Source organism: Lissotriton helveticus, chromosome 8, assembly GCF_964261635.1.
Source record: "Lissotriton helveticus chromosome 8, aLisHel1.1, whole genome shotgun sequence".
Classification (NCBI taxonomy): Eukaryota; Metazoa; Chordata; class Amphibia; order Caudata; family Salamandridae; genus Lissotriton; species Lissotriton helveticus.
In genome coordinates this window covers 1,639,759,284-1,639,831,372 of record NC_136069.1, presented here as the reverse complement: position 1 = coordinate 1,639,831,372, position 72,089 = coordinate 1,639,759,284, and the positions used below count along the sequence as shown (strand labels likewise).

The 72,089-nt window shown below is 39.9% G+C and overlaps 1 long non-coding RNA gene across 1 annotated transcript; it reads right to left on the bottom strand.

Moving 5' to 3' along the window:
* Positions 1-15,444: 15,444 nt before the first annotated feature.
* LOC144772114 (uncharacterized) lies at positions 15,445-56,256 on the bottom strand. The gene is made up of 3 exons (XR_013599649.1): positions 56,137-56,256; positions 46,900-47,009; positions 15,445-17,374 (listed from the first exon to the last, which is right to left on the bottom strand). It is a non-coding gene; the product is annotated as an uncharacterized LOC144772114 (long non-coding RNA).
* Between the last annotated feature and the right edge of the window lie 15,833 nt (positions 56,257-72,089).

The window sequence follows — 72,089 nt, the reverse complement described above, 5'->3', positions numbered from 1 at the left end:
AAAACATGTGGATTGATTTTGGTTCTAATCGTCTTGAAACCATGTTCTTGGAACACATTCTACAGCTGCAGAACAGTTAAGTTATTATTATATTTTTGTTTGGGGTGGATTGTGCTATATTGTGCAATTTTTTTAAATGTCGTTTTATTTTGTCTTGTAATAATAGATTACATGTATTTTTACATGACATAATTTAACTACATTAAAATAAAATTGTTTTATTTATTGTTTGAAATGTTTTTATGTGTTGCTTGTTAAAGGATAGATTTGGCTATTAGTTCTAAGTATTCAAGACCTTCGATACTTGGGTACATTCTTATTTTTTGCTGTAGGTATTCGTACATATTTAATGTTTGTTTACTTAGTTTAGGGCCGATTTTAGATAGAGATTGCTCTATTCTTAGTTCTTGGTAGCTTTGCTCTTTTTTGATGCTTTGGATTAGTTTATGAAGTGTGGGTTGTGTTCTTCCTATTGTGGCTTGGAAGGCATTATGCCATCCTTCGACCGCGTTGTTAGTTTTGGCTTTCTGTGGCATAGTACTAGCATACACATTCCACCATGGAATTTGGAATTTAGGTTGTCTGCGGTGGCCAGAACGATGTAATCTTCCCACCCAGGTATCTTCAAAATAGTCTAAGAAGGGAGTTAATTTTTTCTCATTGGTGCGGTAGAAAGGGCTGTCAAGTAGTAAATTGTAATAGTTAGCAACTTCTGTTGTTGGTACAAATGCCAATGCTATTAACTTTTTAATCTGATAAGCAAAGTTACTGTTTGTTGAATATTCTATGCTTAAAGTAGATTTTTGTAAGTGCCTCCATATACTTTGGTTGTAGTGATAATAACACCCTTGTATAGATGTGTGAGGATATATTTTAAGTATAGCTTGAATCATGGCTATTTCAAAGTCTATTATTATTCTTTGTGGATAGTAATTATCAGTAAAATCTTTGATAGTTGTTAAAATTTCTACGTAGGTAGCATTTGTTTTATTTGGCAGCAGTGTATAAATTAAAGGGATATTTGTTTCTTGGTATTCACCATGGATGGTGTAAAGTTGATAGAAAGGTTTGGGACATACTTTAAAAGTTCCGTCCATCATCCAGGTTTCACACGATTTTAGTTTTTGCAAATTGCTATTTGTTGCAAAAAGTAAAATTCTTTTATCATGACTGTGGTTATCATACATTAGGAATTTATCTTCATTGTGTGTAATAGTATATTCAGGATATATTTTAATGTCTTGAAAAGTTTCAGGTGCTGGTGGAGTTGGATCAGAATCTCGTTTTGTTTTAGCAATTAATCTTTTCAAGTTGGGTATTGAAGGTAACTGTCCTGTGACATGTTCTGGCACCTTGCTTAAAACATTTTTCAAAATAGTGGTGCTTGTTTCTTGTGAGCCTGTACTAGCTTCTCTCAATGTCTCTAGTGCTTCTCTTACTTCGACTTCTGTTACATTGGGTGGGTGGTTATGCTCATGTACATTTACAACATTGTTATCAACAGTCTGTGCTCTACCATAGCATGCAGTTGAGTAATATTTACTACATTTCCAGTAAGTTTTATTCCCTTTTATTCTTTCTTGGGTGTAGGTGTAACCCATGTAGCTCAGCATTATTTTCCCTTTTTGAGAAGTAATAAAAGTAGCTCCTGTTGCCATGTCTAAGGTAGATCTGTGAAGACATTTATATGTTTTTTAGTAAAAGTGAAAAACATTTCTTGAGATGTGTACGTTAAAAGGAAAAAGTGCAAAAACATACTTACAATGTTGTTTTCCTGCTAATTTTATGTTTTCTGTTCTTATATGTAGATTTTCACTCTTTAATGTTCTGTAGTTGTGGTAAAGAATAATACAAAAAAATGATTTAGTTTTATAGTTGTTTTTTTGTCTTTCTCATTATTAATAGACACAGTGGGTATACTTACTTAATGTAGTAGAAGATGTTGTTAGTTTAGTTGTAGATTGGTAGATGAAGTTTGTATATTCTGTAAAAGAAAGTTAATTTGTGTTATTTATTGTATTAGGATATATTAGTAGGTAATAACATATCAAGTCTTTTGCAACTTTACTTTTCAACTTTTTAAAATTATTTAAAAGCTTTCTAAGTAGACATGGATAAGGCAATTCATAATTTCATTTAATTATTATCTTGTGGTGGTTGTTGATAGGATGTTGTAGTTATATTTAAACAAATATAAAGACCATGGGGCAGATTTATGAAGGCCTTGCGCCGCCGGTGCGTCACTTTTTCCCATGTTAAAAATGACGCACCGGCGGCGCAAGTCCTTCATAAATCTGCCCCCATGTTTTTAGTTTAGGGAGTTTAGCTACTTTTCGACAGGTTTGTATGATAAATGAAATGGGACTTGACTTACTTGAGTTGTAGTATGCTGTGTTGTAGTCGTTGTAGTAGGTGTGTATTCTCTTCTTTCCAGCAAGGTAACCGTTTCCCTCCAAGTTTGGCCAAAAAATGGTAATTTAAGTTAAGTTTGTAATTGTATTTATAGTAGTGAGTTAATTAATGGTTATATTTGATTGGTTAAATTAAATATAATTTAAATTCATTGGCTGACAACATTAGTTTGAATTTGAAAGCCGTTATTTTGTAAAGAGTTAGTAGCATCAATAATAGTTTTCGATTTTTATTACCAAATGTATTATATGTGTTTTATTTTAATGGTAAATATTTATTACAATGTTAACATTAGTAAAATGTGATTTAAAGTAATCCGATAAGAGTGTATGATAGTGTTTGGTAATGTTTATATTGGTATACAACCTTTACAACGCAACTTTTACAACTTACTACCATTACAACCAAACTTTTACAATGCAAAAACCATTACAATGCATGTATTTACAAGGCATGTTTTTACAATGTAGGTACCTTTACAACGCATATCATTACAACGTAAGTATTGGTAAGTATATAATTATATTTAAAATGTAATATGTTTGGGGTTTTTTAAGGGATATTTTTAGTGTTCAGGGTCAGTTTTGGCTTTTAGGGTAAAGGGGTATTTTTAGGGTTCAGGGTCAGTTTTGTGTTTTTGGGAAAAGGGGTATTTTTAGGGTTCAGGGTCCGTTTTCCGTTTTTGGGTAAAGGGGTATTTTTAGGGTTCAGGGTCAGTTTTCAGTTTTTGGGTAAAGGGGTATTTTTAGGGTTCAGGGTCAGTTTTCAGTTTTTGGGTAAAGGGGTATTTTTAGGGTTCAGGGTGAGTTTTACGTTTTTGGGTAAAGGGGTATTTTTAGGGTTCAGGATCAGTTTTTAGTTTTTGGTTAAAGGGGTATTTTTAGAGTTCAGGGTCAGTTTTCAGTTTTTGGGTAAAGGGGAATTTTTAGAGTTCTGGGTCAGTTTTCAGTTTTTGGGTAAAGGGGTATTTTTAGGGTTCAGGGTCAGTTTTCAGTTTTTGGGTAAAGGGGAATTTTTAGAGTTCAGGGTCAGTTTTCAGTTTTTGGGTAAAGGGGTATTTTTAGGGTTCAGGGTCAGTTTTCAGTTTTTAGGTAAAGGGGTATTTTTAGGGTTCAGGGTCAGTTTTCAGTTTTTAGGTAAAGGGGTATTTTTAGGGTTCGGGGTCAGTTTTCAGTTTTTGGGTGAAGGGTTATTTTTAGGGTTCAGTGTCAGTTTTGTGTTTTTGGGAAAAGGGGTATTGTTGGGGTTCAGGGTCCGTTTTCAGTTTTTGGGTAAAGGGGAATTTTTAGGGTTCAGGGTCAGTTTTTGGGTAAAGGGGTATTTTTAGGGTTCAGGGTCAGTTTTAATTTTTGGGTAAAGGGGTATTTTAATGGGTGAGGGTCAGTTTTTAGTTTTTGGGTAAAGGGGTATTTTTATTGTTCAGGCTCAGTTTTGTGTTTTTGGGGTACAGGGGTACAGGGTAAAAAAAAAAATTTAATATATTAATTAAATAAATTAAATGAAATTACATTAAATTAAATTAAATTTAATTAAAATCTATTCATTTTAATTAATTTATATTAAAAAAATTATTATATATTTACTAATACTTACGTTGTAATGGTATGCGTTGTAAAGGTACCTGTGTTGTAAAAATATGCGTTGTAAATACATGCGTTGTAATGGTTTTTGCGTTGTAAAAATTTCGTTGTAAAGGTATGCGTTGTAAAAGTATGTGTTGTAACGTCATACATAGTTTATATTACTAATTTATTTTTTCTTATTATATATAAATAAATAATACATATTGTATATAGATATATGTTAGAAAAGCTTTTTTTGAATTTAAATAACTATGAAAAAGTGAATAACAGAAAGGTAATGTGTATATAAGGTTATAAAGAAAATGACGATATTTTATTTATATTAATATGAGTAGAAAGGTAGTCGATATTAGTGTTGTCGATATTAGTGTAGAAGGTAATGTTATTTTAAATATTGTCGATAATGTAGTAGTCGATATTTATGTAGTCGATATAATTGTTACCGATATTAGAGTAGTCGATAAAAAATTATCAATATTTGTGTAAATCCTTGTTTAAGTATATGGTTACGATATTTTTGTAGACGATGTATTTGTGGCGATATTGTTGTAGGTCGATGTTTTAGTAATCGATATTTCATCATGGAACCGAACTACTTGGCAATTTTCAGTGCTATGAAGATTCTTTTAATACATATAAAGAAAGCATTGACTGCACAGTTTTTCAAAATTACCTCCAAATGTTAAATGAAGAAATTTAACAAGAAGCTAATATTGCAGTTGAGATTGCAAGAGACTGTTCTCAAGATAGTCAACGTTCTGCTCTACTCTGTCAAGATCCACTAGGAGAACCAATTCTTAAAAATGAAGCAGCAATTTCTATGAAGTAGAAATGGCAATGCTTCAAGCTCAACAGGATATTATGGAGTTGGGAAACTTAGAAGAACAACTAAATATTGAACAGAAAGAAGTACATCAGCAAATTACACAACAGATCGACCATGGTTTACTTTATGGAAATGAAGAATGCAACTGTACATCATTTAAACCTATCAGAATGCATATCAGTGGCCAAGCTGGTACAGGAAAAAGTTCCTTAATTAAAGTTTTAACCAGTTATTTACAGAAAACCACTGAATCTCATTTATCTTGTGTTGTAACCGCTCCAACAGGGTTAGCAGCACACAACATTAAAGGGATTACATTACATTGCTTACTAATGCTACCTGGCGAACATGAAAACAAGTTGGAATATCACAAGCTTTCTGGAGAAGTTTGTTTAGAAGTTTCAAGAGTACTAAAGAAAATGAAACTTCTGAATATTGATGAGATGAGCATGATCTCAAACGTAATCCTTGCCTTTTTGCAGGTTAAGAACGCAGCAAATTTTGAAAACAGAATACGAAGTGTTATTTGGAGGAAAACATGTGATAGTTTTCGGCGATCTACTGCAACATACTCCTGTAAAAGGGCAACCAGTTTTTAAAACACTTGTGCATGAAGACGACAGAAAATCTTTGGAAAGTATTGGAAATATTAACCTTTGGTCATATTTTAATTACAAAGAATTTATTAAAAATATATGACAGGCAAATTATGTAGATTATGGAAACATTCTTCAAGACATAAGAATTGGTGAATTTGACAGAACGTGGCAAAGAAGATTTGCAGATTCGACTACTTACAAACTTGATTCCAAATGAAAATGTTGCTCCGGAAATAATGTACAAACATTTGTTGAAAAGAAATCTATAATCTACCTAATTCCAAGATTGCGAGAGTGTTCTACATTCAGAAGAACTTTAGCTGGAAAAACAACAAACAATAAAAATGGAAGCCATTGAGCATGCAGGAATTACTATAATTTTGACAGAAACATTAAAAAAAAATTGGATTCATTGGAAAAGCCTATATCTAAGACTGCTGGATTAGAATTTGTTTTTATATGCAGGTGAAAACTGTCTGATAATTTAACTGCGTAATTTGGATGTGGAAAAAGGTTTCGTGAATGGAGCAATGGGAAAAGTTGTTGATTTTGTTTATTATCAATATAGAGATGCAATTGAATTTTTTAAGATCAAATTTGATCAGATTGAAGAAGTAAAACAGTTTGTACGTTGTTCTGTTCGTTTTTTGCTTGGTAAAGATTTGTATGTAGAAAACAGTTTCCTCTTTCTTTAGCATATGGTGTGACCATTCATAAATCTCAAGGTTTAAGTGTAGACAGTGCTTTAGTAAATATTGGAAGTACCGTGTTTAAAGAGGGAATGTCATTCAAAAGTCAGAGTCAGAATTTTATCTGGAATGTATTTGATTGAGTTTGATGAGAGAAAGATTTGTGCAGATGGAAATTGTGTAAGAGAGTATAATCTGTTAAGAATATTGTATGCCCCAAATTAAGGGGAATATCCTGTATATGAAAAGTGTGTAGTAGGTCAAAAAACAAACATACAAGATAATCTGAGGCGAGGTTGGAAAGAAGAAAAAAATCAACAGAATGTTGAGATTCCAAACAAAAAGAAAAAGGACACTGTTGAAGAGATTGAAGGGTTTCAGTTAGAAAATAGTTTAGGTATCAACTGCTATGCTAATGTAGTTGTGAATGTCATATTTCTTCCATAAAATCTCCAACAGCAAATTATGGAGAACTTGAGAAAAAAGGTTTTGTTCCTTGTTGCATTCTATTATTAAAAAATTGAGTACTGATAAAACTAAAATTCAAAGTAGTTCTGGCATTCGGAATCTGCTGGATATATGTTCTGGTTCTTCACAATTTACACAGAATGTACATCAATATGCTCAGGAATTTCTTATGTTTATGCTAGCAGTATTGGAAGATGAAGGAATACAAATTGAAAATCTGTTTGTATATTTGACAATACCAGATTGTAAAACAGTGTATTTTAACATCAGCTATTCAAAATATGGACCGTAGTCACTGCATGTCTGAACTGCTATCAACATTATTTATAGAACGATTTGGACAATATATAATTTTAATGATACAACGTTGTTCAGCAGATGAAAGAAAATTAGAAACGTTAATAAAAAATTGTGTAGCAAGTCAACTATCAATAGCAGGAAGAACTGTCAAAGCCGTAGCAATTATTTTCCACGATGGACCTTCTACAACATCTGTACACTACACTGTCTATTTAAAGTGCAATAAAAGATGGACACATTGTAGTGATGTCCATTTGCTTTACAAATATTGGTTGCCTACTGAATTACCAAATTCATACCTAATATGTTTGATGCAAAAGTTCTGAGAACATCATTCGGCCTATTGGGAAGATGTCATTAAGAATTAATGAGATTATTTTGGAGATTTCCAATACAAAGGATTTCAGAAACATCATTTAAGCTATTGGAAAGATGTTAATATGAATTAAGAAGTTTATGTTTGGTATTCTGACTGCAAATGGTTTCCAAAACATAATTTAGACTATAGGGAAAATATTAAGACTTGCTAATTCAATTATCTTTTCTATCCTCTGATATTATATTTAGAAAATTGTGTTAGAAAGAAGCATATAATATATTTGATCTTTGTATTATATGCAATATTAATGAGGATGTTTATTTTAGGAAATCTGTACACAAAGTTGAGTTTGTTGTAAATATTTTGAACACAGATCTGTTTTTTTAACAATCTTATTGATTGTATTGTTTTGCCCACTGTTACATGATGAGCAACAGTGAAATAACTGTCTATGGTGAAATCCAATAGATTCTGAGAACAGCAAAAAAGGCAAACTGAATATGTTGTGTATGGGTAAAATTATGTTGTGTACTTCAAACTATGATATTATATGTTATAACTGTATTTTTTCTTATCTTTTACAGACCAAAATTGTAAAGTTTTAAAGTATTAAATATTTAGATTATTAAAGAGAACTGCAAACATTGTTTCAAAAATGTTGATATCTACTATCAAAAGGTAAGATTAAGTAATCCAAACACTATTCATGCAGTAATACATTCACCTCTGCACTATCCATAGAGTCCTCTAACCACCTAGACACTGCTCATTCACACCTTCAATTCCACAGGTAGTACACATGTAGTCAAGCAATTACCCTGTTACTTCCTGTACACTCCTTCAGTCACCCAACCACTACCAAGTACTAATCCAAACACTCCGCCAATACCCATGCACGTATAAATGCACCACACACTCTCCTTGTGGTACTCTAATCATCCACTCAGTACCCATGTACTCATGCAATGACCCAGTCACAAACACATGCACTGCTGCAATCCCCTATGCACTACTCATGCAGTCCTCTAACCACTTACACATTTCTCATTCGGTCCTAAAGTTCCCCTGGTAGTACCCATGCAGAAAAGCAATAACCCTGTCACTCCCTGTGCACTCTTCTAGTCACCCAGACACTACTATGTACTAATATGAACACTCTGCCAATACCCAGGGAACTTATAAATTCACCACGCACTCTCCTTGCCGTACTCAGTACCGATATACTCATGCAATGACCCAGTCACAAACACATGGACTGCTGCAATCCCCTATGCACTACTCATGCATTCCTCTAACCACTTCCACACTTCTCATTCACTCCTTCAATTCCCCTGTTAGTACCTATACAGTCCAGCAATCACTCTGTCAATCCCCGAGCTTTCCTCCAGTCACCCAGCCACTACCATGTACTAATCCAAACACTCCGCTAATACCCAAATAACTAATACATTCACCATGCACTCTCCTTGCAGTACTCTAATCATCCACTCAGTACCCATGTACTCATGGAAGGACCCAGTCACAAACACATGGACTGCTGCAATCCCCTCTGCACTACTCATGCAGTGCTCTAACCATTTACACACTTCTCATTCGCTCCTTCAATTCCCTTGGTAGTACCCATCCAGTCCAGCAATTGCCCTGTCATGCCCTGTGCACTCCTCCAGTTACCCAACCACTACCATGTACTAATCCAAACACTCTGCCAGTACCAAAGGAACTCATAATTTCACCATGCACTCTCCTTGCATTACTCTAATCATCAGTTATTTAAGTAGTTTTTAGTTTTTTAACGATTAGAGGTGGTTCCGTAAGAACTTTTTTTTTTCTGAACAATTAACTTTTTTTGTTTATTTTTAAAAAAAATTGTGTGTTTTTTATTTTAAAAGCAACAGACAAAAATGAAGATCAGGAAACTATCTCTCTAAAAAAGCAAAAACACTTTTTTTTTTTACAATTACATGCTTTCAGAGAAGCAGAGTGACATCCACACACTGCTCTCCAATACTGAGTTTGGTGTCGCACTTAATGCAACTACTTGCTGCATTTTAAAAATTCGGGAACAATGTGGGGCTTGGAGCAGGTGGAACCTGTGCTGATGTAGAGAGAGCATTGCAATCAGGTTCGGCATGAGCATTCAACTCTCTTCTCCTCTCCTCTCCTGCCAGGTGTACCGGATGTATTGTCTCCAGATGGTTCTTCATGCTGCTAGTACCACAAGAATACTTCTTTTCGGACCCTCTAGACAGCACTTTTTGCAAACAATGCAAGTAACTTTCCTGGCATTCGTCTTTTTTTTCGCCTTGAGGAACGGTGAAAAAAGCCCATAGAATACTTTCTTTTTACTTCTTTCCTTGGTGCACCATCTGTTGTTCCTCCTCCATGGCCAAAGGATCACATTCAGCAAGACTGGAAGCCATAGTTTTTTTGTAAAATAAACAAACACACAAAAAAGGTAAAGTTAAGCAGAGAAATAGGAAACAGGTCTTGTCTCTGTGAAAGACAAACAATAAGGGGAATATCAAGAGAATGGATCCTCCCTCTTTCACAATGAGATTGATTTCAGCCAATCAGATTTTTTTTTGTGCTGACATGAAGTCGCAAAGGGTGCACACACTCGTCACGCACCCATCGTACACTTGCGAAATATCAAATACATCATTATACACTATATATAGAAATTTGTATAAACTTGTAATATGTATATTAGAAAAACTGTCCACTCTAATATTATATTTAAAGTTTCAATAGTCATTTTTCCAAGTTTAAAAATACGTCGATGTCGCGACCCTGACACTACGCGCATACATCGCGCATATAGCAAAATGACCTTCAAACAGATTATATTGAAAATATTAGTTTAAAAATACTATTTTTTTTAAACGTAGACAAGCACAAAATGCAAAACTTTTATTCATAATTAATTTAAACATATTTCATACTTTACAAATTACGCCAAAGTTGCGACCCCCGGCTGACTTCTAAAATGGTTACTCGTGCACCGATCATGTAGAGTGTGCAAATGATGCACAACTTCTGCATAGTTATTAATAAAAAAAAAAAAGAATTATATAGTTTACCTAACTAGACATTATTTTAAACTTGTTTTAAATATATATATGTATATATGTAGTCAATACAAAAATTATAGGATTGAGGCACATCCTACTTAGTAATTAGCATTTAAAAACCCTTCGAAATTCACAAAAAAAAAATAGGTTTGTGGTTAGAAATTAGCATTTAAAAACCTTTGAAATTCACTGAAAAAAACATAGGTTTCAGGGACATTATGGTTATTTGGACATTTCACTTGTACTAAAACAGAGAAATTCAGCCTTTATAGTCAGTTGGGCTAACTTATAACTCACGCCCCCACAATGCACTGCTGATGACATTACACATTACATCACTCATGACATGGTCAGTGACATCACTGATGACATCCCAAATGATATCACTGGTGTCTTTTAAATCACCTCTGTTTTCTGAGAATTATTATCTTGGATCCTTGGATCTTATGCCACCGTAAATACTGTTGGGAATAACATTAATTGTGAAGGAGATATGTGTTTGTGTGTGTGTTTGTGATATTTGTATAGCTGCCTGTGTCTCCCTTGTTGGCATGCTGTCTTTTAATTTTATGGTTGATTAACTTTGGTTAGAAACTAGGTTGTTGGTTTACTAGGGCGTGAGGCCTGGTAAGCAACATACATGGTGACTAGCAGGGTGAACAACAAAGAGTCACAAAATTAACTTCTGGTTAGTCCTGAACAGCTTGTCACAAAAACAGTCAGGCTTAGAGGAAATGTGTAGCGTATGTATGCAGCACACAAACAGAAATAAAGTGAAAACAAGAACAAGAAAAGTCGCAAACCACTTTGCACAAATAGATTAGAGTAGATTTAAATACATTATTTACACAAAAACAACAAAAATCTAAACTCTAAAACTAGTGTATGTATTATTAAAGGTTATAGTGATAATAGCCCCAGAAAGAAAAAAGCAGCAGCAAAGGATATCTGGTCACACCTTAAACTCCCCTAAGGTAGGTCCCAAGAAGCAAAAAGAGCAGGGTGCTGCGTAATTATACGGTTGGACATTTACTTTTAAGTTTGGCATGTACTGGCAGTGAAAAACTCATACATTTGTTTTCACTACTTTGAGGCTTACCCTTGCATAGAATAATATTGGGGATTCCTCATTACAGTTAATTCGCTGTAGTTTCCAATTAGGAGCAGGTGGTTTATGTTACCACATAACTAGTGGTGGGCAGTGAACTCTGCTCTGCCAGAGGAGTTTGCAGAGTTTTTCCAACTTGGTACTCCGAGGACCGATTTCTGGCATTACAGCCCTCTTCAGCCTGGTTTGCTTGAATCCAGTGGCAAAGTGAGCAAAAGACTCACGTCTGAGCATACCCTGCCAACTTATGGCGAAAAAAGCAAAACCAAAGGTGGTGATGGACGATGGATTTAGTCCCAGATCTCTGTACTGGGGTGAATGTTCTGCATTCTGTCCATCAATTGTTGTTTTTGCATTTGTCACCCCGAGTGGGATGGGTATGCTCAGACGTGAGTCCCATGCTCTCCACACCACTGGAGTCAAGCTATCCAGGCTGATGACAGCTGATATCCAGAAACCGGTCCTTGGATGCTTGATTCCGGTCCAGGAAAGACATGGCTTGGCAGTTCGGGCTGGACTGTTCCCATGAGGCACAGGGTCAAGGCTGATTTGCATATGGCCATGTCTGACCTGGGGTGGTGTGGAGTGCAAACAAACAATGGATTTAGGCCCAGATCTCTGTACTGGGGTGAATGTATGACATTGCTCTGCATTCTGTCCACCAATTGTTGTTTTTGCACCAGTGGAGCTGCAGCAGTAATTGAGCTATTGAACTAGTATCCCTTTAAAACTTGCCCCAGGCCTGCCATTTCAGCCTGAGTGCAGTGTTATGCTGCCATGTTGACTTGGCATTTAAAATCCTGTGTAGGACCTAGGTAGCCCATACAGCATGGTGCTATTTGAATAAATGGTGGTACATGTGTTTTAAATGTTAAATGTCCTGCGAGTGAAAAACTCCCAAATGTGTTTTTAACTACTGTGAGGCCTACCTCTCTCATAGGATTACAGTAGTGATTCCTTACCACATTTAATAAGCTGTAATTCCTAATTGATAGGTGGTAGATCTGTCATATTTAGTATCTACGTAATGGTAGTGATAAATTTAATTTGATAGCAAAGTCGGATGTATTGTTACTCTTTTGAAAGTGACACTTTTAGAAAGTTAGGAATTTTTCTGCTCTAGGCCAATTGTTGCCTGCTACCTATTTATGGATACTTTTCTGGGGTAGATGACAGCTGGACTTTGTGTATTCCCTCTATATAGCCACACACAATATGAGCTTAGATGTCACTTGATGGGCCATGCCGGTACAATGTGAGGATGTTGCCGGACACAGCCTCACAATTAGAGCGGAGTAGGTTGTGTACTTTCCAACACAATAGGCTGGATACTCCCTCATAGGGACTGTGGAGGAAAGGCTGGACGGTAGGATCTCTGTGCACTTTAAAGACCCTTACAAATACTGGACCTCTGACACCACCACTCCAGTATACTTATGTACCTGAACTGCCTTGCTGCAGGACAGCCACTCTGTTAGACGGTTGCTCTTGAATAATTACTGCATTGCTGTGTTGCCCTACTGCCTGCTCATGTCTCTTGCCTTTTACTGAAGATTGGACCTACATGACTTAAACCCAGAATGACTACAAGGGCTATTTTGCATTTGCATTTGTATTTGGTATTTGTTAAGCGCGTGTATCACCCGTAATTCTCGCAGCGCCAGCAGATACTCAGAGACCCAAACTAGGTGTCTCATCAGAACTGAAAAAGCCAGGTTTTAAGAGTTGTGCGAAACCTCATGTGATCTTGTGAAATTCGGAGATATAGATTGTAGGGCGGTTCAGGTTTCCGACTGGTCTCCTGATTTGAAGTCACAGGAACATCTACCACTTTCAATAACCCTGTTCCTGGACTTGGACTATTTGAAGTGGGCTTGTTCCAGTAAAACCAATGTTTCCTCTGCTTTGAGGACAAAATTGATGCTTTTGTGGAAACAGGAGCGGCAAATCACCCTCAATACCAGTGTATCACCTTCGGAACCAACACTTTGGAGCTAAAACTTCAACTACCACTATGTGGAGAACATCAACACATCACCTCTACGGAAAAGGTATTATTAAAAAATAAACCAAAACAAGGATTTTAACACAATGGTTTCAAAGGGACTGATTTAGGACATAATTATGAGTGTAGTGGACCTGGTACCGCTGCACTCACCGTGGTAGGCCGACCACCGTATTACGATGGTAGCAGTGGAACTGCCACAACACCACCGCCAGATTCCACAGCAGTGTTGGTGTGGAAAGCAGGCGGGAATCGTGGCAGTGGTGATGCCGGCACCACTATGAAGATTCTGACCTGACTTTCTACCAAGTATTTAATTGCTGGGATCCTGCCATGAAATGCTTTGCAGAAAGTCATGGAAAGGGGCCCTAAACAGAGCCTCCAGGCAAATTTGCTAATGGGTGTGTGTGCAGGGGGCAAATGATGTGCCCCCAAAAGTGCAGAGTTGTGCGTGCACTGTGTGGCATGCATGACATGATGCATTATACACCATGCAGAAATGTGCCGTATGAGCTGCCACGGTGATGGTATGCTGTATTAGTTCTCCTATTAGCATAAACATATCCACCGCTGAGACACCACAGCCGAACCATCTGACCTGGATTCAACTCAGAATCCAGGATGTAGTTTCAACACGGGCTTGGCAGTCTTCTTGGGACCACCGTGGTGGCGGTCCTACAGTAAGACCACCAAACTAGTAATAAGGCCCTTATTGTTTTTAAGCAGGTTTCTGTCATAAACATGAGATAACACCCTGTACAGTTTTTGTTTTTGAGAAACAAACTCATAATGACAGGAGTTTTAGTGAACAGAGATGGCTGCTGGGCTGATACCATCTCTAAATTTGATGGATGGTAACCTACCAGGATAGTAGATGTAATATCCTCTGCCACTCTGGAAAGTCAGTGACAACTTAATCAGCAATTGTGTGTGCTGTATTTAATGATCTGGGCTGGCAGGTGAATAAGACAAGGGGTGAAAAGGTGTAAAAATCTTTTGTCATAAGGTTGAGACGCCTCATTAATGGAACTAAGCTGGCCAGAGCACAAGGCAATCCATATGGTAAAGATATCAAATTTAACATAGAAAATTCCAATATGATTCCCTATTTGATATTCTCTGGCCAATTTAAATGTGGATTTATCCTTTTGATGAATGGAAAATGTATCATAGCATCACAGCAGTAAGGCATCCATAACACTACTAACCACCTTGACATTTATTTTAATGTGTGGAATTAATCACGGTTCACAAATCCATAATTTACCAAGATTCAGCAGGCAGTACGGCTTGCTCTTTTATTCATGGACTACAGTCAATTATTCAAAAAGATATATTAGGGCCTTATTATGAGCTAGGTCATGGTGAATAAAATGTGGATTTTGGTGTTTAACGTACCAAAATACACATGCTACAGTAACTACCATATTCTTATCCCCTGTTAAATATTGGCAGATTTGACCTGTTGAAATGTAAGGAAGGTTAGGTTATTTAATTTATCAGTTAATTATTAAATGCGTTAAATAACTTCAAACTCATAAATCTGAACCATGGATAAAAAAGGGGTTTATGCATGGGTCATAATATTACTAGGAACTCATAAACAGGCCCTGAGACTCCAGTGTCGGCCTGGTGTCCTGAGGTCATACTCACAATAGCATGGGTGGAAGTTGTTGAATCAAGGTGCATTCTGGTGGTGGAGGACATGTTGCTGGGCATGTTGACAACAGCTAGGGAACCATGCTAAGCAGAGGGGATTTCTCAAATGTGATTTATGTTGGCATGCCACGTATATTTCTATTGTATGTATTATCTATTTCAGCAGCTATACGCAATTCAGTTTCCTATGATATTTTCTTTCCAGGTCATTGCAACAACTGCTACATCACCAAAATAGGCCATACTACTTTATACACATTTACCCTTGATTTCCTAATGATTCTATTTACATATTCGATTCAGATGTTGCCCTACACTCTCTTAATATGTAAAGATGTAAAACCTGAGCTTTAAGAAAAATCTTATGGATGAATAGTGGCCTATTTGCACTTTTACTATGCCAGATACCACCTTCCACCCCCACCAAGAAAACAACTCCCACTGGGGAGAGTACCTAAGAGAACACCTCCCTGTGGGGAGAAGTACCCAGGAGTGCACTTTCCAGTGGGGAATACCACCAAAGAAATCCCCTTCCAGTGAGGGATAGCACCTAACAAAACACCTTTCAGTGAGGGATCATACCTAATAATACACTTTTCATATGGTTCTCTCAAAGACGTTTGCTGAAATCTCAGCAGATGAATGGGGTGAATCAGTGCGCCCGATACAATTGGTTGAAATTGAGCTCAGTGCCTGAGGCAGGTAATTATCATTCATGCACCAAATCTATAGATGAATGCTTACCATATGGATTAGGGAAGTCAAGTAGGTGGCTTCCCACGGTTGCTGAGGAGAGGAGTCATTGGCATTCTTCTTCATGGTGCTTGGTGAGCAAAATAGCAATGGATTAAACCCAGATCTGTAACTGGGGATGAATGTTTTGCCATTGTGCAACATTCCATCCATCATCTTGTATGTTTTTCTGCTCTCCCTATTTGGGAAGGGTATGCCCAGACGTGGGTCCCGTGCTCACTAAGCCACTGGAGTCAAGCTATCCTCGCTGAAGACGGCTGACAGCCAGAAACCGGTCCTAGGAAGCTTGATTCCGGTTCAGAGAAGACGTGGCTTGGCAGTTTGGGCTGGACTGTTCCCGTGAGGAACAGGGTCAAGACTGATTTACATATGGCCATGTTTGAACTGGGGTGGCTTGGTGAGCAAAATAATGATGGATTAAACCCAGATCTGTGACTGGGGGTGAATGTTTTGCCATTGTGCAACATTCAGTCCATCATCTTGTGTGTTTTGTTATTCTTCTTCATGGAACAGGTATGCTTCTGTGTGCTTTGGGTGGCATTACACAACTTACTTTTCATCTACAACTCTTCTATTGTGTAGCTTTTGCACTTAATGTACTAATCATATACCTATGTGTTGCATCTTTCTGAATAACTTTATAATCTCCTGGCGAAGTTCATTAGTTCTAATACCATACACTAATGGATTCAAAGCTGGGAGGACGAGTTGTTCACAGAGCCTTAGCATAACATGGACATAACGGGGTATAAAGGTTGGCACCCTGTTCGAAATGGCAATCATTGTAACAGTACAGCAAAGTAAGCACACCAAAATCAGGTGGGAGGTGCAGGTGCTAAAGGCCTTGAGGGCCGCTCTGGAAGAGCCCAGCCTTAATACAGCATGAAGAATCATGCCATAGGAGAAGATAAACGTTAGTGAAAGAAGCATCAGGAATGAGGTGATGATGACCAAGTGAAATACGTCATTTGATGTTGCGTTGTCACAGGCAAGCTTTGCAATTGGTAGATTCTCGCAAAGGCAGTGTGGTACAATATTACTTGCACAAAAGTGCAGTCGAGACGCCAGCAAGGGATATGGCAGGAAAATAAAAAAACAACTTGCTATTAACACTATAACTGTGTGTCTAGTCTTCCGGTTAGTGATGATATAAGCATGATGCAGTGGGCTACATATTGCAACATAACGATCATAGGCCAGGAACACAAAGATGAATATGTCCATTCCCATGCAGAAATACAGGATAAACATTTGGCAAAAGCAAGCAGGTAAACTTATTGTATTCATATGAAACCAAAGGATGGACAAGGTTTTTGGTGAAACTGAGAAACTCGTCAGCATGTCCACCATCGCAAGTACACAAAGGAGCTGGTAGATGGGTTGATGCAGGCTAGGCGATGAGTAGATGGTTATTATTAGAATAGAGTTGTCTGTAAGAACTAGAATAAAAAGAATGGTGATGGGGATAGACAGCCATTGCTGCCAGCTCTCAAGCCCTGGGAAGCCAATTAGCACAAATTCAGAGACACTTGAGGATCTGTTGTGTGTAGTGGCCATGTTGAAGATCTGTTTTGTCCATAACCTAAAAGAAAATACAAAACGTGTTATCTGTAAATCCTATGACATCCATTAGGTTATGTGGCATGCAAATAATAATACAGATAGCTGTAGATATCACTGCCATTAGTAGAAGTTCTGTGCTGAATATGATGAATGGTTATCTTAGGGTAAAAACCTAAAGATGAGTAAATATCCTTCATTCATCTGTAGAAGATATAACTTTACAAACACAAACATTATATGTACTCTATTATAGTCGAGTTCGAATGCAATTATTTCTCATTTCACATTCACTACATTTTTTTGAAAGAAGGTGGGTATACCACACAATGCTGACAATGACAAATATATTGTAGTGTTCTTCTTAGGAATGTTGTGGGAGGATTCTATGGGTGGATTCTGCAAAGGACGGTTGACGGTTGACGGGCTGGTCTGTGACCAGCTGGGCGGTTGTTATGCTGCCTTGCCTCCTAGAATAAAGATACTTCTAATTACCTACATTGCGTGTGCCTGATACTTCACCTTGGACTGGAAACGGTCTGGATCATATGGATCAAAAGAGGAAGGTGGTACTCATCTGCTGAGACGTTTGCTCATGTTGAGCGTCATTGGACAGTGATTTCCTGGTGGGTGTTGGTGGTGCAATGACTTTTTGAGGAGTTCTCTAGTTGTGAGTACCTCTGGCAAGGTATTTTTCAAATTAAAGTAAATGTGGAGGAGACACGTGCAGTGTGAGCCTCGAGGGATAGCTTGGAGTGAGAGTGTCTTGCTGTGATGTCATCACACTGTGTCACGTGAGCAGAGTGGAGGATATTTTGGTTTGGGCTGATGTGTAGGCCTAAGTCCTACATGTCACGTGAGCATGGCGGCCATTTTGATTAGGCTGAAGTGTTTAAAACTTATAACCATATTGTACAAGATCAAGTTATTTTTGGGAGACTTTGTTCTCCATATTAATTTTTCAGTTAATCCAGGAACATCATATCTGCCAAAGTATTCAAATAATCATTATGTTATGGCAATTGGTGCCATACCCGCAAGGAATCTATGGTGCAGGCTACTGGGTGATTTTAACAACGCTTAGAAGTATTTTTATCACTACATTGCATACCAAGAATATCCAATTTAGCACCAGATTGTTTCTACCATTGCTAATATTACAGCACTTCCACATTTTTTTCAATTTGCAGGAGAGTCTAAAATGGAATGGAAATGATGGTATTCCATGTTTTTAGCTTATGTAGAGGTTCTGTAAGAAGAAGATTGTTCAGAGAAATGGAAAGTAGCTTTACTACAGCATTGTTTAGGTGAGGCAGGTTTAAAAGAATTGAATAAACTTTCCCCTTTAGTGGGTGCGGGGGACATGAATATATTTAACAAGGTGATCAAACAAATGAGAATCTGGTTTGGAAGGAAAATCAACAACATAATGGAAAGGTTCAAGTTGTATTCGCATGCACAGAAGGAGGAGATGTCAATAGAAGATTATGTATCAGTCCTACACACTGTGGCAGTGTCTTGTGCTTTTGAAACTATTACCTATGAACAGGTGCTGACAGATCAAGTAATGATGAAGACAAAAGTAAGAGCTTCAGGAAAGATTATGGCTGGGTAAAGATTCATCTTTAAGTGTGGTTGTTAACCTTACAAATGGTATTGAACAATCTGGAAAATGTGTTAAAGAGATCAGAGGTCAGGGTGTCAGAATTCAAGATACTGGTGCTGAGGTCTCTGTAGTGAAAAATCAGATGTGTTCAAAGAAATATCTGATTATTCCTGTTAAGAAAGACAGTATGTGAAGAAAGGTAGTATCATTTTTTAACCGTGTGGGACTTTGAACCATGTGGGAAATGTTAAATTATCCCACCTGATATTCAGCCTTGTGTTTATTCTGGTCAAAAAACTGATTTGCCACGGTATATATGGGCAGATCTGGAGAAAAACTAGATGGAAAGTGTACGTGGCAATTAAGGGAGGGAATATACTGAGGTGGTCCTCATCAACAAGAAATGTGTATAAGATTAGATCCTAATGGTTTATGTAGTTACAACCAATAGTGAAGAAAATGTCACTGGTATAAAGACACTCTTTCCAAATCTTTTTGAAGGGACTTTGGAAAAGTATGTTGATTTAAAACGCAAAATTATACTTATGGAAGATCAATACCAGTGAGGCACAAGGTAAGGAATGTACCATTGGCTTACTGTGACAAACGTAAGGTGATGTTATGGTGGAGAGGAAAATAATTGAACCCATTAAATCTTCTCCTTGGGTATCTCCCATTGTGTTATATGATAAAGGTTTGGGGGATATTTGGTTGTGTTTCGATTTACGCAGTTTAAATAAGGAGGTTTGAATTGACATATACATTTGAGTTTATATCCACATTATCTGGTGCTTCTGTTTTTTCTATTGGTTTAGTGAGTGCTTACCAATAGGTGCAATTACATTAGGGAGCCAAACGTTTACCAGCATTTTTTACACCAGAAGGGAATTTGCAATTTTTGAAAATGCCGGTTGGGTTGCACAGTGCAGCTTCTGTTTTACAGCATTTAATGAATGAGGAATAGGAAGGTATTAAGGGCGTCATTGCCTTCCAAGATGATATTCTAATTTTTGGGAAAACTGATGTTGAACAATGCAATAATTTAAAAGATGTGCTGAAAAGAGTGCAAAGCAAGGGACTGAGATGATAAATGCAAATTTAGGCAGAACAAAGTATTTGTTGGTTGCTCCATCGCTTCTTACAAAAGATCAGTTATTGTTGTTCTTGGGTCTGACAGAATTCTATGGGAAATTCATACAGGACTATTCTACTAAAGTGCATCCGTTAAGGCAGTTGTTGAAGAAAATCGTTAATTATATCTGGGGTAAGGACCAACGAAGGGCATTTGAATTATTACATTTTTAACAACATATGTGGTAAGTTAAGAATGTCTAGTGTAGTGGATGCTAGTAGTGTTGGGTTGGGGTGGTACCCATGCAAAATTACAGTACAGGTGAATATGAGGTGTCATATGACTCCAGGATTTTGCATGATTCCGTGTACAATTACTCCACTATAGAGAAGGAGTTGGTAGTCTGTACATGGGCAGCACAACATTTTTGTCAGTTTGTATGGGGTAATACATTTGTATTAAGAACTGACCACAAGCTGCTGATTCATATGCTAGCGCAGACAGGGGGAATGTTGACATCTTGTTTTGCAAGACTGGCTCCTAAATTGCAAGACTATCAATGTGTAGTGGAATATGTTCCTTTTTGTGCTAATGTCCACGCAGATTATATGTCACGTATACCAATTGTGGATGAAACCGATGTAAAGGATGTGGTGGAATGTGATGTGCCATATACTATGGATTATGTTAACATATGGTGTGTGGATGAGAATACAACCAAATCTATTTCAGAAGAAAGATGTAAAGAAGCCATGCAAGTGGACTACATTTTGAGAGAAGTTCAGCATTTTTTGTATATAGGTTGACATGAAGAGAAGTCATTGAGTGGAGAATTGGCCACATTTTTTTAAATCAGAGAGTAACATGATTTTGGATTGTATTGTCATTTGGGGAGGCAAAATTGGGCTGCCACAGACATTAAGAGAATTGATTTGCACTTTGGCTTATGAGGGCCATATGGGAATGTCCGCCACTAAGAGGAGGAGACGTGAATTCTACTGGTGGCCTCATGTTGATGGTATGGTTGACAAGTGGGTGAGGGAGTCTGGTCCCTGTACGAAAAGTGTCAAGTTGACCAAACCGTTAACTGTTGATGTGACTCCTATTGAATATGCTCATGGTCCCTGGAGGAAACTAGGGATTGAAATTTTGGGGCTATTTGGAACGTCACTTGGAAAGGATATATATGCCATAATGGCAGGGTATTATTTCTCCAAGTGGCCTGAAATGGAAACTGTGGTAAAGGTTACATCTTTGGAACTCATTTAATTTTTAGATTACTTTTTTGTTGTGTAGGGTTACAAGAGGAACTTACATCTGAAAACGATCCACAATTTGTAAGTAAATAAATGGATTTATTTTTAAGAAGATGTGGAGTTCTGCACAAACTCTGTCTAGTTATCATCCCCAGGCTAATGGTCACGTAGGACGCTTCAACAGGGTTATTCAGGAATCAATTCAGTTAGCTATGAAGAGTGGTTTTCAATAGAGAAAGGCATTAAGGGCAACTTTATTGACGTACAGAACGTCAAGTAATTATGTCATGGGGTTGTCCCCATTGGAAAAGTTACTGGGCAGGAAGCCAGGATGTAAACTTATGCCTTATGTTGTTGAAAGAGAGAAATTTGTGTGACACTTGCTAAAGTCAGTGAGCATTTTGAGAATTATGAGGAGAAAATGAGGAGTGGTTGTTTCAAGGGTCTCCCAATGAGGTCCAAGTTGAGAATTGATGACATAGTTAATGTAAAACAGGTAACCCTTGGTGAAGCACTATGCTACGCTCACGTAGTTTGCGAAGTTTGCGCCACTTCGCATTACGCGAGCTGCATGTAGCACATTGCGAACATGCATAGCACAGCGTAGCATAGTGCAGCGGTCATTTTTTGCTTGTTCGCGGCCCTCAATGTCATGTTGGCGACCGCGAGCAAGCAAAATGACATCCCGGCGAAACTTTTTCCTCGTTCGCGATCAGCAACATCAAGTTGCCGATCGCGAGCGTGGAAAATAAACCTCCTGGAGAGATTCTCAACACGGGGAGGTCAGGTTTCTCATTGCGAGTGGTCGCACATGCTCGTGACCGCTCGCGATGAGAGGCTACCAGTCCGCGTGGGGTAAGCTGCCGCTTGAGTAAAAATCTACTTGAGCGGCAAAATACTACAGCTCGCACTGTGCAAGATATCGTTTTCAATGATTGCACAGTGCCTGATGCTTGTCCGCACTGTGCAATCATTGAAAACTCATCTTGCACAGTGCGAACATGCTACTACGCAGCTCGCGTAGTGTTACGTGAAGTTCACGTAGTGCAAAGTGCACTTTGCGTAGCTTCGCGTAGCGCTACTTCGCGAACTACGCCAACCCCTAAAAACAAGGTAGTATGAGATTTTTAGTAAAGCTGTGAGAGCGGAAGGTGGGAAAATAAGGAATTTTCTATGTATTTAAGTGTATAAAGACAGCATGGTGAAATGAAAGTGGTCTACTGAATGAGTTGAAGGAAACACGTATGTTGGTATGTATGATGAAGGAAAGAAGGTGATGGAGAAAAGTTGATACTGTGTAGGGAAGGTGGACGAAGTGAGTGTAACATTGATAGTAAATGTATTGGTGGTTCCAGTAATATGAGCAATTGGTTAAATGTACCAGGTATCATTGTAATTGACGTTGGTGGTTGTAAGACACTTGAGAGGCAGGTACTGTGTCAGCTAGCATTATAAGAAACTATGGTGAACAATTTGATGATCTAAGGAAGGGCAAGCTGTGGAAGTGAGGAAAAGTACATGAGTAAAGAATGTAGCCATGAAAGTGAAGCATATGGTTTTTTTATTTTATTTTATTTGTTAGAAAGAGGAAGGTACATAGTGTACTTCTTAGAATGGGAATTGAGTGATAAGGAATGTTGTGGGAGGATTCTATGGGTGGATTGTGTGAATGGTGGTTGACGGGCTGGTCAGTGACCAGCTGGGTGGTTGTTAAGTTGCCTTGCCTCCTAGAATATAGCTACTTCACATTCACCACATTGCATGTGCCTGATGTTCGAACACATATGATACATTTTGTTATAAAACCAGTAGGCACGGATGAACAATATTTGTTTAAGAAATTACTGATTACCAGAAATGAATTGTCACATATCTAATATGTAATATTATGGGCCATTGCTGTCATATTCTATTGAAAATTTACAACTTTAAAGCAATACACTCACATTCATTCTGGGGTTTTCCTTAGAAGCATTACAATTGTATGTTTAGTTACACATACAGAGCTTATTAATTCAGTTAAATTGCACTATAACAACCTGCAGGTGAGAGTACGAATAGAATGTTTTGTCTCGGTCAAGATGTCCTGCAGTGGGGTACCCGACTTGGCTGTCCACTATCCTCACTTCTATTTGCTTTTGCGTTGGATTCTCTGGCTTTCCTGCTTAGGCAGACTCTCAGTGGATGGGGAATTAAGGAGTTTTTCTGTATACAGATGATACCATGATTGATTTGCTTTGACCGAACATGTCTGGCCTGAATCTGCTCAATGTTATGAGTCTTGAGGCTCTGGATTACCAAGACCAAGCTCATTCTGTTCTCGCTGGGTCAGCTGATGGGACTGCCCATGGACCAGCTTCTGTAAATCGGTCTTGCCCAGGAGGTAGTGGACACAGTCAAATACGTAGGCATCCTGATCATGCATGACGAGCAGCAGTTCTATAACTATAATACAGGCAGTGCTCAACAATCTGTGCCCCACAATCCAATTTTGTAACACTTTAAAACTATCTCTGATGATGAAAATAGAGTTCATAAAAATGGTAATTTTACCAAGGTACTTATATGCACTGCAGGGTACTATTTATGAGAATGTGTTCTGGGAGCTGTACTGCCTGTTAGTGGAGCTACTCTGGAATGGAAAAAGATGCAGAAAAGGTATTAGCTCTCTTAAGAGGGAATTGGACAACGGGGGATAGAGGTTCCAGACTTGGAACTATAGTATCTGATGACCCACTTACAACACGCTATTCAATGGCTAGATAGGGAGACCAACTGCGGGCAGTCCCTGCTGGAGGGCACACATGATTGCCACCAGTTTGGAGCACTGCTGATGTGGCTTTCAGTGTGGCAGCCGCTCACTAATGGAAAAAGCTGCAACAGAATATCAGACAAGCCAATTCTCTGGCCGAGTTTAGAAAGACCCTGAAAACTTGGCTTTTCCCTAGGATTGATCCTTAGTCCTGTCCCCGCAGTTATCCCGGTCTGTGTTTAGGTTGGTCTATTTAAGTCTGAGCGCCAGGATACCCGTAGGGTGGCAGTTGCGCTATATGAGAACTTAATTCAATTCAATTCAATGTGTGGAGGGCAATTGTCCCATGATTTCTCATCTGATGGGCAGGCTTTTGGAGCAGGCAGTGCAGTGAGTGATAAAGTGAGTACTCTATGCCCCAAACCTAGATGTATGGATAATGCCCCCTTTGAGGAAAAAGCACGACCAATGATGATCGATAGCTGGCAAGAAGTGATGTGCATAATGTTGTCTGATCTTTACCCAGCAGGACAATTTGTCACCCTGCAGGAAGCAATGGAGACATTTGATCTGGGATCAAGCCAGTTCTTCCAATACACCAAAATTGCAGCCATTGCGTGGCAACTTTTGCTGACATTTCTTGAGACTCCCTAAACAACACACACAGTACTGGCTAAGTTGACAATGGCAGGAGGACATAGGATTATAACACACTTATATCATGCATTGCACGCAGATCAGTCACTAGTGCCATTTCCCGCATGTGGCAAGTCATTGCACAGTTATTGTCTCATACTGGCTTGATATATTATCCCAGCTTAAACGTGCAATGAGATGGAATGTCCCATGCAAGATTAAACAATTGTGTGCTAGGACTCTTCCTTGATGACCCGAAAAAGAAACTAAGCAGGCGATTCACAATATTAGGAATCACTGTGGCAAAAATTGGTATCACAATTAATTGGCTGATGCTCATCCCCCGACATGTGAGGCCTGGGAGAAAGATCGGCTTGACTGGGCTGGGGCAGTGGAGGCACTTATGAGGCGAATAAGAAGGAACAAGAAAGCAAAATATGCCCTGGTTGCTAGGAGCACAATGACACAGGTGATGCTGGAGCCTCCTTAGGGCGTTCGGCCTGAAACTGGTTAATAGAATCAGACAGGATGGTAGCGCTGCTATAGGAAAATGGTACATGTATATTTGAACCCAGCTGACTAGCCGCACAGAGGAATAGTAACAAACATACAGTAAATTGAAACAAGGATATTCCACCATTTAACTAAATGGAAGCCATGTTGGTTATATGATGGGGGACAGGTATTTGACACAGTGTTTTTTTCTTGGCTATTTTGTTCGTTTTGTTGGACAATTAGATTATTTTGCTGTTTCTTCAATGGAAGCATGATAAAACAATTTGCTATGGCATTACTGCTAGACCTAAAAGATTGTTTGAGTTTGCTATTATTGTTTTTTGTTTCCTGACCAGTTTGCCCCGTCATTTCAACAACCTTTGGTAGCTGTGGTATGGGACTGATGATTAAGTAGAAGTATGAGTACGAGCAGGGGCAGGTGTAAAAGAGTATGTGTCAGGTAGTAAGAGTGATTAGATGTAAAAAGAGGCATACAAATAGATACAAGAGTAAGTAGGAGTAAGTAGAAAAGTAAGAGTAGGTAAAGTCAATGAAAGTGTATAGTAATAACTAGACGTGAGTGAAGAATTACAGGTAGAATAATAATTAAGCACAAGTTTAAAAGTGGGAATATATATGAGTATGGATACGTGAAGGTAAGGATAATGCTAGGATTAAGAGCAATAGGGGAGTAGGCTTGGGTAGGGATAAGGGGGGAGTATTGTTAGAAGTAAATATAAATCAATGGCAGAAAAAGAAAGTAGATGTAAGAGTAGACAGAGGCAAGAGTAACTATAATGCTAGGCATAAATATGTGTATGAATAACTAGGAATAAGTAAAAAGAGTAAGAAAGTGCAGAAAAAGAAGTCGATAAAATGAGAAGAAAAATAATTAGTAAGTCAGTGTAGGAAAGATTAGAACATTGGGATTTTGAGAGCTCCGTTGAAGGCAATGTTGTAGTTCCAGGCGTATAACATCTGGTATAAGCCTGGAGCAGCAAGTTTCTAGACCTGTGCCTCGGGGTATACCAGTCATTAAAGGCCCTCTCCATCCTTATAGTCCCTTTGTGGCTCAGGCCTAGAACTTAGGCTCAGGGCCTGTAAAAACCAGTATAGCCCTTGGTATTGGGCTATAAGGCTATAGTAGAAGCTCCAATAAATATGAGTAAGCATAGGCATTAGTGCATAAGAAGAACTTAGTAAATAGGAGTAAGTGTAGATAAGTGTCTCAAAGTTCATGTTTATTGATGGAAGGACATCTGGAGGGGGTCGGTCATGAACTGCAGGTAAACATACTTTGAACACAGATTCCGAAGAGATAGAAAAGGACATTTATTTAGTAATTTCAGAAATGAAAACTCTATTTACACATATACATGTTTGAAGGTATATTTGTTTAATCCTCCAACTTTATGATGTTTTAAAATTATTGGTGATTAACAATCATTAGTTGAGAAGTGTTTTTGTGCAGTTACCGTGGTGACCTCATTATTTATATTGCAATTATTAATTATTGCTATCTAAAATTAAAGAATCGTTTTTGTTATGTAGAATACATGCATTTAAAATGCAAGAATAGGCAAAACCAATACCTAAGGATAAGAGGCCAATTTGACATCTTCACAGTCAAATAATAAGCTGCACTGAACAGGTAAAATGCCATCAACTGCATTCCAACACCAAATGGCTGTAACGTGGGCTGATAAAAAATATGAATGACACTGGCAGAAACCCCTGGTTAAATGTAGGAAGGGTATATGTTTATTTTATTTATTTATTTTATTTAAGGGCTTGTATAGCGCTAGAATCGACTCCCCAAGGAGTATCTCTGCGCTCAAAAACGGACAGAGGAGGAGAAGAGGTGGCAGTAACTGATTCACTGAATTTGAAATAGAAACATTTTGAACTGTTTTACATAGTCATAGTCAAACCACTTTATTCGGCTAACCAAAGCCATAAATGTACTCAACAGAGAATAATACATAAAAAGAAAACTGCTTAAAAAACATATTTGTACAATCTGGGTTCCTTAAAATATACTGCATACCAACAATAAAATAATACCAATAAAACCATATGAATAATAATTAAATTGCTCATACAGTAAAAACAATTATATCTATATATAAAAACACTTTAACATATTTAGTCCAGTTTTTTTCTATGTCTGACAGCCGCCACCAAGAAGTTGGCAACATTAAAAATCTCCTATGGATTGTTCATCAACTGCAGATATAGCAGGGCACGTCTGACTTGTACAAAACCTTTTCCCTTAAAAATGGGTCTTACAAACTTTCTCATCATAGGTCTAAAATGTTCACAAAACATTGTAAAGTAAATGGTGTCCTGCAAAGAAAAATTATCACATGAACAGGGACCTAGGTTTTTACCCTGCTCCAGCCCTGCACATCTGCTAAAAGACAATGAATAAGATTAAAACGGAACTTAGGGGCCGATTATGATATCGGTTTTCCCGCATCTCCGGGCCGGCGGAAGCCACCGCCGGCCCGGAGGATGCGGGAAAACCGCTGCGGACTGAAAAAAGACCCCCGCCAGATTAGGATGGCTGGGGGATCTTTTTTCCGTCCGCAGCTTTTCCGCCGCGGTCGCCTTCCGACCGCGGCGGGAAAGCTATAATATGGCTGGCGGTGTCTATCAGACACCGCCAGACATATTATGATGGTGTAAAATGTACGATTTTCCGTGGCGGCTTTTTCGCCGTGGAAAAGAATACAGACCTTCACTTCGGGGGCCCGTTGCGGGCCCTCTGGGTGAAGGGGGGTGGGGGGTGCACATGGGCGGTACCTATGGTACCCCCCTGCATATGCGTGAACAAAGCAGCAGGCACAGCGCGGTGCCTGCCGCTTTGGGCACGCAAATGCGGTGCATGCTTTTTTAACATTGCGGCGGGTGCAGCTTGAATCTATGAAGTTATAATTTTCGCCCAGCGCTGTGGACTCATTTTATATAAAACAGCTGGGACACAATCGGGGCCTGGGACCTTATTGCTAGTTATTTGTACAATAGCTGACTCTACTTCAGTTTCCATAAAAGTCAATGATGTATTGCCCCGGGATAAAACAAGAGTATCTGGGGAGGCTATCTCAACAAGTGATGCTCCATAAACAGTATTAACCTGGGAATACCACTGATCCTCATTATTGTTACATTCTAAGGGAGTATTATTTAGTCCCAAAAAAAAAGTGTTTATTAACTATAGTCCAAGGCTTATATATATATTTTATAGGCTTTTACCCCTAGATAGGTTAAAGAGCAAATGGGAGGAGGATCTTGGCAGGCCCATTCCGGAGACAACATGGCCGTTATTGTTGAGAAGGGCCTGGAAGGGCACGCGCAATGCCAGGTTTCAGCTGGTTCAATATTTTACTCTACACAGGGCATATTTAACCCCGGTTAAGATTCACCAGTATTTTGGGGGACCCCAGCCAGTGTGCCCTAGGTGTAACGCAGAAGGTGCTGATTTCGGCCAATATGTTTTGGTCCTGTGTGGCCCTGGGCTCTTATTGGGCGGAAGTTATGATGTGTTTGAATCGGGTAACAGGGCGTGAACTGGAGGTGGAGATGGGAACTTGCCTTTTGCTTTGGTTTCCACATACTCCCAACACTAAAATTACTAGCAAATTTTTTGATTTGGGATTGATACTAGCAAAGAGGGAGCTCACAATGCATTGGAAAGCGAGAGCGGGACCCAGCCTACAGAGATGGAGGGCGAGTTTTTGGAGCTGGGCGGGCAGTGAAGAGACGCGTCGTCTGCAACTAGCCAAGCGTACATCCAATGATAAGGCACTAGAAGCGGCAAGAGCGTGGGAAGCATTAGTGGCAGAACTTCAATCACCGATAGAAGTAGATGATGGGGATGCAGATAACGCTGGCCCTGATCAAAGGATAGAGGCAGAGGCGGGGAGTGTTGGTGGGCATAATGAAGACGGGGACAATTAGGTATGTAAGGAGAGGAGATCATTCACACACTCTAGGTAGCGGACTATTGGGGAGCCGCGACAGGGGCTCGGAGCACACAAGAGTAACTACGCGGGGCCTTTTTTTTCCAGATTGAAGTTGGTGTTAGTAACCAGTCGCTTATGTTAGACCTTTCACCATCAGGGTTTCACTTTACCAGAAGGAGAGGGGCAATCAGGGGCACACTGATGGGGAGGGTGGGGGTGGAGAGGGAGGTGGGCGGGAAGGTTAGGAGAAGAATGTTGAAAGTTGATTTCTCCTGTACTGTATTCTGGACAATAGACCATCTGCGTAATGGTATGCTAGGTGTCATTACATTGATTGCATGATGAACGGAGAATATCAATAAAAAAATATTTTAAAAAAATAAACATATAGTCCAAAATCTAGCACTATTCCTATTGACCTCAACCAAAAGCAGGTCATTCCACGCCTCTTCTTTGATTTCCTACTTACGGTAATTAATCGTACATGTATAGGACTGTCTCAATAGGGCTACAAGGGTACGATCTCTACGGCCCTGCTTCAGGGCAGAAATAAGCTTTTGGTGGGCTTTAGAACATTCTTTAGCAAACCATTCCTCCCCCAAATTATTAGAACTTCTACTCAGGCTTGTTAGACCCAAAGCAACCTGTGGACTGATCTCTTCAAATGCCAATAACACCTCTGCGCCCTTATCTCCAGGATTAAGACATATATTAAAACTCTCCTGTGAAGCATATTAGAAATGTTGATAAAACTAATAAAATATCTTGGCTGCAAAGGATTAAGGCTACCTTATCGGATATGGGTCTCACCCATCTGTGGCTGGACCCTGAAGGGAATACTTTCCCTTCAAAAACAGATTTTAATGCCCTATACAGGGACATCGCTAATTTGAAGTCTATTTCTAGGGTCATTAACACTTCCTTAACAGGTCTCTATTTGGAACATAAAAATTATCACAGGCGGGAAGCTTACTGGGATACCATAATCAGCCCTGGTGACAGGAAGCCCTATCATTAATTTAGAGTGGGTCCCCTCCCCTTATAATCTTTTTCAAGTAAGTGGGAAATGGTACAAGACTCAAAATGCTACTGTTGCCCTGTAAGGAAGAAACCTTATTGCATGTTCTGTTTGTATGTTCTGTATACAAGGGTTCTCGCCATAAATGGCTGAAGCCAGTTTGTTCTAAAATAGGAACAAGATCTTGAAAAACGGCTTTACGTATCTTGAGAACTGAAACAAGTGAGGTCATAGTCATTGTCATGGCCAAGTTTTGGAGCTGGTCGTAGATCATCAGAAGGAACAGGCTGCAAGCACTATGTAACTGATGTTATCTGATATGACTTAGTTTGCATTCATTTCCTTGTACATAAGATTGAGGTGTCTATCCAACCCTGCATATTATATCTTTTTTACTTGATATGTTTTTATATGGGATTTTAGTGATTTTATGATATTTTAAAGATATGTCCTGATCTTTAAAACTGTTATTTTATGTGTCTTTTATGATTGTTCAAATCGAATAAAGATTAACTGAACTAAAAAATAAACTCTCCTCGGCCTTATGCAATAAGTCTTGAAGCAAAGACTCTGGGGTTATACTAGTCTATTTTCGCCTCTGTCCCTGGTCTGTAGTCCTTACATGTACACTGGTGAGGCAGTGGTGGTAGTTGCCCCCAAAAAAACAATTGAATTCCGAGCTTGGAATAAAATAAATGGGAAGGAATTACAGGAACTTCTCACATCATCGGCAGGTTCTATCTCCATAAAACCAGAGGATGCTACCTTTAAATATACGGAATGGTTAAAAAATGCATGTAGCATATTAGCTCCAGTAAGAACCATTTTTTCAAAAAGATCATTTCCATCCACCCGTGGTTTACGGAAGATTTGAGAAACCACAAACTCAAATGTAAGCGTCTTGAACGCAGTTGGCGGAGAGACTATATGGATGCTTATAAGGAGGTGTATAAAAAGAGCATCAAATGCTATAAACAACATTTGTTTACTGCTAAACAAAAAATACTTTGCAAACAAAATTGACCTGGCTATCAGTTCTTCAAATTAACTTTTTAGAACTATTTCTAGTCTGGTATTAGCACCGCCGGCCAAAGTTCACTCTAGTCAGGAACTTTGCGATGATCTCGCTAACTTCTTTTTAAACAAAGTTAAGATTATTTTTTCCACCTTTAATGATCCAAGTAAAGCTGGTAGGGCTAAAGTCAGTGAGGTTTTGAATCCTCCCTCTCCACCTCATCCTTCACTGGACAAGTTCACTTCACTATCAGTGGAAACCACTCACAACTTGCTTCTGGCAGCTAGATCTGGCTCTCCGGATGACCCCTTCCCAGTGCCAGTGGCCCAGCTTGCCGCATGGCTGATCTCATGTGCTCTCACATCAATCTTCAATATGATGTTGGAAACAGGCCAATTTCCTACACCTTGGAAAGTGGCCTCAGTTCTGCCCCTCTTGAAAAAGTCTAATTTGGATCCTAAAGATCCAAATAGTTTTCGACCAATATCGCGACTCCCTCTGCCAGCATAAATGTTGGAGAATGCCTTAAATACTCAGCTCAGTGCTTTTCTCTGTGGATCCCACTCAATATGGATTTAGAGAGTGACATAGCACTGAATGAGCCCTCATTAGGGCAACCGAGGAGATCAGGAAAGCTGTAGATCAGGGAGGCTGAACAGCCTTGGTCTTACTGGATCTGTCTGCGGCCTTCGATACGGTCCATCATGATCTTTTGATGGACGGTTTAAGTGCCTGTGGGATCCGAAACAGAGCATGGGGGCTCCTTCATTCATTTCTCTCGAACCGAGCTCAGGTGGAGTCTTTGGGCGAATACCACTCTAAACCGTTTGTGTTGCCTTGCGGAGTCCCACAGGGGTCTTCGCCTAGTCCAACGTTGTTTAATGTATACGTTTCCTCACTGGCCCCACTTATTACTGCTTTTGGATGTGATCTTACATTGTATGCAGATGACACCCAAATTGTGGTGCCCTTGCGCCCCGGGCAGAAGATTGGGCTGGAGAAACATTTTCAAGATTGCATTCAAGCAGTAGGCAGCTGGATGGGGGACAATTGCCTAAAATCTAACTCTGATAAAAACAGATGTGATTCTTTTCGGTAACTACCATAATTTCTGGACACCTAACTGGTGGCCGTCATCTATGGGCTCCCTTCCTGCATCTGCGAAGAAGGCGAAGAACCTTGCTGTAATTGTCTATGGTAAACTTCATTTCGGAGACCAAATAAATGCAGTGTCTTCTAAAACTACATTTGTCCTTAAAACAATAAAAAACAATCTGCCTTTTCTGCCTTTGGGCAGTCGACAGACGGTAGTCACTGCTTTGGTCCTTTCAAAGCTTGATTATTGTAAAAGCTTATACTTAAACATCCAGGAACGCTTTATGAATAAGCTTCAAATGCTGCAAAATGCTGCAGCAAGGTTGCTTACCAGCATTCCAAGTTTTCCTCAATCTGTGGAGGAATTAAAATACTTCACTGTCTCTCAGTGAGAAATAGAGTTCGTTTTAAGGCATTGTTTATGTTTTATAAAGCTCTACATGGTATTGGACCTGAATTTCTGAAGAAACAAATCACATGGTACACACCAAAAAGGAATCTTTGCTCTTCTGGAGCCAAACTGACTACAGTGCCAGCCAGCAAAAAATAACACTTGGGGAGGTCGAAGCTTCATACTGTGGGTAGCGAAAGCCTGGAATGACCTCCCTGACTATCTCAGATATTCCACTGATTTAATATCATTTAGGAAGAGTCTGAAAACATGGGTCTTTGATAAATAGTTCAGTTATATTATGACACATGCATCTCCCATTACATCTGCTGTTTTAGGTAATGGAAAGGTAACTAGCGCCAGTACACCCCCGGGTAATCATGCACTATACAAGTTAACATAACTTAACATTTTTCCTCTTTCTCTTTAAGGTCAACTAACTCACATACCTTAAGTGTAACGGATTATGGTCCCTGTGGTCAGACCAGATCACACCATACTTAATGGCTTGGGGTGATAATACCGGAAAAATAAAAATATAATTAGGCTTTCTTGTTTTCAGTTTCTATTTTTGGTAAATTCTGGTGGGGTTTTTTCAGTGTTTTCAATATCTTAAAAAACAGTTGTTATCAGTGGTTACACATTTTCGCGCCACTAAAAACAATAGAAAAAGTGTTTTTCCGGTGTTTATGGAACATTTTATTTTTTATTATTGCTTGCTTTCTGCACTGAAAGAACATGGTATATAGACAGTGTACTTATAGTGTATTTGAGGTCCAAATAGATTTTTGCTAATTAATCCTATTGTAGTACACCATACAATAATTCTTCAGTCTTTGGGTCATGTGCGCTCGCTCTTCCCTTCCCATGTAAACTTCTGTGAAAAGGCCCTCTCAGCATTCTCAGCCCATTGGGCTGAGAACCATCAGCTAAGGGACACAGTTGGGATGACTCTTTCTTTGATGCCACATAAAGCACGAAATGATAAATATTTGCGTTTTAGTTCCTGTGCATTAGAAACCAGCGCACCAGAATAGACTAAAAAGTCAATAGCATCCCTCATTAACTCTTAAGATTGTAAAGATGCTTTCAGCATACCATCTAACAAGCGACAAGGATCTACTACAGAGGATCACTTCAGCTCGGGTATCAATTTTGACAGGTAATCACACAACTTTTTTATATACGTAGCTGAATCACTGCAAATACAAACAAAACATGAAACCGCTAGGTATAAGTGCGCTGTACAAATGTTTTTAAATTCAAATTCAAATTCAAATATCACTCCAATCTTTGTTGAACTTGGAAAGAACCTTTTTTGCAGAGCATTACAAGTGACACTGCGTTCCATGTTTTCCAAAAGTCTGGTGTCATGTTTTCACCACTATCCCAGATGCTTGGTGATATTTATACTTGTCACTATACCTTGCATTGATAAAGCCTGAGGTGTTGACAATTCACCTACTATCAATACTCACCCACTAGAAACTATGGTCTGATGTATTAAGGGTTTTTACCCATTCTCTGTGGGTAAATGTGATGACACATATTAGGAAAGATTTTTATGAACCCAGCCATTTTACCTATCGGTGAAAGAATCAAACGCAGGCAAAATATCAAATATGAGTTTGATATTTCCTAATTCTCTATAGTTTATAAAATATTTAAACTAGACCTAAAACATAAAACTAAATCCTCCATCTTTAGACCAAAGGCAACGTAACTGAAAAAGTAAAAGGAAGAAGAAATAATATTTTAGTGGCATCCCTAAAGAACAAAACTCAAGCAGAATAATGTTAGCCAGTCTTTCTTACAGTACTTGTATAACAAGGTTACATTGTATTGACCCCTACAGGAAGAAAAAAATGACTTTCACTCTATTTTTCCTTTCTTTGAAAGGCATTTAGTTTGTGGTTGTCCAGGTGTTTTTTCAGTGTTTATATGTTTTCACCGGTGAGGGCTATATATAATCAATCATAGAATCCTGCCCCCTTGTCTTAAAAGTAGGGATTTTCCTCCCCGTAATGTTTGTGTTTGACTGGCACAGATCAACTGCCGCCAGGAGATCCTCCAGGCAGTCTCCTTGTGGAATATGCTCAAAGTGGCAACTAAGGGGATCCTCTGGGCCTAAATAGTCTCCCACAAAAAAATCTTTCAGACAGGGTTGAACATTAAAATCTCCCAAGATAAGAATAGAATAAGAATTTTTTTTTAAGTCTATAATGAATTAAAAAACCTTTTAGGCTACTTAAATATTCAATTTAAAATCCAACCTCCGGTGAGTTTAAGAAATTTACTATTAACAATTTCATTGAATTAACATTATTAATTTCTACAGCCAAGCAATTGGTAGAACCGATATACACAGTACATTATTTTCCTGTCACCTTTAATGATATTAGGGTCAAAAGTCCCCCCTTTGCTCACCACGAGGATGAGGGCCACGATGACACAAAGTATGATTTATAACCATCCAACCAGATATGATCTTCTCTTTCCCATGTCTCTTGTAGACCCACTATATCATAGGCTTTAAGAAAATTACTCCATCTGGGTTCCCTGCTTTTTGTTCTAAGTCCAGCAACATTCCAACTTAAAATCTTACAATTCAAATTCTCCTCCACCCTCTCCATATGGGTTCCTTCTCCTCCCTCCCCCCACTGGGACAAGGTGCTGCAGTCAATCGTTTTCATCCAAGCAGCTTAGTGGGGAAAACCCGTTAGAGCACACTAGGCCATTCATCATTGTGTCCTCATTTACAGGATTAGGCAGTGATCTGGGGGTAAATGGACCTCTTTTTTGAGTCATTTATCATCAGGACCTCTATGTTGAGTCAAGTTATCAATTCGGTTCATTCACGCACCCCGCCCTGACGATGGGTCATCCTTCTTTTTCATCTGTGAAAAAATCCCCAATGGCGTTCTACCCAAGGTCTGATCACTCTTTTTAGGGGTGGGTAAAAAAGACAATGGTAGAGCACTCATAGCCCCTGGTCCCACATTATGACCATCATTAAACAATTCCACCACCCTTATTTGATCAAAATTAATAACAATACAGTTGCCTTCACCTTCTTTTAACCTCTGTTCTACCCCACCAACACGTCTCACCATTATAATGTGAGCAGAGGCCTGTGCCCCATTTGCTGAGTGTTGTTTGCACCAAAACTTGGTTTTACGTAAGAGATCTTCAGTGGTTTCTATCTCATTCATTTTAAGTGGGGGTACTCCTGTGAGCTCTGTGACTAATGGGGTGGCCTCAGGTTGGAGATTGAGTCTAAATTTGCTATATATTTTACAGTCTCCCCTACGACTATGGGTCTCCCCTAGACTCTTGGGTTGGTTATTCACCGCCGTAACTCAGTCAGGTTGCCTTCTCACGTCACCACCTCTTATATTCTGAATGGCAGAACCCCTAGTTGATATACCCTCCTCCGCAATAACATCTGGGTATGTAGTGAAACTACTGCCACTTTTATTCTGTACGCCAGTTCTCCAAGATGTTTTACCCTCCTCTACAGTAGAACCAGATTGTACAGTTATGTTCTCATCACTTTGATTACACTTCAAAATATCAGTCCGTTCTAGTTTCTCAAACAACAGGGTACATTTCCTATCCATTAATTCTTTGAACTGGACTAGAACAGTTCCCAAGGCGTTCTCCACAGCAGAAGCAAGAGCCAAGTCCCCCATACTGTCCCTAGTTTGTGCTGGTGGAATAATAGCGTCATTCGTCAGTGTTCCAACAGAATTGGTTAAAAGTACTACATGGTTAGCTACATGACTTACAGTTTTGGCTCCCTTGTTGCTTTTAGTTTTTTGGGTGCCAACACCCCATTTTCATTTGGCAGATGGCTCTTTCGCTGTTGCCTCATCCAGAGGTTTGGAAACCCATGTTCTGGTGGGTGGCTATCCCTGGCCCATTGGGAACAACTATAAAAAGTGTATCCGGGGTTGTCAAGAGAGGGGTTGTAAGGGTGTTACAGGGCGAGATCGGTAGACATGTTAATGGAAAGCCTCCCTGATTTGAAGGACCTAAAGATGAGCGTCTTGGGAGTGATAGACGGTATAAGGAAAGTCGCCGTTCGGTCATCTCAATTTCATGAGTCAGCAGCGACTCTAACCTCACGATGAAGGCATCTAATGCACCGGTTACTCCTTTGTGCTTGTTCATAATTAGTCCGTTAGTCCACACTTTTCAATAAACAATACAGCAAGGACCAAATTATACTAGAGAGGATGAAACACAGGGGTTATTAACAGGGATGAAATCAGCTTTGAGAGTACCTTGCAATCAATCGTTGCACACATATGCCGACGGTCCAGTATTAGAGCGGGGGCCCATCCCAGCCTTTCCTGGGCTCGGACGGGTGCTGACGGGAACAGACGGGCCCGCCCTTGGCCTGGGCTTTGCCTGGACTTGGCCCGGGCACGTCCATACACGTCCTGTGCTTCTTAAAGCGCCTCTGGCCGCTAGAAATGGACGTATGCGGCGCCTGCCGTGTTGGAGTCCGGGACAGGTAGCTGGAGTCCCCATCAGGCTGCAGATACACCAGGCAGTGTAGACGACTTCCCGCGCTGCTTCTTAAAATGCCTATGGGCGCGTTAGAGTCTGGCACATGTAGTTGGAGTCCCCATTAGGATACAGAAACACCCAGTAGGGTAGACGGGCTTCCCGTGCTGCTTCTTAAAGCGCCTCCAGGCACTAGAAATGGACGTATGCGGCGCCTGCCGTGTTGGAGTCTGGGATGGGTAATTGGATTCCCCCTCAGGCCGCAGAAACACCGGACAGTGTAGATGGGCTTCCCGCGCTGCAGGAGCCCGCGCTGCTTCTTAAAGCACCTCCGTGCACTAGAAATGGACGTATGCGGCACATGCCGCGTTGGAGTCAGGGACAGGTAGTTGGAGTGCCCCTCAGGCTGCAGAAACACTGGGCAGTGTAAACGGGCTTCCCAAGATGTGGGAGCCCGCGCTGCTTCTTAAAGCACCTCCGGATGCTAGAAATGGACATAGGCGGCCCCTGCCATGTTGAAGTCTGGGACAGGTAGTTGGAGTCCCTCTCAGGCCGCAGAAACACCGGGCAGTGTGATTTGTGTAATGCAGGCCACTCATTTACCCAAACTTTCAATTAGCATTCCAGCTGTCTTCTACAACCAATTAAGATTTAGAATTCAAATGTAGTGTACACATACTGTCTTGCTCCACTCTAAGTGCAGGAACACTTGTTTAACAACTAAATAAATCTAACTTGTTAGGTCTTAAAATTGTTCTCACTGAACATCTACCGAACCTCCGATAGACATGAAAAAAGGAAGTCTAGAAAACACGACAATAGAGTTCCCAAACTAATTCAGAACAATAGCAAAAAGACACTGGTGGAAATGGCTCTATCCACAGTCTCCAAACTGTTTTCCTTTCTCTTCTCTTCTCTTTTTTGCTGAATTTGTTTTTTTGGCCTTGGGACTCTGTGAGCTTTACAACTGCTAAACAGTGCTAAAGTACTCCGCATGGTTAGATTGGCTTATACCTTATTGGTATATTTAATTTACATGCAAGTCCCTTGTAGAGAGATGCGCCACATACCCAGGGCAGGAAATTTAAATACTAGCATGGGGCCTGCAGCACTTATTGTGTCACACGTCTAAGTATCACTATAAAACTTATACCAGGCCTGCCATTGAAGCCTGAATGCAGTGTCACACTACCATGTAAACATGACATTTAAAACCCTTTGACATACCTTAAATTCTGCTTTTATCACATATAAGTCTCCTTTAAGGTAGGCCCTCGGTAGCCCCTGGGGAAGGTTGCTATGTGAGTTAGATGAAGGACATGTACTTTTAAGTTGTACATGTCCAGGGTTCTGAAAGTTCCCAAATGTGTTTTTTACCACTGTGAGGCCTACCACTCTGATAGAATAACATTGGAGATTCCTTATTACATTTAATAAGCTGTAATTACCAATTGAGAGGAGGTAGATCTGTCATGTATTTTAACCTTTGGACTTGCAATGATAAATTCTCTTTAACGGCAAATTAGGATTTGACATCACAAGTCCTGTGTGACTGAAGCCTGCCTCAGATACATGTCTGGAGAGGGTGACAGCTGGGCTTTGTGTATTCCCCCTATACAGCCACATACAATGGACATTTACATGTGACTCATATTCACACACAAGGACTGCTTAACCCCCTTTAGTGGGTCTGAAGCCAGTGCTGTAAGGGAGGGCCTCAGTCCACTTCAAAGGCCCCGCTCGGTATAGGAATTGGACCACGGACTCCACAACTTCAGTTCACATCTGACCCTGTGGATTGAGTAAAAAATGTTGAATTGCACAAATATTGGGTCAAAAATATTGTGGGTCAGGAATATCGATAGACAAATTCTTGTGGTCAAGAATATCGATTTTAGGTAAGTAATATTGATTTTAAAAATAATGAAGTGTTTAATATCATTTGAAAAAATATAGTTGTTAAAAATATTGATTTTTTTATTAATGTTATCTATTTTAGTCTACATTTTATATTTGTGTGATGTATGTTTTTATTTATAAGAATTGATTGTATTTTTATTATAAGTGTTCAAATTTAGTAATTATTAGTTTTTTTTATTAGAAATGTGTGTTTTTAGATCCATAGCGGGATGTGTGTTTATAGGGGAATAGGTTGAGAAGTAATTTAAGTATATAAAATGTATTGAATATTTGTATTTATTAATATTTGTTTATTTGAAATGTTCTTGTGTTAAAAGTGTAAATTAAATGTAATAATGAGTTATTAATTAATTATTATTGATTAATTAGTAATGTATTATGGTAATTGTGTAATTAATGTTAGGTGTGTGTTGTGGTGTTTATAGGTGTAAATGGTAGGAAGGGTGGGAAGTAAATAATTTTGTATTGATCAATTATGAATTAGTTGTTAATTAATTGAAATTAATGTTTTAATGACTTAAGATATTGTGTAATTAATTTTAGGTGTGTGTTGTGGAGTTTATAGGTGTAAATGGTGGGAAGTATTTCTTTTTTTATTGATGAATTATTGATTAGTTAATCATTAATTCATTATTTTAATTGTGTAATTAATTTGGGGGGGTGTTGTGGATAATATAGTATTAAAGAATGTCTATTGAATGAATGTCTATTATTATTTTTTATTAATACAATTCATTATTAATTATGGTAATTATGGAAATATGTTTAACACCAAACTGATGAATTATTGATTAGTTTTTAATTAATTCAAATTAATGAATCATTAATTAAATATTTTAATTGTGTAATTAATTTAGGGTGTGTGTTGTGGATAGTATAGTATTAAATAATGTCTATGAAATGAATGTCTAATATTATTTTTTATTAATAAAATTCATTATTAATTATGTTAATTTTGGAAATACATTTAAAATCAAATTGTGGAAGTCTTTTTGTATTGGTGTTATAGGGTAATACATTTATGTTTTAAAGAATATGTTGTTTGTTAACATTTGCTCCTTTTAAATAAATAGTTTTTTATAAATGTATTAAAAAAAGGTATATAAGATTTGCACCTGTTTGTTATATGTAACTAATATTATATGTGTTCTTTTTATATGTTTAATTTATTTAATCGTATATTTTTAAAATGTTGCCTATTCATTTTTAAGATTATTTGATTTTTTTCAAGTGTTTAAATGTAATAGTAATTGTTATTTCTTTGCTATCCAAGACTTTCCCTACTTTTGCACTCTCTGGAGTCGGAATAGAAATTTTTACCCCTCCACTATCCAAGACTTTCCCTACGGTTGCTCTCACTGGAGTAAGAATAGTAATTTTTACCCCTCCCCTAGGTTACACTTTCCCTACTGTTGCACACTTTGGAGTGGGATTCATAACTTTTGTCCCTCCGCTTTCCAACACTTTCCCTACTCTTGAACTCACTGGAGTGGTAATAGAAATTCTTACCCTTCCGCTATCCAACATTTTCCCTACTGTTGCACTCACTTGAGTTGGAATAGTAAATGTAATTCTTCAGCTATCCAACATTTACCCTAATTTTGCACCCACTGGAGTGGGAATAGTAAATTTTACCCCTCTGCTATCCAGCACTTTCCCTACTGTTTCACTCACTGGAGTGCCAATAGTAATTTTTACCCCTCCCCTATCTAATACTTCCCCTACATTTGCACTCTTTTGAGTGGGAATATTTATTTGTACCACTCCGCTATCCAACAAATTCCCTACTGTTGCTGCACTGGAGTGGGAATAGTGATTTTTACCCCTCCGTTATCCAGCACTTTTCCTACTGTTGCACTCACTGCAGTGGGAATAGTAATGTTTACCCCTCCGCTATCCAGCTTGTTCCCTACTGTTGCACTCACTGGAGTGGGAAAAGTAATGTTTACCGCTCTGCTATCCTATACTTTCCCTATTGTTGCAAACACTGGCGTGGGAATTTTAATTTTGCCCCACTAGAGTGGCAATAGTAATTCCTGCCCCTCTGCTATCCAACACTTTTCCTACTGTTGCACTCACTGCAGAGGGAATAGTAATGTTTACCCATCCACTATCCAGCATGTTTCCTACTGTTGCACACACTGGAGTGGGAATAGTAATGTTTACCCCTCTGCTTTCCCATACTTTCCCTATTGTTGCACTCACGGGAGTGGGAATTTTCTATTTTGCACGCACTGGAGTGGCAATAGTTATTCCTGCCCCTCTGCTATTCAACACTCTCCCTACTGTTGCACTCACTGGAGTGAGAGTAGTAATTTTTACCCCACCCCTCCCCTAGCTAACACTTTCCCTACTGTTGCACACTTTGGAGAGGGATTATTAATTTTTGTCCCTCAGCTATCCAACACTTTCCCTACGGTTGTGCTCATTGGAGTGGTAATAGGAATTTTTACCCTTCCGATATTCAACATTTTCCCTATTGCACTCGCTGGAGTTGGAATAGTAAATGTAATTCTTCAGCTATCCAACATTTACACTCATTTTGCACTCACTGGAGTGGGAATAGTAAATTTTACCCCTCTGCTATCCAGCACTCTCCCTACTGTTTCACTCACTGGAGTGCCAATAGTAATTTTTACCCCTCCCCTATCTAATACTTTCCCTACTATTGCACTCTTTGGAGTGGGAATAGTTATTTGTACCACTTTGCTATCCAACAAATTCCCTACTGTTGCTGTCACTGGAGTGGGAAGAGTAATTTGTACCCTTCCACTATCCATCACTTTTCCTACTGTTGCTGTCATTGGAGTGGGAATAGTAATTTGTACCCCTCCTTTATCCAGCACTTTCCCTACTGTTGCACTCACTGGAGTGGGAATAGTAATGTTTACCGCTCTGCTATCCCATACTTTCCCTATTGTTGCACTCACTGGAGTGGGAATTTTAATTTTGCCCCACTGGAGTGGCAATAGTAATTCCTGCCCCTCTGCTATCCAACCCTTTCCCTACTGTTGCACTCACTGGAGTGAGAATAGTAATTTTTATACCACCCCTCCCCTAGCTAATACTTTTCCTACTGTTGCACACTTTGGAGTTGGATTAGTAATTTTTGTCCCTCAGCTATCCAACACTTTCCCTACTGGTGTGCTCATTGGAGTGGTAATAGGAATTTTTACCCTTCCGCTGTCCAACATTTTCCCTACTGTTGCACTCACTGGAGTTGGAATAATAAATGTAATTCTTCAGCTATCCACATTTTCCCTTATTTTCCCTTATTTTGCACCCATTGGAGTGGAAATAGTAAATGTTACCCCTCTGCTATCCAGCACTTTCCCTACTGTTTCACTTTCTGGAGTGGGAATAGTAATTTTTACCCCTCCCCTGTCTAATACTTTTGCTACTGTTGCACTCTTTGGATTGGGACTATCAATGTTTACCCATTTGCTATCCAGCACTTCCCCTACTGTTGCAATCACTGCTAGAGCATCCCTGATTAACCCCTCCTATCCTTCACAATACTCCTCAGGGAGACAGACCACCCTCCAGAATCAAATAAGCAGATATTCATCATCATTTGTTAGCCCCTCAGGAATTATAAGTTATATCAGTTGAACACATATTTCTGAGAGATTGTATCATTTCCAAGAGATTTCAACTTTATATGGAATAACAAATGTCATTCCTCCACCACCAAACGTTTTCTCTCTAGTCTAACATTCTGATCGAACACTACATTACACCCATACGTGATAAAGGTTCCATCCTTTGCTCCTTAAACCTGACCTCATACAAGTCCTGGACCAAATAAGATGGTCTTCTCCGAAGATTATGTGATCTTAATCCACATTTGAGCAAATATCTATAAAAATCACACAATACCATATCTGGGAGAGTGATCATAAAATCCTGAATAGATGTGACCTAATCTACACAATCTATATTACCTTTATCAACATATTGACAACAATTAAACTCATGACCTCCTCCAAAATAACAACAGTACCCTCTCTAAAATAACAACATCAATCTGCTTTTCCTACTGGAACAGTTGTGAACTAGAAGACATTTAAAAGCAATTAATTCCTAATGTCAGATGCAAGCTAAGCTAAGTAACACATAGAAAAATGTGCCTCTCCTTTCCTCCTCTGCTTAAAAAAGTAAACTGGAGCATTACATAACAACATCCTCAATCCCCCCAAAAATCTCATGAATTCCAAATTGATACAGCAAAACACACAAGATGATGGACGGAATTTTGTACAATGGCAAAACATTCTCCCCACGTCACAGATCTGGGTTTAATCCATCGTTATTTTGCTCACCAAGCCACCCCAGTTCAGACATGGCCATATGCAAATCAGTCTTGACCCTGTGTCTCATGGGAACAGTCCAGACCGAACTGCCAAGCCATGTCTTCCCTGGACTAGAATCAAGCATCCTAGGACCGGTTTCTGGCTATCAGCCGTCTTCAGTCAGGATAGCTTGACTCCAATGGCTTAGTGAGCACGGACCCCGCTCCAACGAGAATTATTTTGGATACATACACTGAAAGCCCTGAATCAGAGAGGGCTCAATGAGAGACTAGAATACAGTGGTTTCCTGGGATCTACCTTTCCCTACTGTATACTGTATAAAACACACTCTCTCCATAGGCCTCTTTACCTTTTCTCTCACTTTATCTTGACGGGTTTTTGTTCCTTTGGGCATTTCCTAGTTCTTTTCACTCTTCATTTTCTCTAGTACTGGTTAGTACAGAATAGCCTTTATAATGTAGTTCTATTTATTCTCCCTATTCATTTACACTGTTTTCTACTGTTTTCCCATATTCACCTTGACCACTATTCTCCTCATCATATTATACGAATGTTGTATCGTATTACTCGTGTTGTGTAGTATTATGGGTTTCCTCCCCCTCTCGGGGACTGTTATCTATTTCTTTCTATCATTCTCTATTTTTCGCCTGCAGCCATCCATTCTTATTCTTTATCCTTTGATATGATTACCTTCATACATTGATATCTACTGTTGTAAATTTATTACTCGAGTGGGGCATTGTCCCGTTTTAGGAGTTTGAACATTTTCGTTTTCTGCCCATTTTACTTGTTTTCGCATTCTTTGCCACTATTTATTTTTTCGTACTATCCTAATCACCAGGTTTTTTCGGGTGTTTTCTAGTCCTACTTCCCTTTCACCACGCTAAGTTCTCTTTCTCTTCCTACTTGCATGATCGGGCAACCTCATGCACATGTTATTTTAATTTGCGTCTTCCAGGTTTCCTCGATCCACTGTTTTTTTCGGAGTTTCGGAATAGACACATGCTTTTCACAACTTGAGCGGTAAGCATTTTCTTTTCTTCAAGCACGTAAGAATTTCTACCTTTCACTGACATGCTTTATTATGGCTTTAATGGCATCCGTTTAGCATGCTTGCGCGGGTTCACATTCACATTTTACTCCCATGTTCACCTTTGAATCCGTAGCACATCACCTGTTAGCAAGCCGACACATGTTTTTATCCTGTACGGCACCTTGGGTTCCACTTGCTTTTTTTGATTTAACAACGGCCACATCACTTTATTTAGTTATCATACAGTAATCACCGGCTCGCTAATCACTGTTGCTTTCCTGTTCTATATTTTCCTTTATGCACATTCCCTCGACTTTGCAGAGTACCTTCACCTGTTTTTTTAACTGTTTTTTGTGCATTCTGAGATATCGCAGGTCAGCGATAGAAATATGTTTTTTTTGGTTTGTTTCTTTATAGATTCCCCCTGACAAAGTGCTATGCATGAAATGCATAGGGGATAGTGCTCACTTTTGTGATCTATTGAAATTCATGGATATACAATTACTGATGTATATATGATAAAGGACATTCAATCATATGCTGAAATATGATGAGTTCAAAATGAGAAGATTAAGTATTAAATAGAGATAACCACGACTTGAATACTGAGTTGACGGATTTCTTGAAATAATTTACGCGCATTGGTGCCATTGGAGTGCACAAGATTCGACCTTACACGGTGGAAGGCTCTACATTTGATTTGATTTCTATTTGCACCTCAAGGACTAGGAGGTGATCATCTCGAGCACCAAGAAACTAAGAGTGCAGCGGTTTTAAAAATTGTAAATAAATATGACAACATCATACCCACAATAAAGGAATTCCACAGTCTTCTATTGCTGAAAAATACCCCATGCACATACGGACCCCCCGTAATCTTCTTCAATTTAGGAAAGAGCTTTGGACATAGCAGCCTAAAGTACATTGTAACACAGTAAAATAGTCCAGTCCTTCTCTCATAGCCCAGGAGCCCGACCGAAATTCACTCTCTGGCTGTATCTCTGGTTTTAGTGACAGACAATCGTTGATAGATTTGCCTGCTCTGGCGCTCTGGCATGATGGCCTGAGGCAAGGAGATCTCTCACTGGCCCAACTCCTGCTTTTAGAGAGTATTCTTAAGAAACAAAAACGTGCAGAGCATGCATACAAGATAAAGGGCCAGATGTAGGTAAAGTACATTTACCGATTCTAAAATACCGAATTTTGCCGATTCGGTATTTTAGAATCAGTAAATGCTATGTAGCAAATAAATCGGTATTACTGAATCAGTATTTACCGATTCAGTAACTCCCATTCATTCCTATGGGCCTGGAGGTGCAATGAAGTGCAATGAATGTGAATACCGATTCGGTAAAATAGGGAAACCTTCAAGGGTGGCAAGGTGTCACATTGACACACTGTTGCACCCCTCAATAGTGCTCGTGTGCATATGTGGCACACATGTGGCACACATGAATGCCCTAAGGGCATGTATGATCTGCCACATGGCACTGTTGAAAATGCACAGATTTGCATTTTCAAAGGTATTCGGTATTTACCACCAACTAATAGTTTATGGTAAATAACGAACCCTTAAAGCACAACAGCTCTCTCAAAAGTGCTTCCTACATGTCATTTACTGATTCGGTATGATGATTCGGTAAATACTGAATCAGTAAATACCGATCCGTTATTTACCGAATCCTCCCCTACATCAGGAATGGCTCTATACCGGTTGGTAAGCCTGAAATTTACCGAATTACGGGTTTACCGACCGGTAATGGGCCACCTACATCGGGCCCAAAGTGTCTGATTGACAAACACTTCAGTTTTGAGTGCAGTTGATGCTGGCACTCCCTCAAAATGCTTTTTGAAGGGGGGGGGGGGGTGGCTCTCTGTGGGGGCAGCAGAGGCCGCTGCATTCACTGACTTTGAGGAATGTCAGATTGCACGTCAAGTTATAAAGGACCCTCAGTATTTCTGCCAACAATCATTATTGGAGTGTATCTTAAATAACAGCTCCCACTGTACAGCCAAGTCTACCTGGCCATCCAGTTGTCTAGTCACTATCTTATCTTAAAGAGTTGCATAAGTTACATTTTCTTTTGTTAAGCTACATTCTCTTTATTGTTGAAAAACCTTTTCGCCATTACTGCTTCCAAATGGATTATGGTGTTGTCCTTTTGATGGCAAACTTCCAAACAGTTTTCAACAAGTTACATGTGCTGCAAAATTCTGCAGTGACATCAAATGTAATCATAAATAGATTGTTAATTTCTCCTGTGCCAGCTGTAGTCTACACTTGACTAAAATGACATACTGATTTCCAATTTGATACAGGCTCATACGACTTTTCAAGCTGGCTAAGAAATATTACCTCACTTCTAACCCCATTCACAACAGTCCTGCTGTTCCTTATTCAGGTGCCATAAAGACAGTACCACACTTATGATGAAGGTGGGGATTACGATTTCCATTTTTTTACTTACTTGCTTAATGGATTAAAGGATGTTGAATTTCTCTTGTACAAATTGGTTTTCTAATTCCATTCTGGCAAAGTTCTGAAGTAAATCGTTCTTAGTTCTGGAATCATACTGGCCTTAAATAAGAGTGAACAAAACAACACTTAGCTTGGATATTCTAGGTAAAGATGATGCATTTGACAAAAAATACCGTGTACTATCGAAGCTATGCTCAACATTTGTTTTATAAAGTACTCAAACCACATGAAAGTATTTTATTGGTCCCTGTTGAGTTTATTTGAAGAAATGAACTAGTAAAATGAAAAAGCCTCTCCATGCCCTTTATTAACTTAGAAGTATAATGTTATTTAAGTAGAAAAACAGATGCCTTGTGAGCAACACATATTTTACAAAATTAATAGCTCACTGTTGCTGACGGCACTCTTAAAACTTAGACATGCCCCTCCCCCCACCCACCCGGCACATAATGAATATTCTTTTATGTAACAACACGAAGTATAAAATGTCTAGCGGCTTGTATTTTATACAATACAATATTAAGGGGCAGATTTATCAAAATGTCACTCAAAAGAAGTGCAGCATGATTCCTTGCTGCGTTGCGTGATAGGAAGAGGGCAGGCACGAGTCATATTTAACATTATATGTCGCACTCATATCCTCTCTTGGCGCTGGTGAGCTATGTGCTACCAAGAGCCAATGCAGGCACCCTTGCACCATGATGGAAAGGTGCCTGCATTGCAGGCTGGATTGTTTTTTTTCCAGGAAGAGACACCACTGATGGTGCAAGGATTCACAAGTGCAGAAACTTGATATAACCTCTAATTAATTTATCAACATGTTTTGTCTACTAATATTTTGCATTACACAACATATTTAGTAATTTGGGGAAGCTTGTCTATGTGCTTTTTACTTTCAATAGCCCGAGTGTCTTAAAAATGCCCGCCAAAAACGCGGCAACTTTACTGCGCATGAGTCCGGCACATCTACGTGGTGTGACGTTGTTTGCTTTGGCGGGAAACTTCTTGCTTCTGCGCCCTAGAGCCCAGATGGCCGCATCATGCTAACTCATACTAAAGCATATGCTGCCCCATGTACTAAAACGTGTCTGTTCTGCTTAACCATTAATGCTATAGTATAAATAAAGTAATGGGGTTAGAGTAGAGATAAGTGGTATACAGTGCATTAATTTATTTTTGTATTCTAATGTGTCTTTCTTTGACTTTGCTATTAGCTCGTATTTGGGCCCAAGAGTGACTTGCACCTCCATATTGAATCAGCATTGGGCAGGTGCAGGGAACTTTCAGAGACCTCATGCAATGGCATTGAGTCGATGACAATTAACTGTCTTCCCGGCAACGAGCCTGAGAACCTTACTCCCTGACCTGAGAAAAAAGAAGTACTGCAACTGTATACAATTTGTATAACAAAATGAAATAATATTGGTGGGCGGAATAAAGTTGAGAGAAAATAAATTATGGGCGGGAAACTTGATCAATATAAGTCAATGAAGAATGATCTCATCTTAGTATGGTTTGATGACCTCTCCTCGTCTTTCTGACCAATCACTGAAGGGGAACACATATATTTGCAACATTTAGGGGTGGTACATTGCCCTGGAAATGGTATAATTAAGGTAGGTTTAGTTAGAGAAATTGTCCGACTTGTCCGAATAGCTGACCTGTCTCTGATCCAATGCATGCTATAGGAGAGCAGAGGTGCTGGTGGAACACTCTGTTAGAAGAATCAAGGTGTTTGTTGGGAATTATCGATTACCCAGTCGGGGTACCACATTTTACTAGAGAGGTGTGTAAAGCTGGCATTGCACTTAGCGAAGGTCACCTGTCCTTATCGGCACCTGTCTTGTCCCTTGGACACCTGATTAGTTTGGGGCCTTGTCTTTTACCCCAGCCTGTGGCCAGGATTGGTCCTTGCACCATTCTAGGTAAATATAATCCCAATGTCTAAAGGCTTTACTGTGATTTCTTGCAAACTTAATATTTTATTAATCATTTTCTTACTTATAAAATTCTTGATCTCTGTAATTTGGAAGAAAACTCACTTAAACTTGAATAGATAAAGAGTTAAAACTTCTCCCGAGTCTGTGGTTATTTCAGGAAAGGTAAAACTGTTAAATGCTACTTAATTATTCTAACTTTCTTTTCGATCCCTAGGACTTATAGCATAAGTGACAAGGATTGGTAAGTCATGGTTTACAGGTATAAGTCCTAAAAGGACTCAAAGTTCTGATAGACTGTAGGCAGTAGAAGGCAGGACCACTAGCTCAAGCGTGAATGTATGTGGGCCCAGGTGAGTATAGTAAAATTGAGCTTGTGGTCCCGCGCGCTCTATCACCTTCCTGCACAAAAACAAATCTCTGAGGCTTTTGCCTCTTTCGTTGCATGCTGGAGAATGCAGCACACATCGAAAGAGGGACTTTCGAGGAGAAATTAAGATATTTCTCCTTGTTACGCAGCCCATGGGAGTGTAGCGTTTTGATGCATTCACAGGTCTGCAATTCATGATAAATCTAGGAATGCACCAAACTCCATTGGTGCAAGCCACCAATGAAAAGCCTTCCTGGAGCAGACTAAACCACAGCAGCAACTTGCCCTGTCTTGTGTTGCTCTAGATTTACCAAGCCACACAGTGCCTCGCAAAATAGCCGTGCATGGCTTGGTAAATCTCATTCTAGGTTCGGTGTCCTTCTGCGTCACCATACGTGGCGTAAGAGCGTTGTAAACTCTTTGGCAAAAATGCCCCTAAATATACAGGATATCAATCATTACTAGATCTTGTTTTACCACTCAGTACCTTGGTACATGCACCGATTCTCTCTTCAAATTCTATCCTTTGCTTTCATTTATATTTTTTCCCAGCCATGATTCCATTCACCTGAAACCTTCAGCTGTTTTTCTGCCAATTGGAAGAACAAGAAGGATGCAAAAAACAATATTTAGGTTGTTTGTTTTAGTCAAAGATGGCAAGCTTTATTGCGCCAGCTAAACACCTTGGAATCCTCGTGGAACACGAGAGTCATTTCTGTGTTTGAATTCAGCATTGAAGGAATCTGATTTAGGAAGGCCTTTCTTGAAGTAACCCAATAGGACATGCTATTAAGATACAATATATATTTGCAATGTCCTCTGTGATAGGTGGGAGCACACACACATTTCAATGACAAAGAGTTCTACATAATGTTAATGCAGCTGAATAAGATATATTGTGATCGATAGAAAAAAAAAAGATTTTGAAAAAACTAGTCAACTTAATTTGCTGCCTGGGAATTTGACAAAATGTCAAATTTTCAAATTATTTTTGCTTCTTCCATTTTTTATTGAATACGTTATAAGCCCCCTTTGCAAAAGAGTTTTCACGTGATCACCAAATTGGGACTGCAGACATTTGAGAGAAGGACTGTGAAATGTACGATATGATCACAAACACACACACCCAAAAACCTGATGTTATCAAGTGTTGAAGGAGCTAAGAAACACTTTACTGTCTACCTCTTTATTCTCCTGTTAAATCTTCCTGGATGACATATTTTTTCAAGAAGGCGGTCACAGACCCATAACTTGCAGTCCACTTACTCTCACTTCCTGAACTCATCATGTTTTTTCCTGTCTTCATTCTCTTCCCTAAACCTCCTTGTAGAGTCTGTGCATCCTCTAGGTTGAAAAGGTGCCCATCTCAGAAATAGTCATCATCATGTTCTGTATCAAGTGAAGACTGCAGCGCTTTCCAGTTGTAGTCTGTAGAGCATGGGCCTGACACAGCATAATGAGCCAGAGGGTGTTTAGTTTATTGACTACTGCTTTTTCCCACTTGTGTTGGCAGCCTCATCATAAACTTTACCTCCTAGGTCCAGAATGCCAAGACCAATGTCACTATGGAATGATAGAAGAATATTAGCCAGTAATTCCTCAGTTGTTGACTGCATGAATACATCCTAACAAATCCATACAATCCCCATAACCCTACGTGGACTGATTGAATTACAAGAAATGTGCACAAATGGACATCTGCTCAGGTGTGGTGCAGTCTCATATTTCATCCATTAAAACTGAATAAAGGGGAGGGATTTTCACTTTTTCTAATATCTTTGTTAACATATAATTTCCATGTGAACTGATAAGTTCATTTTGAATGTCAGAAAAAGAGAATTTGATTCATCCTGTTTTAAGCTAGAATAGACAGAAATGTTTCAGTTAATAATGGTACAGCATTTTGTTTGCTTGGCCTTAGCTGGCATTGCAGCATTTCTACTTAGCGGAAAGTTGTGAGGTAGCCCATGACCTAATGACATTTTCTGCACTTATCACAGCAATGTTGTGTTTTTTGCCATAGTAATTAGCAATACCTTTCAGTATTAAGCCATTCTTTTCATACCCTGCTGATCAGATTTGCAATGTCCATGTACACAGAACAAACCATTCTCTGCCTTGCTGTAGTTTAAGAATGGCCAATTGCATAAAACATCTGGAAAACATTTCAGTTCGGCTCTAGCTTTCTGATTCAAAATTTAAAAGATGAAAAATCCTGGTTTTTGCTGGAGGATTGGTAGTTTTTTTGATTCAAGTAAATGTACCCTGTATTCCAAGAAGTGGTGGGGTCAGTTTCTCCACATAGTCCACAATGTGAAAAAGCAATATTTTCACTGTTTTGTTTATTTTTCCTTTTTAAAACACGTAGGCTCTTCAGATTCTATTTCAACTTATGTTGTTGTGAAACTTAACTGCCCTGATGTGATACAGAAGAAACGATTGTAAAATAAAAAGATGCTAACATTGACTATTTTCTGAATCTTCCTGTATATAACAAGGAAGGAAGGTATTAGCTGCCTGGATATTTCTGTTTGAGGTTTACCAGCTATTACACTTCAATAAACTATGAAGAGAACAGCACAGGAAGGGTGGCACTTAAGGTTTTACTGTTAATACATAGGCTGGATGAGACTGTAATGCATATATTTCTCAGCTGGATATTTGATACAACTTGAGGTTAAGATCTTGTTAGTAAAGTCTATTTTTGCAGTTTTCCATTGCATATTTATCCAATTTTACAGTATTATTTTGATATTGTATTAAAACCAACTAGAAATAATGCCTAAATGCTACAACCCCAAAATATGAAGGGGAGTGAAAAGGTGCAGTGATGGCTCTGGTCACTTTGACTGGTAGGCAAAAGGTGGCAAATGGGATGAAAACAAGACTAACCAAAATATTGGAATGCCAAAACTTTACCCATGAAAGTAGTAGTTTTGGGAAACAATTAGGTATCGAATCTTGGTGTTTCAGTTTACCAGTTTGGGTAGTTTTGTAGGACAATGAAAACGGTATCCACTGAGTCTTTCATCGTTCTGAGGTTGAATAAATGTGTACCAAAGATTTGGCTAACAATAAACATTTGCTATTTTTCTATAGTGAGAAAAGGCCCTTTTGGTGTGATTGGGACCTTTATTGATACACCTGAAATGTTGATTTCACTTGGTGTCTAAAAGTACCTGTTTACTACTGAGAATTGACAATACTCTCCTTTTCAAATATAGTGCGCCCCTGCTGAGATCTCATGTACTTTTTGTTTAACATTAAATCAGCTCGGGGGTTCACTACCTTAAAGCACCTGCACTCTTAACACACTGACTAAAACATCTCAGACTATTACAGCTGCCCAGTCTTCCCTTGTGCCCCAAACTTCCACACTCACAAAGAAGTCTGATCCTTGCATTTGTCCACTCTTGATGTCAGGAGCTTTGGGACTTGATGTTGTAGAAGGGAAAAAGAAAGTGATGAGCAGTTACCTAACATTTGACAGGTAGCCTTGGTTTTTACTAAAGGAAGAACAATATGATAATGGTGGAGTGGCTGTGACTGACAGGCCTGAAACTGATAACTAGGCGTTGTGATCACACATTATAGATGCTTTGGGGCACTAAAAACACTGTCCTTTGCACATATTTACTTAGGCCAGGTCACTCCCCATAGCAGCATTGCTGCTGTATCAAGGATGAAGGAGTATGAGGTTGTAGAGCAGAACATATATGAGCCAAGGACTGGTCAGCAGACCTCTGACAGCAGCAGAGTTTAACATACATGTTTACAAAAAAAGCTAAATCTGAGGATTATTTTCTGCCTAGTTGCAATTATCCACACAGGCCCATTTTGGAAGTTCAGATGTTTGATGCTATTACTCCATTTTTGCACTGCCCATGGCTACCGGGTCTTTCTTGTGCAGATACCTATAGGTTTTTTCTAATCTCACTGGACTATCTATGGGAAATCTACTTCATTACTTAAAGATAGGCTTCAGCAGCGAGCACCTGTGCATCTTTTTATTGTTTTAATTGGAATGGGAACTTTGAATTGGCCCATGCTATAAGAAATGGCTTAATGTGGAGATACATTTTAAATATGAACTCCCTGGTGTGTGGTCTTCATGCCCAGCTTCACCCTCTAGCATACCATATACACTCTAGAAGGTTGTAACCATTCATTGTGAACATGATGTGTACAGAAGACCTGCCTGGCGTGTCAGACAGGCTTTAATAAACACACTTGTGGAGTGTGGAACATTACTGCTGTTTTAAATATTGGAATGCTCTTGTTTTTAATAATGTATATCTTTAGCTATAGGAATGTTTCTCTCATGTATCCTAAATGTATCCATCTATGTTCTCTCAGGCAGATGAAACACTGTCACTCAAGCCATTTGATGCTCATATTTCAGCCTTCCAGATGTGATGTCCATCTATTTGTTCAGTCAGTGGTCTTTACATAAGAGAGTGGTGCAGCTGGAGGTTTTGTTTGCATCTGAACATTACAATATTATCCTTTGAGGAGTCAGTAGGATTCCGACAGCCTGGACACCGTACGACTTGTTGGTTTCTTTCAGGTAGTCCAGTAAATGCTGTCCTACCCGGACTGTGTGGATCCACTGGTAACACATCACTTGATCTCATTATGTACAGTTTTTATGCTTTAAAACTATTCTAGAGATGGATGCAATTCCCTAATCACTGCTTAGCCCTCTCACTGTTATGTTATGTTATAGGTGGTTTTGTTGCGCGCTCAATTATTCAGGAGTGTCCTGGCGCAAACTCATGCAGGAAGATAGTAGGAGTAGGAATGATAGCGTCATAGTTGAACAAGATGAGTTTTTAATGATTTTTTAAAAAGATTTAGGTCCTGGATGGCACGAAGCTGTGCAGGCTGTGCAGTGGCTGCGTTCACTGGCAATGCTAAAATGCTTTAATTTTGTTTTGCCCAGACATTGTTAACAATCTTTGCAATTACTTTCTGTGGCTCAAATAAACTACATTACGGAGCATATTATCAAGGGCCTTATCGCCGCTTTAGCTGGACTTTTTTCCCGCTAAAGCGGCAATGATTGTATCGCCCTATTAGCAAGCTGTCGCTAACAGCAGTTAGCAACAGTTTGTAGGCGATAGCGAGTGGTTTGGGGCCCGCTTTGCATGTCAGCGATATTTATCACTACTGACATGCAAAGTGGTCGTACTCAACCTGTTACCGACTGAAAGCAGTCGCCAACATCGCTATCGCCTATTATCAACACAGGCGTAGTGATAAAAGGATTCGCACTAAGCTAGAATATCGCTAAAAACCCCTGCTCAGACCACTTCTTAACCTTTATATCCAATGGGCGTTGGATATTCAGGCTTAGACCCTATTGGCGCTAATGCCTGAATATCGCTGGATTTACAGCGATATTCACGAATTAAGCAGCTATCACCAGATATTTTATCGCATTTGAGATAAACGTTGCTAATAGCACGTTATATCTGCGATAAAATCCGGCGATGCACGGCGATGGGAAAAATGTCACTAAGCTTATTTAGCGATAAATATCGCTAGTTGTTGATAATATGCCCCTTAGTTTAGCTGTGGTCTAGGGAAAAATGATTGATTCTATACTTTAAATCTTTCTCTCAACATGAGTGCAAGCTCTGCTGTTCTGTGGACGTGCCTCTCATAAAGCTAGAATTAAGTACCAGGCAGAGATCATGTGAACTGATTTTCGAGAGTGACTGTGTTTCCCCCACATACGCTACTGTATTTTGTGATACAGATTAGCATTTTTAAGTCTAGCCCAAGACAGCACTGGCACTGTCTGTTGCAAGAAATATTGTTATCCTACAGTGGGCTTAGAGCCTGCCTTAGCTTATCATTGGTTGTCTTCATTGTCACTCTTATTAGCTTGTGTCTTATTTATTGGCTGTGTGGGCTGTGTTTCCTCTTTTTATGTTTGTCCTGCACCTGGTGTGTTCCTGTTGCCTCCCCTGTGCACTTCTCTCCCCTTCCATGCTCCATGCTCCTCTCTCTCACTTGTGACCTCACACTCATGTGTCTTCTCCCTAACTCCACTTGGCTCTTTTTCACTCATTTGATACTACCACCACGCACGCTTGTTCCTTCCACCCCACGTTGCTACTGCCCACCCACCTGTGCCCCATTCTGCATCCATCCATGTATTGTGTCTCCCACACAATATAAAAAACCCGCCCCACCCTGCATCCCATGTTGCTTCTGTCCCTAAACCCGTGTTGCTTTTCGCCTACTCAAGCCCATGTTGCTTTCCCCATACATGATCCACCTTGTTGCCTTCACCTATGTTGTTCCCCCTCTACCTGCTTTGAATAAAAAGTTAGCAATTCAACTCAGATTGATAACTAAATAGAAAAAACAGCATTGTGTATGCACTCACTTGCATGGTTCTGTATCCATGATGCACAGCATCATCAAGCCAAAATACACCCCTACCTCCTCAAACAGCACTACTGTGACCCCTCACATGTTCCAGATGCACAGCACTATAAGACACCTTTACAGAGAAACACACACATAAATAGCACTTACCTCTTGAAGTTGCCAATGGATGTTAGCTTTCTAAACGCTAGCAGCAAACATTTGAATATGCTGTAAGTAATGTCCCTGGTGCCTTATATAGCACAATGATGAAATGTATATTGTGGTGTTTATAACTGAGGGTTCTCTCTCCTTAAATTCAATTTGAGCATTTTATAAAGCGCTGATGCTATTAGCTGATGTGCAGTTAAAGTAAAGTATATTTTGCATCTCTCCTCGACAAATTAAATCTCCTAATGCTATCGATCTGCAGGGACTTGTTTTGGATGTACTCAGAAAGCACTTAGAACATGATTCCCGCCCTGGACCTGTCCTTTGAAAAGTGTGAGTGACACTGCAGGGCAGGGCTCTCTGGACTCACCCTCTGAGGTCAGCTGCCCCCTGACAGCCTCTGCTCTGCTCTGGGAGCTGGTGCTGATGCAGGCACATCCCCTGTTTCCGAGCAGCAGCCGGGCTCTGCACCAGGTCCCGCTCGGTTCTTGCTCTGGGTTTATAAAGGCTTCACACTCCAGCAGCCCATCCTTCGGGGAGGGCCGTCTCTGGGCGCTCTTCTGACCTTCTTCCCCAGGGCGGTGACGTTGGCAACCAGCTGTCAAACAAACCACTCTCAGTGCACAGAGGAGTCATTAGAAACAAGACACATTCAAATCGACTTTACATCAGTGTTGCATGTGGAATGGTGAACAGAAAGATTTTCACCATATGTGAGACAATTTACAAATATTGCATGTTGAATATTAATGTTTCTCGATGAAAACAATGCATCTGGGTCAACGGCGAGGACATTTTCATGGCGTATTTGAGGGGGAGGGGAGGGGACATGCTTCCTTTGTGCTCCTGTCACTAACACTATGATCGCTGACACCAGGGGTAGCAAGGATCAGTACCAGGGGTAATAAAAAGCAAGTAAGGCTTTTCAGCTGCTACCCCGGCTACTCCTGCTGGAAATCCATTGAACACAGAGTCAGATGTGAGTTATGCACAGTGTAGGGAGGTACACTGAAAAAGTGCTGCAGTTGATCATGCACACATTAAGGGCTTGATTTAGCAAAGGTTTTGTGTCGCCCTTATGCCACTTAAGATGACGCAGGTTAACGAAAAACCGAGAATGAGATTTACCAAGGCACGCAAGGGTACCTTGTTAAATCTGGAGCAGCTCAAGTTGCTGCCTTGTGTTACTCTGGCCCAAGGAGAAACTCCATGGGGGTGGGGGTGTTTCCATGCATCCACCAATGGATTTGGGCACATTGGCATATATACCATGAATGGCAGACCTGGGAATGCATTACAATGCTACACCTTCCCATGGGAGGGATAACTTGGAAAAATATGTTGGTTTTGTCACATTTTTAACTCTTTCTACAGGTTCTACATTCTTCAGCACACATAGAATGGGGGAAAAGCCTCCAAGTATTGTTTTTCTTGAAAGCAATCCTGCCTGCAACAAAGGCACCCTCACACCAATCTGCGTTGGCGCTAGGCAGTCAAAAGTGTGCCAGTACAAGTAGTGAGCAGCACTATATCGTGATAGAAATGGCGCATTTCTGCCCTCTCCATTTCATGCAGCGCAGCAAAGTGTTTGGATTGTGTGAAAAACGAATCAATAGGACCCTAAGGATGTAAACACAGTGCTCGTCACCGCCAGCACATTCAAAATCAGATTTCTCTTCCACCCTTACTGTGTAATGTTGGGTCATTTGGGGGCATGTTATCAAGAACAGCATTAAAATTATCATCGCTTTAGCGGCAGGAAAACAAGATCATCTGCGGCGTACCCCAGGGATCTTCCTTCAGCCCGACACTATTCAACATCTACATGGCCGCGCTCGCACATGTCGCCCGACAGCACAACCTCAACATAATCTCATACGCCGACGACACCAGAACATGGGCTTCTATGGGAATTCACAAAGGCATATTTTCAAGCCCTTTATCGCCGCTTTAGCGGGGGTTTTCTGATGCTAAATCGACAATAATTTTAACGCCGTTTCTTGATAATATGCCCCTAGGTGCCCTGAAATAGATCACGCGTTAACATGAAGGTTTACAGCTACTGCTCTAAGAAAGAAAAGCGATCGTCACGACTGAAGGGGGTAAACAAAGACATATTTGAATGTTTCTGAAAAGTAAGGGAGTAAGTATTGTGTAAGCAGAACAAAAAACTGCACCCCGTCTGACCGGCCTGGAGAGAAGAAATGTGCTGTTCTTCGACAGTTGATCTGAACAAGGGATACCCAAAGTCTGAAACTTTGCAAGGAGCGAGCTGGAAGAGTTTGTGTTCACAACCACACATAAGGCATGCCTTGAAAGCATGGACATGACAGGGTTGCAATCTTAAAAGTATGTCTGGCTTACACCAGCAGCCGATGAGTGTTAAAGCTAGAACAAGATATGGGTTCATTTTAAAGCTCTGCACGGGTGCAAAAATATCAGGGCAAACTGTTGAAACATGTGCAAGGGACGAGCACACTTTTGTGAGCTTTCCCTTGGCAACTAAAGAGTACATTCCAATGCCTTGACTTTACAAAGCTAAAAAGCATAATACATGAAGTCTGATTGCCTATGTTTAAAGTGTAAGGTATGAAAAACGTGGGCATATTTATGACCCTGTAACATTTTGCTTGCACCACACAACAGGGTGCACGTGCAACACAACTCGAAAATCAAATTTAGGAGGCCAATTAAGACCAATTTTTGTGTACCCTAAAGGAGTAACACAACTAAGCATAAATCGAAGCATTGCTTTACTCTGCCATGGGACGGCATTCCATGGGCATTGCATCAGTGTTCCAACACATCTCTCATGGTTTTTGACACATTCCCAGATTTTCCACAATTGTTAAACTGGGAATGCACAAAAAGATACACCTTCCTAGGGGCATTCTGCAGCACACATAGAATGAGCAATGTGCCTCTCAGGAAAGTTTTGTGCAGGAAGGTGCCCCTTGCTGCCCAAAAACAATTGTGCATGCAACACAAGCATCCTTGCACGAAACTCATAAATATCCCTCACAATATTTTGAATTATGTCATACTATTAGGCCATGTGGAATTTACATCTTGCGGCCACCTCATTATATGCTGTCCAAAACTGTTGTACTAGACTTGCAGGCAATTCATGCAATCACTGAGCACTACAAAAGAACACAGAAAATGTAGCTCATATATCAAACCGTTTTTCATTTGTGTGTATGCCAGTATCTGTGCTTAAGGCACAGAAGAAGCAGGCTGTAAGGAATCAGCAGAGTTATCGTGTGCATGAGCCAGGGGGCCACGTTGGGTATTTGTCTCCCTTTTCCACTCTCTAACCTGCATCCCATTCCCCTTATCCTAAGTCATTGTGGCACGAGGTCTGTCTTTGCTACCACTGGCTTAATGGAGACGTCAGGGAAGCTGATGAGGGCAGTACAGAACTCATGCTAAGGGACAACACTAGAAGAATGACCCTCACTTTAGAAAAGTATACTAACACGATTTGCTGGTGTATAGCAGTGGCTGGGACAGCAGCACGTTGGGTTAGCTAGGAAATTATGCATTTATAATGTGCCTCCTACATACAGCCCAAACAGACTTTAACAGATCCCTGGCAGGCACAAGTATTAGCCAACATGAGCAAGACAGACGTGTGGGTTGTAGCCTATGGACCTCCCATGATGCACCTGGATATAATGTGTATTGGGCAAGTCAGGGAAGTAGTGTTAGACACACTCTAAAGTGCGCAAGATGTGGCCCTCTTGGGCCGGCCAACCGCCCTGCGCACTTTGCATGTTCCTCACCAGGCTGCATTGGGGATCATACAGCGCCCCATCCCTGTCTGAGTGCCAAACCATGACGCTACTGTAAGACAGCATCGTGCTTGGCCAGAGGATTCTGGGAGGCTGTGGCCTTCCTGTTGCAAAGTGGAGAAGATGACAGAGAAGAGGCAGTGTCCAGCGGCACCCTGGAAAGTCCTTTTATTTAATTTTGTATTTAATTTTGTATTCCCCCCTCTGCTTTCCCCGACGCCCCACCCCCCTTTCAATAGCGGCCGCCACTGCTCTGTATGTGTGACTGATGCATTCCAGACCAGTCCTCATTTCTAAAATGCATTAGTCCCTGATGCATGGCACTTGGCTAAAATATATCTATTCTTGTAGTGTAGTTCCTATAGTCCCAATAGGCTCTGCGCATTGGAATAATATCTTCAGTAGTGTAGACGTAGGACTGAGGTTAACTAGGTCTCTACTGACTATATTAGACTTAAGTTTTTTGCCAGCTAGCTCAGAGTTCACTAGAAACTTTCTCGAATAAGCGAGGAGGAGTTTGACCTCCCTGGATAGACAAGAAGGGATTTAGTTTCTGACAACCATAAAACATGACAACTTTGCTCTCCCTGATTAAGAGTATATCTCTAGAGTTGTGTGAAAACAAAAGACAGCTATTCCACTCAGTCAAAGGTGCGTACTTAGTTTCACCAGATTGCAGAGAAAAAGAGAGACGGGCGTTTTCAATAAAAGGTGTTATTTATTGAGCAGTCTCTTTCCTCATACAAGAGAAATGAATTGCTACAAATGCAATACTTATAGTTAAGTAAAGTGCATACAGTAAAAGCAGGATTATGAAATAATACTGTAAAAGCATTGATATGGTTTCTCAGCCATATGATACTTTAAAATGGATAAAATAGATACATACATATATACATTGACTAATCGTACTCAACTGGTGCTTCTAACTACGCCTACCCCGGTGTACCTGACCTAAGCCTAATACGTGGGAAGGAGTAAGTAAGTAGCAGTTTAAGTTAAGTTTGTTTTGCCAAGAATCTGACTCAAGAATTCTCTGTAAGGGTTTAGTCAGTTCAGTACCTGGGTATTAGAAGGCAGGAGGGCTGGTATCTCTCTCTCAGGACTCGGTATCCCAGTCACCCGCAAGGGTAAGCTGGAAACGCCGGAGGCTGGATTTCTCGGCAAGAGAAAAGACAGCGTCTTTCTCAGCGCGTCAAAAGGGAGGGGCAGCGTCTGTGGGCCCTCACATCAGCTGGGCTCTTCGGAAGTAGATAGCTGCTCTGCTCCAGGATTACCACCGTGTATTTGCTTAAGGCAACTGTTGGTATATTTATACCTGAAAGGTGCCGGGTTTGACGTAAGGCTGGACATAAGACGTCAATAAAGATGTCACTAAGAACTGGTCGTTCTTACAGTGCTTTACAGGAGTTCTCGGACGAAATCAAAACAAAGCAGCGGGGATTTCCCAGGGTGCTGGAGGCTTGGATTTGTTTAGGAACTCGGTGTGCTTTCTAGGGGGCTGAAAGAATAGGCTTGCTTAATGTGACAGCATGCGCTATGACTGAGGTATGAAAAGGGTTTCTATGCCGTTGTAGGGATATTATTGATTTATAACCACACAAGGGCAAATAATAGGAATATCGATTCAGGTACCTAGATAAACACACTACACCCACTCCACGAATTCATGTACATAATTACTAAAACTAAGCAATAGTAAACATATCTAACGGTGCATGTGTATACCGATCCAGCCCAAAATACATTATTTTGCATCTGAAACGGTGTATGCGAAATACACGAAAACTGAGTATAGGTGCTGTATGCTTTCAAGCAGAGTAATCATTCATTAAAAAGGATGCATATATATCAGCATGAATGATTTGCGAAAATTAGACATGAAATGGCTCTTAATACAGAAAAGAAAAGTGTGAGACCATTTCATCACATATAAATACAGTTATTTGTAAATATGCTAGAGGCTGAGGTAATATATTGTCTTTAGAGTTCCTAAAAATAGAAGCTCTGTTCTCTAAGAATAGTTCTACTCTAAGCAGAGGATGAGTGCCAAAAAAAGAGGTAAATATTTTGGAATCCGGAAAAAAAATAATTTGGTTTTTCAAGGGACAGTTCCAGTTTTCAGAAGCTTTTGTTTTTCAAAGCTGAAGGACAAATTCAGAGTTCAGGGAACGCTGAGTGCTTGTTTGCCTAAAAGTTTATTCTTTCTGTTCAGGGGAAAACATCATTTCAGACAGACTTTCAAAAAAGCAGTTTACCGCTTCAGGTGAAAGTTCGACCAAGTTGGAAATTGCCGCAACTGTGCAGTCGTGACAATGATTGCTATCATCGATGACAGGATCAGCAGTGCTCACAGAAGGTCGTACCTGGTTGATATTGCTCTCATCTTGCACTTCACTACCCTTCAATCGCAGTGGTGAAGTCTCAACGAATGCCGTCATCAGGATGGGTAACCGCTGGGGACAACACGATGCATGAGCCATATTCAGATCTCTTAGCCGGGCTAATTCCAAGGACTTTAGTTATGCGGTCCCGATAGCGTATAGCTAGGACCGTTTCTTCCATTGTTGCTGGAGTCTTGTCTGTGACATGGCTTGCCATAACGAAGCAGGAGTATCAAAAATAAAATGCCTGCTACGAGTCCCAACAGGAGTGGAAGGCTGCCAAAGATTGAATGGACAAAATTAGGAAAGATGCCCAGGACTGCTTTGAAAGGTGTCAACAGTCCCGAAAAAATGTCTTAAATACACTCGCGATACCATTCGTATCAGAAATGTTTAAGATTTCGTTTAGCATTTCGGCGAAGTGTAAAGGGCAATTTGTTGATAAAAGGTTATGTATCTCTGCCGTTGTCCTTGCAACTTGGAGATCATACGTTTCTTTTGATGACGTCAAGGGCACAGGCGTCTGTAGAAGAACAGACTTCATTCTGCTTAAAGTATCAATTCGAATAGAAGAGATTTTCAAACTGGGCCAAATTTTTCCCTCCCTGTCTGGAGTGTCATTCAGATACAATACTTGCATACAGCAAGTGACCATGGAAGAAACGCTTACTAGATAAGCTTTTCCTGGCACCAAGCCACAACATCTGTGGTCCACTATTAGAATGTAGCTCCCGTTCGAAAGCCGTCTAAAGAAGGGCTCTATTCGAGTTGCAGGTGTGCCAAGCTGGTGACATGAAAGGTTATTAGAAGTCCCCTCACAGGCCCCATGTAGATTTATACCCTGACACAGAAGTATACCACTTAGTGATTTTTCACAATTATCACCACTAAGAAATACATTCTGTCCTTTTTCACTATAACATGTGTGTGTGTAAGGTCATTTCCATGATGACTTAATGTATCCTTTACCCAACCTTTCATACTGGCCTGCCTGTATATACTTTTGGCAGTATCGAAATTGGAAGGTTGTTATCGGAATAGTTATGATTCCGTGTATTATCCATTCAATGACAGGTCGTTCTGACATTGTCAATGGTAATCTCTCAAGTTTTTCAATGCTCAGAATTGTATATTCTGCTCCTTTTTGTCCCAAGCTGATTTGTATATCAGTAAGGTTAAAGATAGAGAACAGTGACGTTGTGTTGATTAAACGCCAAGGCACGTAGCCTGAACGCAGATTTTGTAACGTCCAGCCAAGCTGTACAATAGAACGCAATTGGGACTGACCATGTTGTAGCATTAGTAAGTCCTGCTCTATTATATCGATTGCAGATGATACAATACTGTCCAGTGAATATATTCTGGAAGACAGAGTCATTATCCCATTGTCCACAACAGAAAGTGATTTTTCCAAATTAATACGGTCAATTTCCCGTATTTACTCTGCTGTTTCAATTTGAGTTTCTTTCCAAGCTTCGTTATAAGCTGCATATATAGAGGCCGCTATGAAACGTTTTTGATGCTGTTTGCGTGGTCCCAAAATGAAATCACGCAAGTCAGCACCTTCTTTAAGTAAAGTTAAGTGTTGCTTAATTTCCGCCAGTGTGGATGTCTGTAGCCATTCAAGGCAGAGTTTTCCTACACTGTATGTTGTTACTATCCCTGGATGTTGTCTCTGGGAGTATCTAGGGTCTGGCCTGGTCAATTTGAACCCCTGTATTTTGTTCAGGAATCTATCTTGACAGTTATTTGTGTCTGTGGGCCAGATCAACCATTTTTTCCAATCAGGATGTGTTCTGTTTTGGTTTAAAATAAGGGATACGTCTATCTCAACCTCTGTAGTGCTATTACTGTCAGGTGTTGGCTTTGGAATAGACGGTTTGTATAAGTCTTTAATTTTGGCTAGGCCAAGACAGGTTGTTTGTTGAATTGTGTCATTCAAAAATATAATTTGTTCTGGGATCATACAGGCTCTGAATAATGATTCTATACCTTGGACTTGCCAATCTTTAGTACCCCAGATGGTTTTTGCCTCAATGTTATTTTTCCAAAAATCAAAACCAAATGTATTCATTTTTTCAAAAAATGTTTCTGAATAGATTAATTTTGTATTTGTCAGCATGGTTTTCATTCCTGTCTTATTTAACAGTTTGAAATAAAACGTTTCTGCTTCACTTGTGTTAAACCCTGAGAAGTATGGGAATTTCTCCTAAAATGTTTTTGAACTACCTTTTGGTGGAGTTGCACAATGTTCCCATTGATTATAATTTAAAACATTTCTAGGTTGAGCAGATTTATGCAAATAATGGTTACCATAGTGGTTGTAGCAGTACATCTGATCATAATTCGATGAACCTTGTAAATAATCATGTTCTGTAAATTTTGCTGACATAACTAAGTCTGACATCATATCATTAATACTTTCAAAATCCCACTCATCAGACAATGTACTCGGTTTTACAAAGTCACTTAATGAAACCTTAAATTGATGAGGATACTTCAAGAGCTCGACCGGGCCATATATATCGTAATCTGTTTTGTCCCATGCTACCCCACCGGGTATCGGATTGGCTGTGAAGTTTACTGAAGAAAGTTCTCTTTTCTCGATGTGTGAAGATTTGTGTGGCTTTAGGACCAGGTTGATTTTCCGGCTTGCTGTGTCCATTGTAACATATTTTCCCTCAATGAAGTGTCCCAAGCATAGCACCATGATGAGCCAAAGCAGGAGGCAAAGTACACCTAGCACCATCCAAAATTCAATCCATGGGGAAATCAGATAGGTTTCTTGTAGTTGATGAAAGAGTTCTTTAGTTTTGTCTTTAAAAGTTTTTGTTGTTGTTGGCTGTTCCTCAGGTTCGCTCGGATCCTCAGAAAAGTCATCGAAATTGATGAAGTAGTCTGATGCAGTTCTGTCAATTATCGGAATTGCTTCTGGATTTTTCTTTGTTTCATTAGTATAGTCTGTGGCCACATCGTTGTAGACAGGTGTTTCTTGACGAATTGTTGCAATTTGGGTTTCAAGAGGCATAAGTTCCATGGCTTTGTTGCATAGTCCTTGTTGATTCACTGTAGGTTTATCAAATGTGATTAGTCTCTCAGTTTGAACCTCTTGATTTGTAGCAAACTTTGGTGTTCTGCTATTTCTTGGGAGTCCACTTGGCCTACTACTTATTATTGGCCACATGATTGTGGTTTAACCAGGTCGCTGGATACAACTCGGTTCTCCTTTTTACCAGCAAGGGGCGGTAGTACAACTGATCTTGTTCCGTTGACAGCTAAGACAGGTACTGCTTTTCTGTAAGAAGGCCCAAATTCCTTCTTCACCGCGATTTTCTCTCTGACCAGATCCCCAATCTTTGGAATCCAGAAAGGCCTTGCTGGGACAGGTGGTTTCTCTTCAGTGGCTGTTGGCTGTTGTTTCACCTTTATGTTGCTCAGGTCTTTTCTTGTTTCATTTAAGTCCTGTAAAATAGGCAAACGATCTTTGATATCAAAGCATTTTCCTTCTACCACTGAAGTCTGACTATCGAGATCCTGGATATGCATTCTAGTCCTGAAACATAGTTCGTACGGACTGAAACCTTTTATAGAGTTTCTTGGCAGATTGTTAAGACTACGTTGGACACTTATTAAATGTTTGACCCACCCAACCCCCGAACCTAATACCTTTGCCGTTATAGATTGCTATATGTCTCTGGTTTTTCTTTCCACCATCCCATTTCCCTCAGGAAGGAAGTGATAAGATTCCCACAATGCAATGCCCATGCTGGTCAATGGCCTCCTTATAAGCTCGAGAGCTAAAAGCAGGAACCTGGTCAGAATGTAGCATGCCAATTGCGTCTATGCCGCTATAGACTCGCAAATCTTTTATAACAGTTCAGACGTCAGCCGAGAGCTGGGGTCTACATTATAAGTGAAACTAGTCTTAAATAATATTAATGGAACGCATCTTCTCTGGGTTTTTTGTATTGATATTCTTATGATATTTAAAAGAAGGGCATTGGTAATACTCCGGGCAGTTTGCCACTGCGATCTCTGTTGCAGTTTTTACAGTAAAATGCAAATTTGTAGTTTTGCAGGCTCATTCCTCGCCACCAGTATATTGATTGTAATTCTTTCAGAGATTCCTTAATCTTAAGGTGTCTTAGACCCTCACCCATATGTGCGTCTGCTATTAATAAGTTTCTCCTGTTTGTGTTTGGAATTACCCTATCCCCCACTCCAGGGATTTGAGCAAAGGGAACGGAGTTTGCATCGATTATGTATGTATAATTGAGTGGATAGTTGACGGGTAGCGCTGTACAGTAGCCTTTTGATGACGTTTTTACCGCCAGCATCGTTTCCCCGTCTACGTATTTTCCTGAACGCTTTTTTGTAGCTACGGAAGCCGGCTTAGTTGCTTCCGCTGTGGCTGTCTTAGCCAATGAATTCCCTGAAACGTGAACGCCATCACGTTCATGACTCAATGAATGTATCACGTGAGTCTTTGGTAGTTCTTTCTGTAAAAGAACTACTTTTTCCCAAAGCGATTTTTGCTTTATTGTGGCACCTGTGTCATCTTTGTAACCGTTTTGAACCCATTTCTGCAAGTCGTTATTGTATGATTTGACGCAGTAATATGATTCGCACACTATTAGTATCGGGAATTAGCAATCGGCATTATCTAGCGTCATTTTTAACGCTATTACTTCAGTTTGTTTATCTGAATTATTTTCTACAGAGTGTGATTTTGTTACCAGAGGTCTCAATTTACCTCCGCGCCACACGTATTTAACAATCTCGCATGTGGCGTTATAAGCTTGTTTTCCCCAAACTGAGGGTTGTGCATATCCGTCTGTATATATTACACAGGCGTACTGTTGTATGGGCAGAATGTCGATTGGCAGAGGATATTCTCTTTCATATTCTAGATTTTTTAATTTTTTCATGTTTGGGCCAAAATAGTATTTCACTTTGTCTGTAGCAAGAGAATTTTCCCATTGTATCCATTTTGGATTTAATGCCACGGTAGGTAAATTAAATGGGCTTGTTAATGCCTCAAAGGCTGATTCTGCTGTTATAACAGTAATCCGTCTGCCTTCGGCTTGGTCTCTTTCTTTTGCTACAGCTGTTTGAACCGCATGTACAATGTTTTCCTTAATACTGAATGTTTTTTCAGCTTCTGTGTACAAATGTGATTTGTATGCTATTGGTACCGTTTCTCCCTCATTAGAGGTTAGGTACGTGAATCCGCACCTTCCTGGGATGACTCGGATCACAAGGTTGCGTGTGTTATCGCGTGTTTGCAATTTTGTTTTAGCTAACATGTCTGTTTGCAATGATCTCAAAATTTCGGTGTGTTTTTGAGTCCAATTGATTGTTTTAAAATCTGGTTTTATTAGTTCATATAGAGGTTTAACCCTCTCTGCATAATTTAGAATGTAAGTTCTTCCGAAATTCAGGAAACGTAGAATTGATTGTAAGTTTTTCAGCGTTATTGGTGCTTGGATTACAGCACATTTCTCTAAGAAATTGTCTGCCAGGCTTTTGCCTTCACTTGATAATTCATATCCTAAAAACAGGACAGTTAGATGGGCAATTCGTGACTTTTTAAAGTTGAATTTGTAACCCTCTGCTGCGAACCCAAGTATTATGGTGTTCACTCTTTGCTTTTCAAGTGAGTATCCAAGTCATCATGTGTTAGATAGATGTCATCAACATAAGATAATGCCTCATCATCATACATTTGTAGTAACTCTGTTACTCTTGCTGAGAATAATCCTGGGCTGTTCTTGAACCCCTGTGGGAGTCGACAGAAATTTGCTGCAAGCCCATTATTGAGAAAGCGGTCAAATACCTGCTTTCAGGTGCTATGTTTTGACAAAAGAATCCATTAGAGATGTCTAATGTTGTTTTGTATTTTTTGCGCACGATGTTATTCATTAGTGCTGCACTATGTGAGTTTTGTACTGCAAAAGTTTTGCAACATGAGTTAAGGTGTCTGTAGTCCAAAACTAGACGATATGAATCGTCTGGCTTGGAGACAGGAAACAAAGGATTGTTCATTTGTGAGGTGCATGTTTCAATCACCCCCTGGTATTCAAGTTGATCTAAGATCTCCCTGACCTGTTTTTTAGCTTCTTGCTTAATTGGGTACTGCCTCTGTGCAGTTGGTTGACATTTTAACTGGATTTTGTGAGGAGGAGAGTCTGCATCCCATCCAACATGGTTTTTATATAATGCAGGTGCTTGGGCTACTGCCCACTTTCTTGCAAGTGTATATTTTTTATGAATTGGAATGTGATTTGAGAAGGCAGGCATAATCATGTCTTCGCCATGAGGGCACTCCCTGACAAACTCCGGTGGCCAGTCTTTTTCAGCTAAAAGGATGTCATAGCCTTTGGAGAGGTTATCCCAAAATAGACCCCTTATTTTCCTAGTCTTATCTCGCTCTATACGTAATGTTATTTCGTATATTTTATGAGGTTTGCTAACTCTTGTATGTGCAGTTTCCACCTGAATGTATTCATTCGTTTCCACTGTCTCCAGATGATTCATCAGGATCTTGCGAGCTATGCTCACTTCTGCTGCGCTGTCTAGCATTGGCTGAGCCCACTCTCCATTTTTCAGCTGTGTCCTCAGGATCCTTGGCATGTTTGATTATTTTAATACTGGCTACCTTCTTTTTTGGAAATTGTAATTTTTTACTTTGATGAGCAGGTTCCTTGTCTTTGTACTTGACGTGCTCTTCCCTGTGTTCTGACCGTCCTCTTCTTTCCGATTTCTGCGAGGAAGTCTGAAAAGATCAAGAGGGACGTGTATCAATATCTTGATATCTATCAGGTTTCTTCAAATTATCCCTATTCCTAAGGTTGTATTTTTTCTCAGAGGTCTCCCTATGGGGAGACTTGTGTCCTTGGTCCGGAGATCTTTCTCTCCGCCGAGGAGACTTTCCTCTGGACTGGAATCTTTTTTCTTTGGGAGTGGATTTTTTATTTCAATCCCAGCTCTTTTTTGCAGTGTTTAGATTATTTTTAATAAATATCTTTTCAGGATTTTCAGTTAGTTGGGGTTTTACTGGTTTCCCACCCAAACTATCTCTTCCTAGCTCTTCATAGGATTTTTCTATGATTCTGGCAAGTTCAAATGGCTGTTCTGCTACATCTGTTTCTTTCAATTTCTGGCGGATTGCCACAGTTGCTGCTTCTCCTTTTATGTTAGATAATAATAAAGCTGAGACCTGCTTGAAGTCTTTCAGTAATTTCATACCCAGAGTTAAAGCAGGTTCCGGACCGTATTCATTTTGAATCTGTCTTAGCACATCGGGTATTACCGCCATGGATGGAACACCATGTGTTTTTGTGTAAATGGAAGCAAAGACTGTGCCCCAAGTGTCACAGTCCTCCACATGTGGTGCGATCACCATTGGAAGACAGATAGTCAGAATTCTGTGTTTCTCAGTAGGGGTAGTATCTGGAAATACTGCCTCTATTTGAGTGATTTTTTGTGCTAACCAGAATGGAATTTGTTCCCGTTTTATGGGTACTTTACCCAGACATGACTGTATGTTCTGTGGTGTTATTTTATTTGTATTCCCCTGATGAGGGGTCAGCTGTGGAATGTTAATAGCTGGTTGGACTGTTGAAGTCCGCATTACATAATGGACTAATTGTCTATGAATTTTAATCAGTTGTTTTAGCTGTGCTAAAAGTTCTGGTATTGACATTTTTTCGATGTCGGGATGTGGTGAGTAGCTGGCTAGAACCGGCCATGTTGCTCCTGGTCTACCTAGTGGACCGAGCCTGGTGATGTGATTATTATGTTTTAGGGCGCCTTTAAACCAGAGCAGGTGCTCTTGGTATTTTAGTGGGATTTCCACCTCCTCGAAAGGAGTGTAGTCATCCGGTGGTTCCTCTATTTTATAATAGTGGAATTCATGTGTGACAGCGTTTGCTGCTGGAAAGTTTATCCATGATTAGAATACCTCTGTCTGCCGATATACATGTGCCTCAATTACGAATATGACTGTACCACGTCTCGATGTCAGTCCATTTTCTATAAGTTTAATAGTTTTTCTTATGTCGACCGGAATGAGTATTGCATCCGGGTCAGTCTGCAGGAGACTATTGTCATCCTCTAGGAGATGAGCTGCTATTCTAGCTGCCTCCCTATCTTCTTCACCGTCTGACATTTTACTGACAGGAAGGTTTTTTGTTGCAGATCAGGTTTTCAAGGAAACAAAGATTAGGTGCACAATATTTTGGAACACTGTATCCTTCAACGTTGAATAAACCAAAAACTATACATAGAAATCTCTTCCTACTAAGTTCCGGCGGATTTTTACCTTTGACCCACTCCAGATGTCTTTGGAGTATTTACGGGAGAAAGGGTCTGTGTGAAAAAGCACGACTGAGTTACTCTAACGTCTTGCGTTAGATTTATCGCCTTACCAAACGCTGGGCGCCATGTAGTGTAGTTCCAATAGTCCCAATAGGCTCTTCGCATTGGAATAATATCTTCAGTAGTGTAGACGTAGGACTGAGATTAACTAGGACTCTACTGACTATATTAGACTTAAGTTTTTTGCCAGCTAGCTCAGAGTTCACTAGAAACTTTCTTGAATAAGCGAGGAGGAGTTAACCTCCCTGGATAGACAAGAAGGGATTTAGTTTCTGACAACCATAAAACATGACAACTTTGCTCTCCCTGATTAAGAGTATATCTCTAGAGTCGTGTGAAAGCAAAAGACAGCTATTTCACTTAGTCAAAGGTGCGTACTTAGTTTCACCAGATTGCAGAGAAAAAGAGAGATGGGCGTTTTCAATAAAAGGTGTTATTTATTGAGCAGTCTCTTTCCTCATACAAGAGAAATTAATTGCTACAATTGCAATACTTATAGTTAAGTAAAGTGCATACAGTAAAAGCAGGATTATGAAATAATACTGTAAAAGCATTGATATGGTTACTTAGCCATATGATACTTTAAAATGGATAAAATAGATACATACATATATACATTGACTAATCGTACTCAACTGGTGCTTCTAACTATGCCTACCCCGGTGTACCTGACCTAAGCCTAATACGTGGGAAGGAGTAAGTAAGTAGCAGTTTAAGTTAAATTTGTTTTGCCAATAATCTGACTCAAGAATTCTCTGTAAGGGTTTAGTCAGTTCATTACCTGGGTATTAGAAGGCAGGAGGGCTGGTATCTCTCTCTCAGGACTCGGTATCCCAGTCACCCGCAAGGGTAAGCTGGAAACGCCGGAGGCTGGATTTCTCGGCAAGAGAAAAGACAGCGTCTTTCTCAGCGCGTCAAAAGGGAGGGGCAGCGTCCGTGGGCTCTCGCATCAGCTGGGCTCTTCGGAAGTAGATAGCTGCTCTGCTCCAGGATTACCACTGTGTGTTTGCTTAAGGCAACGTTGGTATATTTATACCTGAAAGGTGCGGGTTTGACGTAAGGCTGGACATAAGACGTCAATAAAGATGTCACTAAGAACTGGTTGTTCTTACAGTGCTTTACAGGAGTTCTCGGACAAAATCAAAACAAAGCAGCGGGGATTTCCCAGGTTGCTGGAGGCTTGGATTTGTTTAAGAACTCGGTGTGCTTTCTAGGGGGCTGGAGGAATAGGCTTGCTTAATGTGACAGCATGCGCTATGACTGAGTTATGAAAAGGGTTTCTATGCCGTTGTAGGGATAATATTGATTTATAACCACACAAGGGCAAATAATAGGAATATCGATTCAGGTACCTAGATTAACACACTACATTCTAAAGTATTTATCAGCTTGAAACACAGGGTCAGATGCATCATAGCGTTGAGTCGCTCTTACGTGGTCCAATGTAATACTAGGGCAATGTAACACTACATTTTTTATTTATCAGTTCTAATCACTCCCACGGATATCTGATTACCCTAACCTCCCTGACATGTCTCTCTGGATATTTACTACATTTTGCACCTTTCAGAGGTCACAACTACCCCTGTCATTATAGTGCACTAGTCAAGCATTGCTCATAGGACAGACCTTTTGGGGACCCCAACCTACCACTTCCTTCACTCCTCTCAACTGACCTCCGGGACGAGAGTACTCACTTTCTCCCTAACATGGCCGGACCTGGTTTGACCCCCACTGGCAACAACGCCTACACCGTTTTCTATCCT